The following is a 72,089-nucleotide window of genomic DNA, read 5'->3' as shown; positions in this document are numbered from 1 at the left end:
TCACATGCAGTTCCATCCCTGCCCATCAGTGCTGTAGAAATATCAGCCAGGCTCGGGGGGTCTGTATGCAGGAACAGGCATAGTTGAAATCTGCTTGGGTATAATTTTCTGAAGCCTGTACCTAATAATAACATCACAGCACAGCTCTGTCAGAGACAGGGACATTGAGTATAAACTTTATTGTGAAAACATATCTGTAATCAATAATCATTATTCTTGTCAGTAATCAATTCCTTCTTATCAGTGTAACAAATTTCCTGTCTTGTTTCACATGCAGTTCCATCCTTGCCCATCAGTGCTGCAGCCAGGCTCGGGGGGTCTGTATGCAGGAACAGGCATAGTTGAAATCTGCTTGGGTATAATTTTCTGAAGCCTGTACCTAATAGTAACATCACAGCACAGCTCTGTCAGAGACAGGGACATTGAGTATAAACCTCTATAAGATAAGACAACCTGCAACAATCTGGATGTATGAGATGTTTTATTGTTTTTATGTTTCTGTATTTTTCAGGTTCTCTCTTGTTACAATCTCATTGCCCTGCCACATGTTGTATGATTATATGCTCTAACAACTTATCTGTAATCAATAATAATTTTTCTTCTCAGTAGCTCTTCTCATCAGTGTAACAAATTTCCTGTCTTGTTTTGCATGCAGTTCCAAATCCCTACCCATCAGTGCTCAGCCAGGCTCGGGTCTGTATGTAGGAAGAGGCAAGATATTTGTTCGAAATCTGCTCTGAAGCCTGTACCTAATAACAGCATCACAGCATAACTCTGTCAGAGATAGGGACATTGAGTATAAATTTAATTGAAAACATATCTGTAATCAATAAGTCAGTAATCAATTTTAACAAGTTTAATTTTCTTCTCATCAGTGTAACAAATTTCCTGTCTTGTTTCACATTTCCAAATCCCTTCACATCAGTGCTCAGCCAGGCTCGGGTCTGTATGCAGGAAGAGGCAAGATATTTGTTTGAAATCTGCTCTGAAGCCTGTACCTCATCACAGCACAGCTCTGTCAGAGATAGGGACATATATCTATAATCTATAATTCTCAATAATCAATTCTAACAAGTTTAATTTTCTTCTCATCAGTGTAACAAATTTTCTTCTTGTTTTACATGCAGTTCCAAATCCCTTGACATCAGTTTTTAGCCAGGCTCGGGTCTGTATGCAGGAAGAGGCAAGATATTTGTTTGAAATCTGCTCTGAAGCCTGTACCTCATCACAGCACAGCTCTATCAGAGATAGGGACATTGAGTATAAATTTAATTATATTCAGAACAAACCTCTATAAGATATGACAACCTGCAACAATCTGGATGTATGAGATGTTTTGTTTCTGTATTTTTCAGGCTCTCTTGTTACAATCTTGTCTCTCTCTGCAACATTGCCATCACTATAATAATATCTGCCACATGTTCTATCTAACAACTTCATAATTGATGCAAAAAAATAAACCTGAAAACATATCTGTAATCAATAATAATCTTGTCAGTAATTAATTCTAACTCATCAGTGTAACAAATTTTCTGTTTTGTTTCACATTTCCAAATCCCTGCCCATCAGTGCTGTAGAAATATCAGCCAGGCTCGGGTCTGTGTGCAGGAAGAGGCAAGATATTTGTTTGAAATCTGCTTGGGTATAATTTTCTGAAGCCTGTACCTAATAATAGCATCACAGCATAGCTCTGATAGAGAAGCAGCCATTATAAATATACATATAATGCAGATATTTGTGAAAACATTGACAGGCAAGACAGTGACCCTGGAGGTAAATCCAGAAGACACTGTTGCTGCTTTATAGCTGCTGCTGATAATCTGATTCTGATATTTTCCACCATTGTTCCTATATAAACGTTTCAACGTATGTATGTATGTTTCAACATACATACATACGTGCCGGGGTTGTTGGGTCGCACTAGACAATCCTTGATTCGCCGTTGTCGCCTCTGCTTGGAAGTACATGGTGGACACTTTGAAAACCGTCTGTGATGAGGTTCCCTTCACATCTCCATTAAGCATGCTCTGTGCCCTGGGTATGCAACCTATGACAGTTCATTTTTTTCGTTTTTACGTCATTGTAGAGTCCCTTCGCTCAGGAAATTTTCTTTGTTTTTTGGTGCCATTCAACAGAAGCCAATTTTCGTCGATACCAGCTCACGCAGAACACACACCCACCACACTCCCGTCAACATCTTCGTTCGCGTCCTTTGGGGAATCCCTTGCGCCGACATTGCACAACATTGTCGCGTGATTTTTTGACAAGAGCGTACCCAATTTCTTAGTGGACCGCCCAACACCGACGACTTCTCTCCACCCGTTTTGCCATTATTCACTTCGGAAAATCATTTTCCCACGTTTTCAAACGTCAATAACTCGGCAACAAAGCCGTTTCCGGAATTTCGTTACATGAACTTTCCACCTTATTTTCACTCGTACCATTACCTCCCAAGCGTTGTTAACTAACTTACGAAACACCCTGTATATAGATAGATAGATAGATATAGTACAAACCCAGTTTTTTTAAAGTAGACCTAAGTGTAGGAGATAAAGTTGTTTACGTGGTATGTAGAAAAGGCTGTATTTTGTCATGGGTTAATTTCGGGCCTGGATATATCCGTGAGAAGGAAATAAGGGCGTTTTGTATCTTTTTCGTTTAACTTCCGGAAAAGTGTTACAATATGTCAAATACTCTTAACTTTGTAATACACTTTTCTTATCTTCACTACTGCGACTTCATTATGTAGCTTATTACCTGCACCTTGGTCATCTTTTGGTTATTTACACACCCAGCAAGCTGTGAGGTATCTGTTCTTCGACTGTTTTAAATGGGTAAACTACACATTGCGTCCGCCCAATTAACGTGTAAAGCCTCTGCGCAGCCTGTATTGCTGCGTGGTAAAGTTGTGGGGGGTGAACGTTGCGTTGCAAAGATTTGTCACCCACAGTGAGGCCGAAAAGGTAATATCAATTTGTTCGTGTTATTCCTTCTGTAACTTCTGGGAGAGGTAGTGCGTTGCATAAAGATTTTTGGCGCCCAGCGTAGAGTCCGAAGGTCAAAACCAGAGAGAACATTCAACAGGGATATTCAATATACAATGTTAGACCGCTGTGGGTACTTTGTATTGCACGTTTTGGCGGCCAACGTGGGGCGTGAGGTCGGATAGGCAAATCCAGAGTGAGCGCGTTGCACTAGTAACACCATATAATATTTTTCGCGCAACAACCTCCTCAAGTATCCATGGATTTCCATTCCTCTGATCTCCAAGAGGTCCTTGTCGTACAGACGTCCTCCAGTACTTAACACTCATACTGCGATAGCAATCAGACACCACCTTCCTTTTAGACATCACCTTATTTTCTTCTTCCTTTTATTAGTCTCGTATTTATTAATCTCTAGATTGCTTTTTAGCCCATTATTAATAATTACTAATGTTGAACTTTTAATAATTGTAATTTAACAACTATTATAAACTTATACAGTACCTACAACAAACAAATGAGTAACTATACATCAACCTTCAATCCCTTACGCAGTAATGTATATTTAACATCATATCCACAATACTCGTATTAATCTTATCTTTACGAACTTGTAGTCTGAACTTAACATCTGCAAATGTCATCATCTAACATTTCCAAGCTTTAGCCTTGTTTACACTATAATTATGGCTAATGCAAATTCTAAAGCTCCTCGCGCTTTTCTATATAAACTAATGCCTATTCTGCATATTAAGTAATCATTGGCCTTCATTGTGGTATGATATTAAATCATACCGCAATGTAAAAAAATGGAAATTAGAAACAAAATATTTATAACAAAGAAAAACGGATTTAACTGTGGATCCTTTACGAATTGAATTTATTGAGGCTTGTTCTGACTACCATGCTAAAGGTCCCGGGTTCGATCCCCGGCCGGTTCAAATCCGGGTACTTTTCTAACGTTGGAACCGGTTCCGGCGCCCCCCCCCCACCAGCGTCGAATAACATGGGTACCTGGGGGAAATCTGGGGGGTAAAGGCAATCAGGGGCGTGATGCTGATCACATCACCCCCACTCACGACCGGATCAAGAAAGTGTGGGGCGTTACCCCCACACCCCCTATACGCCTTTATGGCGTGGTGCTAAGCACAGGGGAGCACTTTACCTTTACCTTAAGATTCGCAACTTTGCTCCTTGTTCACGGAATGCGAAGTCAAATCAGCTGGACCCTAATTCATTTGCAGTGAACACATAACCATAAAAGTGAATTTTAGTCATCATCATCTGAGTTATTTATATGAGGGCTATTTTGCTTTCAACCTTTGATGACGCCGCCATGTGGCCCGTGAAGCGCTAGGAAGCGGGGTGTCACGTAGCGTGATTGGCATCCCCCTGCCACTCCCACCACCACTGCCAAGGCCAACGCTTCAGTTGAAGCTGAGCGACGGGCGCGTAGAGATGTCTGCTAAAATCGACACTCCCGCCAAGTGCGACGTGTGTTACTGGTTGACTTTTAGTAGCCCGGGACCGCAATCAGTGCGGCTGCATACTGTGAGACATTGCGCAGACTACGCAAAGCCATCCAGAACAAACAATGCCCGACTGCATGTTGCTGGGTCAACCCAAGACCTTCTTCAAAGATTCTACTGGAAAGTGTTTGATCACTACACCCCAGTCCTGGCGCTGAGTGACTTCCACCTTTTCCCGGCGATGAAGAAGTGGTTGGGAGGACGGAGCTTCCACACCAATGAGGAGGAGCTTCAGGACACCGTGCAGACCTGTCTCAACAGACAGGTGGCACCTTCTCTTGCAGAGGGTATTGGAAAGCTGGTGCATCGGTTCGATAAATGTCTCAATCTTCTTGGTGATTACGTTGAAAAGTAGATTATACATGTACGTAACTTTTGTAAATAAAACCATTTTGTTATTCACTATGGTTTTGATTTCATGCCCTATCGGAGGTTGAAAAAAATATCCCTCGTATAAATACTCATAACAATTTCCTCTTGGTTATTTTACACTCTTTGTTTAAAGAACGTCAAGGTACACGCCTCTAATATATACTTTCGCTAAACGTATTCAAATTTTTGAGAATACGGACCTAATTTATTTGAACGCTAGTACAAAAGTAGATGTTTAAAGTGCTTTTGGTGAAGATTTTTTCAATAGGCATAAAATGTAGAGTCAGCCTTTTTCTGAAAGGACTTAAAGTTTTTTCTCTCCCTAACTTACGGAGAACTCAAATTTAAATCCACATGGCTCTACAAAAGCACATTTGCCCCAGCGCATGGTACTTACATGACCATGTTAAGAATGTACAAACGATGAAATAAGAATTTCAAATATGGCTCAACACCATTGAAACTCCTATAACAACTCAACCACTTATCCGCCAAGAAGAAACAACAGTCAGAAGTCTTATTACTATTCGATTTTGATTTACCTTCGAACGTTGTTCAAATGATAGATTTAAAGAGATTCTAATGAGACATAATCAAAAGATAATTATTTTTCACCAATTTTCATCATGGAGGCAAATGTTGACTATCATCACAGTATCCCAGTAAGATTTTTGCAGACTATTAGGATGAAGTAATCGATAGTTTGTACAAAATTCTATTACAAGAAGAAGGCAAATTTCGAAGTTAAAAGGTCAGGATTGAATCGCTGACTTTGAGTGTGACGATTTTTCAGCCATAATTACTCACCTGATTGATCAAATGTATCTTCAATGGGCGAAATTTGAGAACGACAGGAACGCCAGGAACAATCTGAGACACGATCCCATTATTTTCACTGTAAGAGAAATTATTGATTATTTAAGAAACAATTCCTTCAGTTTAATGAGTTTTTGTTTTAAGTTCACTTTATGCACCAAAAGTTTAAAGTAGATCCGAACCACATCCACCAGGTATCGAATCCGGGACCCCTTGATTACAAGGCGACGACGCTACCACAACGGCATCAGGGAGGTCCCAAATATTCTTTGAAGTACACATTATGAATAGGTAGGCTAGTGGGGATTGGATTTACGCATTGAAGTGGAATCAGAACCACTATATGTGTGTAACTGAAAGGTATCGCTCCCAAGAAAACCTTAATTACAAGGCTACGATGTTACACGCACATACGCATGCATATGTAACAGGAGATAGGGCTGCTATTGCCGCTGACAATCATGCAGAAAACGGAATTTGTGCACTTTTTGTTATTGCAGCAATAATAATAAAGCTAGTAATTAATATAAATTATCAAAATCAGAAATTAGTCATAAATAACAAATATACTTTCAACTTTTGCGGTGTGTCTATGTGTGTGTGTGTGTGTGTGTGTGTGTCGCTGTGAACATATTATTTATTAAACTTCATGAATCAGCGTTCAAATATAATGTGAGCCGCGGAAAATAACACTTGTTGTAATAACATAGAGTTCCAATGGGCACGTTTATAACGTAGTCAATAATACTAGAGAAATATCCAAATAATATTTTCCCTATTATAGATACTGCCGTAACAATTCTGAATATAAAAGAGCAGCCAGGAAGATATATCGTATATATATAAAGTATTGGTGATCGGGCAGTTTAACCAGGGGTGGCTCAAAATAATATTTTCACAGATGCGAGGTGGATTTTCGTCGCCCCCTGCTTTCCTCCTTTGCATCTCCACCAATAAAAAATATGGTTTTGAATAGGGAATAATAATAGCCTTATTTTAAAAAAAATATTTCAAGTATTACTGCTAAAAACACGTTTATTGTAGGAAAGTATTTATTTAATATCTACGTAGATAATGATATCAAAATCTCTCAGCAGCGCTACGTAAATACCTACGCTGCCTCACGATGAATTACGAACAAACCTACAGTAAATACAGACCAAACTACGTAACAATTTATTACGCTATACGCTAGCAATTGCTACATGTAAATTAAGATACAACTTTGCCATATTTTTCTTCTGCAAAGTCTTCAGTAGTGTAAAATACCCTATTACTGGCGCGATAAATGATGAGAGGCAGGTTTGGTTACACTTAAAACAAGCTCAAGATGTGCATATGAGCTTATTGCTCAAGTGTCGTACTCTGTCTAACCCAAGATTTTTGTAAAAATGCCCTCGGGAATTTCCCGTGAAAGTATGACCCCCCTCAGATTGATTTGCTTACACTTACAAAAGCTACATCTGCAACATTGTTGTCCATAAGCTTGTCAAAAATATGCCCCTCTTGATATTGTTTTGGCCACACTTAAAACTAAGCCAAAAATGCTCATATGAGCCACCCACATACACCCACACCCACCCACACCCACACATATTTACTTCCGGTACACTTCCGGTTTACTTCCGGTTTAAGTTCAATTGGACACCAGGCCCAACTTGCATATCTAGTACTAAGACAATGTAATATGCAGAGGCTTTCTAGAATTGCTCTGTGACTCTCTCATTTCTTACATCATAAACATATGAGTTTTCACCTATAAGAATAACACTACATATGGTGTCATCAGGGAGTGTATCGTGGAATTCACAGATAATTTTAATGTTTGTCCTGTCATTAACCACAACTTGTTTCCTTTTTGAGGTGTTGATGACAAACATGGGTCTCTGTGCTTTGAATTCATCTGGTGAGTAATACATGTCAGTATTGCCAGTAGTGACCCTTTTGTATGCTGTAAATGCTTCATATAATTTAAGGAAATCATCCTTGGACATGTTTAAATTATAATTTTCTCTAGGAAACACTTCATTTCTGCCATTTTTAAGATATATGTTCTTGATGTTGCAGTTATCAAATTTACTTGATTTTTTTTCCTGATTATTGTGTCTTCCAGTCTGAAACAGTACCACCACAAAATCTGGCATGTCATATTGTATACTGCAGAATGAATTTGTAGCATCAAACTCATAATAGCTACCAGTGGCAGGCTTCTGCACACATTGATATGTATAAAATTGTAAAGGCATCTGTGGATTTTTTAGGATATCTGCTTTGTATTTAAGAGCATAACTGGCTTCATATTCAACAACTGGAATTCTTAGCTCCATAGTCTGAATAAGACATTTGCCTTCATCAGGTAGGGTATTAAGCAGAGCTGCCCCGGTAGAGTTTAATGTACTGTACCTCATCAAAGCATTATTATCATTGGCAGCTCTTCTAAATGTAATTCTTAAACCACCCTTCCACATAATATCTTTGTAATCTGAGAAGAATCCTGGCAACAGGCGCATAGGAAACAATACTGTGTGGCCCTTAGATATTATTTTATCACCAGCTTCAAATCCACCTATTTTGTAGTATGAAGCCTCGGTTTTGGATAATTTTAGTGTGGCCAAAGCTGTAGATGTAATACCAGGGTAATCTACTCTGTTTATAACAACACCATGTTTTCTGATCTCAATTTCAGAGAACAGATGTGGCACAAAATTGTCTACCAATCTTATATTTGAATTTGCCGGATAATCAAAGGTCCTCCGGTTTGGGGGGAATGATTGTAGCTCATAACTCTCAATATTTTCCATTTTTTTGTATGTATTTCTATTTAAATATTAATTTCTAGGATAGCATTTGTTGTGGCTCCAGCAAAATCAACTAATTCTTCTTTTTCATTAGTGACCATCAACTCAATTTTTTCTATTCTATTATGGCACACAGGAAAATATAATGTTGGTGATGGAGTGTAGATGATGGGCTCCATAAATTCAGAGCTAGATTTGAATGTTGCAATGATGCCAGTTTGTTTGTGAGTGCTTATGCCATCTGATTTGGTAATTATACCCTCGGCCAGATTACAATGAATATTTAGAGTTTCTATAGCTAAGAATTTAGGTATATTAATAGCAGTGTGTTTGATGGCTGGTTCAAGTTTTGTGTTGTTCTCAAAGCCTAACAGCTCTCCTATAGTACCCAGATCCACTGTTTCTGTAGCAGACACAATCTCTACTCTGTGAGTGACAGAATTTTGAGTTATCACTATACCTCTGGGTAACGGAGCATTTAAGGTAGACAGATTATACTTCCCTGGAGTGATGACAATGTTTTGGTCACCAACTGCAATCTTGTTGTTGTGGTGTGTAATATTGGAAATCAAGTACATGCCATAAAATGCTCTGAGAGCTATTGTTTTGATATACACTATATCATCATGTAATCTAAGTTTCAATATTGAATTTTGGCTGGTGAGATGGAATACCCCCATGATGTTTCAGATACCACAAGGCTTTTTGAAAATCTTCAATTGATGGTTTATTTATTTGAGACAGATATCTAAGAACAGATAAACACAGATGTCCACAATTAACATCTTTGAAATTTTGAACACGGGCATTATTGTAATAAAGATTAGTTGATATTAGATATTTTACTAAATTTTCAGGTGGAACACCTCCAAATGAATCAAACACAAATGACTCATCTTTTAAATATTTAAGGTAACAGATCCAGTGAGTGCCCTGATTTTTGTACTTATCCAAATTAACTATGCCACACTCTTTGTTGAGTGGTTGTTCTGGTAAAGAATCAGACATGTACACACCTCTAAAATTTTTGATGCCCAGTGGCTTGATTAAAGCTTCAATATCTTGGTTTGTAAGCGGCTCTTGTTTTTTTAAACTTATTCATGGCTCTCTTAACACCTTTGCCTTGTTTCTCCATGACCAGATTATGGCGCTTCAATTCATCTAATTCTGCCTTATTCTTCTTGGCATCTATTACTGTTTTTGCTATAGCAGCTGATCCCCCAGCCAAGCTCCCCACAGCACCAAGTGCTGCTAAGATAGCAGGGATACTAAATATAAAGCCACCTACATGTGATTTTTTCCTGGAATGCTGTAATTTTTTTAATTGAGGGGTACTAAGTAATAATTTCATACCATGGCCCTTGGCAAGACAAGAATTTTTTTTCTTGCGCTGTTTTTGGTTAGAAGGCAATCAATAGTTTTAGGAGATTTAAGACCTGCATAAGGTATCTGACACATAAGACCCTTGGCCTTCATACTAGGTTTATTATATACATATTCTGGGTTAACATAGCTTAATTAAGTGGCTTAAATTTATTTAATTTATCACAACCCCCACCCCAGTTTTTGTTTGGTGTTCATAGCTATGGTGGTCCCCAATGCTGCTATTCTTTCACTTAAAAAAGCATCTTTGCTTACAAATCTACCAAATACAGCCTCTTCTAATTTCTTGTCTGCAACATGTCGCCTATCAAGATCAGAATGTGTGTTGTATGCTATGTCATGGTCTCTACAAGCAGCATCTAGAGGATTAACACCAGGGTCACCTCTGTTTAATCTATGGTCCAATTTTGTACCGGGACCACAATACTGATAGCCTGGTATGTGTAGTTCAAATGGCAGCTTGTTTATGATGTCATTAACCAGCCCCCGACCCTCAGAGATATTCCAAAATTTAGGTGGTAGAGTATTAATAATTTTTATAAGATATCCAATCCCCTTAGTGTCATTCACTATAAAATTAGACAATTTGGTGCTTATCATGTCCATAACTCCAACCTTTTCATTGTAAAAATTGTGGTTGCCAGCATTTTCTTCCCCAGCTATCACCAGCAACCTATCTACAAGTTTCCTGACATCATCAACCCACACAAATTCTTTATTCAGGGTGTTGTATTGTTTGATTCCACTACCTGTCTTGATCTGTGACCATATGGGCTTGATTAAGTTGTTGTATTTTGCTCCACTGCTAGACTTGACTCTTTTTTGTGTGGGATCATTGTTCTGGTATAGACCATCTGATTTTATTAATATTTCTTTGTAGTGCTCATAGTCTTGATCTGTATAGCTGCCAGGCCTTTTCCTAGTCATCAGTTCCCACAATCCAGGTGTTCCAGGATACTTAACAAAACCACCTCTTTCTCCAAGATGAGATTCTGAACATACAATTAGATCATCTCCCATAAATGTTACTCTAAAATTGCCAATTCTATGTATGATGCTACCATCACGCTCTGTGTCAGCATATAAGCCAAAAACGTCATCTTTGTTGTCTTTAGGTGTGCTTAAATATTTTTGAGCAAGAAGACCCAATTCAATAGGATCCTGAGTAGCTTCAATTCTTCGAGGAGCAACAGGACTAGGTGTATGAATACTAGAAAGTGGGGTGATTGGATAATCTAATATGTTCCTAGCAGCTACAGGTACAAGCTCTGTGATCAAATTTTGATTTTGCTCTGTAACAGTTTTGATATTTTTACCTAATTCATTAATATCATCAATAATAGGCTGTTCTGTTTGCATGTGTTGTTCATAGATTCCTCGGTTCTCTGATTTCCATCCCTTAAATCTTTTACCAAGATAATCTCTTAATTTAAGATCATCAATAATTGGCCTTTTCATGGTTATTTATATATGTTTCAATGTCTAGAAAATTGTTAATTTTATTTATATATTTACCACTATTAGGTTTCCTTGTCATATCAATTGTGACAAACCCATAGCTGTCCTGGTTCCAGCACCTACTGCAAAACTTGGAAAAATCATTGTAGCTCAAGTCCCCACCTACATATTCATCATGTATGTGTTAGAGGTTGGTATGATCTTGATGAAACACACATATAAAATTGCTGTTGTCTCGGATCAGCTGCTTCGGTATTTTAGAAAAAGTCTGTGCCAGGTATAAGCAATCTATGTTTTTGTGTCGGCCCTGTGTAAAAAAATGTCTAACCTTGTTTTGATTATCCAGTATAATGTCATCAAACACAACAACAGAATTATCGAGACATTCATGGAGTGATTCAAAAGTGGCTATATCCAGTCCATCATATAGCTTCATCAGCTGCTGATATTTTAATTGTTCCAAGCTCTTAGAGAAGACATACAAGTGCCTGTTTTTCCAGTCTAACCAGTTGGGTGCCAATAAAAAATTAATAATCATGAGTGTAGTTTTACCACAAGCCGATGGCCCAACAATAAGACATCTAATATTATCAGGCAGCAGCTTTCCATTTCTCTTAATCTGCTGTTCAGGCTCTGGCAGTCTCTTTATAACATCCCAGGTGTTCATAGTATCACTTTGTCTGCCTCGATCCAGCTGTGTTCTGGAAGTCCTAGCCATTTGACCAGTATTTTATTGCCTTTTGTGCGGATGATTTTTTCTATGAGATATGTGTCAGGCTGTTTAGTTTTGCTGAGTTCTTCTTCATAAAACCTGCCTTTGAGAATTTCTCCTCGGTGGTCTTTTATTATATATGTGTATCGGGTCCCAGGTTTAACTTGAACCACTGTAAATAATTCAGTGCTCCAGTTTCTGGTAAAGCCTCTTTTGAATATGTGCTTATATTTGCTGATTCTTACTTGATCACCTACCTTGTATTTGGCTTTTTTTTGTTGTTGGCTGGTATCTAGGATAATAAACAGTACTGATCAATTTTTGCTCATCAGATAAAGTTACCTCAGAGGGCTTCATGTTGATTGTGGAATGGACCGGGTTGTTATATCTATCTAAAAGTTCTGGTAGGATACTGAGCCTTTTATTATTACCTTGAAGTGTAAATTGTTTATACATATGATTTTTTAGGGTTTTGTTGAATCTTTCTACAATAGAGGCTTTGAGATCACTGTAACTCGAGTAATGTTGTATTGACTGGCTTTTAATAAATTGTTGGAACACCGAATTATAGACTTCTTTGCCATTATCTGTTTGCAAATAGCGCGGTGATCTTCCACTCTGATTGATGATTGTCCTGAAGGCTTCTGTAACACATTTTCCAGTCTTGTATTTGAGTGGGACAGCCCAGGCAAATTTTGAAAATGTATCTATGACAGTGAGTAGATACTTGTAGCCCTTGTTGATTTTGTCTAAGTTTTTCAGCTGTCCACTTGCCATCTCAACCAAGTCACACTGCCATAAATTATCTATGCCTTTTGTAACCACTGGCAGTCTCTTATAATTATGTCTGGCTTGTCTGTGTAATTCATGAACAATAATTTGTCTAGATATAGTATGTAAACAAGAATATTGCAACTATAGGGTGTTCAGCAGCTGATACTACAGGATTTTCTAAATACAGTTTGTCTCCTATTTGTATATTAAATTCAAGAGAACCATCATCTTCAGCATAAGATGTCTCTAATGTATTGGGGTCTGTAAAATCCTCTAACTCTACACTGGTGATTTTTGGTTTGTTGTCAGCATTAGTTATTGATAAGGTAGGGTAGTGGTGTGCCTGTGGTTGTAGCCAATATTTGATCTTGATTGGTCTAAGTGTGCCCCCAACAAAAAACTGGTAATAAAATTTTGCAGGGGACAGCATATATATTTTGCCACCTGGTGTAAATGGTGAATCATATTCTTTGTTGGGGATACTGTACAATTCAAGAATTACTGTATGTTTAGGATTCTGGATTAGGCCAGTTATTTATTTTTCTGCTGTAAGAAATCTACTCATTACAGATTCAAGGTGCACATTGATAGTCCTAACAATCTCATCGTGGCCTGCTTTGATCCTTATGTCCACAGCAAGTTTCTTGTATTGTTGCACAATCTCTTGTAGCTGGGTGGCAAAAACAGACAGAGCATTTGCTAGTTTGGATTCCATGGTCCCTTTGCTGTAGATTTTTACAACAACTGCCAATTTTGAATTTTGAGCAGTAAGATCATGGACTTGTCTTCTGATATCCTCAAACTGGGCATGCAGTTCATTAATATGTTGATTAGTTGGTAGAGTGGCCACTGTCTGAGTAAGTTGTTTGATCTCTGTCTGGATATTCTTGATATCTTCTGATTTCAATATGCGATTCACAGCTCTCTTAATATTTTTAAGTTCCTGTGATGTAGGCAGATTTGATACAGTATTTTGCAAAGATTCAAGTGTCAATTTCACATCATTTAATTCAGAAGCATCAGCCACACTTTGCAGAGCATCTTGAAGCAGGGCTATGTCTGCCTGAGTGGGTGTTGATTGTTGTAAAATTTCAAGCTTTGTTTGGATATCATCGATCAAGTGATGAAAATGAGATAGCTCAGATTCAGTGTTGAGGTTTTCAAGTTTTGTGATCTGTTGCTGGACACTGACAAGGGTATCTACAATACCAGGCAGGCGAGATTCTAGAGTTTCTTGTACATTTGTCAAATCACTTTGCACTGCTGCTATTGTACCCTCAAGATGGCTTATGGTACTCTGAGTTTTTACAAAATCTTCATATGTTTCAAGTTGCAGTTTGATGTTGGCAACACTACGAGTTATAGCACTCAAAGCATCAGAAGATGGCAAGTTGTTCATAAAATTTTCAAGTGTCTCAATTTTTTCTTTAACCTCGGCTATGGCATTGTTCAAGGGGTCCAGATTAGGTATCTGTAGTGATTGAATCTGTTCCTTTAGATGGAAATCACTAGATCAAAATCTTCTTGTGATTTTATGCTTTTGACAATTGTTTGGAGCTGTGTCTGGATATTATTTATCTGCTCTTCTAATTGTTGTTTCAATTGCTCAGAGTTGGTAGCCTGAATCTCAAATTTGGCTTCAAGAGCAGCTACAGCCTCCTCTAAACATTGAAAATTATCTAATGTAGCCAAGTCAGTATATTTTTGAAGCAGCAATTTGAGAACTGAGTCAATTTTAAGAAGAGGGTCCATGCATTGTGACTGTAAATTTGTAATTTCTAGTTGAAGACTGGCATTGAGTGTGGTTTGTAAAGCTTGTAAATCACTTCTTAATTTCTTGACTCTGACATCAAGCATCAGAATCTCATCAATGTGATCTTCATGCCTTGTATGGCCAAATATATCATTAGGCATTTTTTTTATTTTAGTGGTTATTTATTATAAAATATCTAATTCTTAATTCTATAAAAAAAGGTATAAGCTTGTTATAGGATCCTGAGACCTCAATATATAAGCAGTCACCAGCAGAAACAGTATATACAGTGCCAGAAATCATGTTTGAGTGCTTAATTCTGTAAATATTTTTGCCTACTGAAACCTTGACATTACCCTCGGGGGTTGTAATAAATTGTAATTGACCACCTACACGCAATTGGTAATGATTTAAATTGTTGTTAAATATGTATAATATTTTACCTGTTTTATCATCAACATCTGTAAGTATGCTGTTCAGATGAATAATTAACAAAGCACTTAGTTTAGATATTATAGATAGTATATCAGAAGAGGGTGCTGGTGTTGGCAGGTCCATAATAGCCTGTGTTTTGAACCCAAATAAGTTCATCGGCATGTTTATTTATTTCAAATCATGCTCTGTAATTGAGCATTGATTACCACTTTTCAAATCACAATGACCCCATGGTAGAGTATGTATGCCACATGATAAAATGCATCTCTTATCATCATGTGGGTCCAGAGCCACTTTTCTTACAACATTTGAAGTCAACAAGTGATCCACACTCTGAATTCTGCATTCTGATGTTCTTATTAAACTCTGGGTTTTGAGACAATTTTTGTAATCGTCAAATTCAAGCTCTTTGTCCACAATTACTCTGCCAATGCCCTTGGCCTTTTTGGCAACAACACCACTACATGTTTCAAAACTGTACATCTTGGCCATTAACCCAGCAAATCCTATAATAACATCACCAAGTGTCTCATCTTTTAACTTGCAAGGCACCTTTTTGTTGTGGGGTTGAATTTTTGTATGTTCAGTGGTATCAAAATATTCAAGCAATGCAGGCTGTGACATATCTTGATAGACATCTTCTGTATCAATATCAAGAATAAAACTATCTGTGTCCATGTACATCAGTTTTACACAATCACCATACAAAGGCTTGAGCACATCATAATAGAGCTTTAGCATGTGTAATTTGGCCAATTCCAATATCACAGCCCCTACATAAATAGGCTTATCAAACTTAATCTTTGTTTTTTTCATGTTGAATAGTGCCATATTGTCATCATAAATTCTTCTATAATTGAAATTAGGCCTTGCTATCAATTTTTTGCTCAGGCTGGGGTCAGTAATTAATTTTACATCAGTATGTTTTCTGACATTTTCTATGGTTTTGCCATACACTGAATTTACCATCAATTTAAACAAGGTCTTATCAAATTGGCTCATTGCAGATGTTCGAAGCTCTGTGTTTGTATCAATATATGGCTTCAACCATCTTGAGTGCCTGAACCTGAAGACTTTGCCAACTTTGGTCACTTGAACACCATGATTCATTAGGAACTGGAGGTTTTTGTAATATATGACATAATCCTGTTTTGGCTCTAGAGTCATCATGAGCTTCTTCTGTTTAGAGCCAGGTGAACACTTAACCTCAGGAATTGGGGGCAGATCAGAAAATGTGTTGTGTAAATCATCAGGAATTGTCAGATCAACCTCTAAGCACAGGCCATAGTCACTGTCATCAAAATCCTTAAGATCTTCAATATTGAAATCTTCAACCCACTCAAGCCCTGCATATGGCAATTTATCCATCATAGCATAACCATACAGGCTGTTGGCATCTACATACAGTATATAATTTGATGGCAGTGCTGGATCATAATTGGGAATATACTTGTTATTTGCTCTGGCATATCTCTGAGAACATTGCACCATGCCTACTCTTATACATTGCTCCATAAACAGATACATATCTTGATCTTGGATCAGATCCAATTGCATTTTAGTGTTTAAAAACATTGCAGACCATGCGAGGCCTGGAGCACTGTAGAAATACATTGTGTCCAGCTTATAATTTTCCATCGATGATTTTCTAAGTGCCTGAAGTATATCAGCTAAGAGAGTCACATCAAGTTTTAAATATGCCTTATGATAATCACCAAATGTCTGGCATTTTAAATTGTTCCACATCAACTGGGCATAGTGATAATCTTCATCAGTGATTCCAGATGCTCTGAGTTTGCTGTAGAATGCTTCTTTTGGTGGCAGAGCACACTCATCAAATTTATAAAAATCTGTAACATAGTCATATGGATATACACCCTTCCGCCTAATTAATTTCAGGTCCTGATTTGGAAACAAAGCACATGTGATTTTGAATTGATCATCAGATAATTGACTGGCCAGTGTAGCCAGGCTAGCGGACAGAATTCTGTATGAATCAAGAAATCTTAAGTGAATAGGAACACCATTAACTTTAATTATCTTGCTAATAGCAATATATTTCTCATCATTTTCTGCTAAAATATTTAAATTCTGCTTGTCAAACCCATCGTACCTGATCAAATGATGAAAAACATAATTGGATGCACCATGGCAAAATATAGGGACAAATTTTGGTCTCTGGATCGTAATATTACAGCTAATACACAGGGCCATTTTGAATTTACCATCTGTATGAGAATGGTGATGCACCTTGATATTTGTATCTGAAAATTCAGAATCACATACCGGGCATTTTTCTGCATTGTTGAAATCTACAATCTGATCCCCTGTTAAAGGCAACATAGGTTTTGATTTTAATAAGACATTAGATGCTATTTCATGGCATTTATTTTCTATTCTATGTGCAAATTCTTTGATGGCATCTGGCCCCATGTATAAATATTCTTCACTAACAACACCATCCTGTACAACCACATAATAAAACCTAGAAGGTTCATGTAACTAGTATGATGTAATTGAAGATTCGTCAGGATCTGGGCTGCATATTGCAAGGGGTTTGAGGTTTGATTCAAAATCACAGACTATATATGCAGGGTGTTCCAACAAGGCTTCAAATTTTTTGAATTTGGCATTTTCACTTGGACTAGGCATCACCATATGAACAGGTTTATGGTTGCCACAGTATTTTAAATGTTCAATTAACTTGTTCTTAGTAATTTCTGCATTCACTTCCCGAACCCCATTTATTATTTTTTGACCATCAAATACAGTCAAACATCTTCTGCACAACTTGAATATTGTATTGGATTTGTCTAGTTGTTTTCTGACTAAAGCTTCAAGACTGTGTATCAGAGTGTAATGGTGTGTTGTCAACCCCTTCAATTAAGAGCAGATCAACCGGAACAGCAGAATCATCATCAAGTGTACTGATTCTGAGAGGTGCTATCAAGCAATTGCCACGGCCAGTAGAACAAATAAATACATTAATAGATAATTGTTTACCATTGATATCCCTGGCCTTTTTTTCAAATTTATCAATATTCTGAACAGACATTGGATATTCTAAGCCCTCCATAGCATCATCAAAATCATGTTCATGCTGTTTATAACATATAAAAACATTTCTGATCATTATTTTCTATGTTAACCACGGCTTTTTTGTTTTTAATATTGGCAGGTAAAGGCACATATGTGGAACCTTGTAATGGGTTAAATTTAGAAATATTAACATAGAGCTTGTGTGAGTTCCACATAGGCTCCAACCCGATTCTTTGCAGCAAATTCAGAATTTTTAATATTCAATTGATCTATCAAACTGCTTATTATTTTGTCTAAATTTGTATTTTAATATATAGCTACAGTTTCTGTTATGTGGGGCTGTGTAAATTTTGTGCCATTTGGTTTCTTATATTGTGTAAACAATTTGAGGGACAGCTTATAAGAGCCATTTTGTGCATTTAGAATTGCCTGCACATCAGGATTTATACTGTTCAAAAAATTCTTAATGTCACATCTTGGCTCTGATTCAAAACAGTGATCCCTAAGTTGGCCATTAAAACTGCTATGGATGGGTTCATAGCGTGGTTGCTTTGCCGGTCTAGCATTAACAGTTGTTTCAAGCTTCCTTTTCAGACCAGATGTAGATGGTTGTGGGGGCAATGTTGATGACTGTGCAGAACAAGTACCCATATGTTTATATGTGAAGTATTCCATGCTATATTTTCTATGGCATTTTGGGCATATTTTTGTGGGTGTTCTGCATTTTTCTGGATCACAATTCTTTTGGTGCCTAGCCCAATTGGGGCTGGATATATTCTTATTGCATTGATTGCAATATTTTTGATTTGGCATTTTTGTTGTTGGTTTATTATATATATATTTCTTGGGGTTCAAATCAAAATTCTATACTTAATAAAAAATATCAGTTTGGTTCAGCAGTGTGCTTTGTATACCTAGTGTGTATACTTAGTGTCTTAATATTTTTGGCTTTGGTATTTTTGTTGTTGGTTTATTATATAAAATTTCTTGGGGTCCAAATCAAAAGTCTATACTTAATAAAACTATGACAGGTTGTATAAAGCTGATAGCCTACATGCACAAAGGTAGAATAAGTATTAATCTACAGAAGCACTAAGCCACCACAAATACATATCTACACAGGGACCTCCTAGAAAGGCAATGACCTAATACCATGTGTCATGTATAACAAACTGGGGCAGATATAAACCCTTTGTTCAGTATATTAGAAATATGTTTGATATGAATAATGAAAAATTCTGTATATTAAATCAAACAAACCTATAATTCAATTTATACAAATCTGCTATATTTTTGTGTTTTTTTAAAAAATATGAGGAGCACTGCAACAACATACCCTTACTCCTCAGCCACTCTCACAATACTAACTGATATGTAATGCAAAATCTCTTTATATAGCCTAAGCACGGACCGCATTGAAAACATCTGAAACAATAAGCCAATCAGAATATACCACATCATCACATGATGTCATAACCAATCAATCAGAAAACAACACATGCCTAATAATTTATTGCATAATATTGGATAATAATATTTTGCACAACATGATGCAATAGAAATAAACCAGAAGTAGGCCACAAGTGGACCGGAAGTGGACAGGAAGTGGACCGGAAGTGGACCGGAAGTGGACCGGAAGTGACCGGAAGTAGACCGGAAGTAAATATGTGTGGGTGTGGGTGGGTGTGGGTGTGGGTGTGCGTGGGTGTAGATGTAGCTAATAAGATTACACTTTACAGAGTATTACACTAGAGGCAATAAGCTCTTATGAGCATCTTGGCTTAGTTTTAAGTGTAGCAAAAACAATATCAAGAAGGCCATATTTTTAACAAGCTTATGGACAACAATGTGGCAGATGTAGCTCTTGTAAGTGTAGGCAAATCAATCTGAGGGGGGTCATACTTTCACGGGAAATTCCCGAGGGCATTTTTACAAAAATCTTGGGTTAGACAGAGTACCACAGTTGAGCAATAAGCTCATATGCACATCTTGAGCTAGTTTTAAGTGTAGCCAAATCTGCCTGAGGGGGGCTCATACTTTCTCGGGTTTATAATAGGGTATTTTACACTACTGTCTTCAATGATTGATCGATGTCAGTTTCTTGTAATATCTCATATTTCTATGCATGTCATATTCAACCAGCCTCATCGGTCGTTCTTCAGACACCGTAGATCTCACGGTTGTCTTAATTTCAATTTTCAGAAGCTTCTTTCTGCAGACTCTAGGTAGTATATATAAGTTTGCAAAAAAAACAACAACTCATAAGCCGTGGTTAGAATTGCATATTGAAATGTCTCATTTTCCATTCAAACATTCGTAAGGCAACAAAGAAACAAGCACTAGCATTTCTTGATGAAATTGCAAGACTTCGACAGAACAATTCTTTTCGGCTGTCAATGTTAACTGTAAATCTGCACATTTATTCTAAAATAATTTCATCTACTTAACTGAAATTACACAAATTATGTTGTAACTGCCGTCTAAGTACTGCTAGGAACGGCATCTAGAGATAAATCGTTGAATGATAAGCAGAAACTCGATAAATTATGTTTTCGGTTTTCTTTCAAGAATCTCCATTTCTAATCCTTAGCAGTAAGAGGGAGTCACATATCTCCAATCTACTGACTCTTTTCAAGAGTCATACATATTGATAAGAATGCATTGTTTCCCCTTCTCCTGTAAAGTGGATAAATTGCAGTTACGCACCCTTGTTCTCATACGACGAAATGAACCCTTTTAATACTAGAACCATAATCAGAAAGGTCATTTCGAACCATGTACTTGCATGATTTTTTTCCGTGTCGTTTCGCTAAATATAAATATTATAAAGGCATGATGAGGTTCTGGGCATATGTTTCCTAAACAGTTCGTCGACGAAAAGTCTAAAATTTCTGTGTATAAATTCAGGATTTGCCCAGTCATAGGATGTTTTCACTAATCGATAAGTTTATTTTAAAAGTGTCTTGCCTATTCATGTCACATTTTCTTACATTTAACTGTATCACATACGGATTAATATCGGTACATGTAAATGTTACAGTCCGATTTTCTTACAAGGAGTCCCGATTTTGATACTTTGTGGAGGCACATAGTGCACTTGCTTTGAATCCCACTTTAAACTGTAGGTCCAATCCCGATCACCCTTCCTGAGCATAAAGTGGACTTGAAACCAAAACTCAAACTCCAACCGATTTTCTTACAGACACAGTTGACTCCTACTTCACCATACAATCTTGCTAGTCTCATGTTTTAAGATGCTTTAGTGAAGTACTATGGTGATGTACCCGAAGCAAAACGCGACAGGTTGTCGTATGTAAATGGTATGTAAAGACGTAAACTATATATTTTCTGTCTTAACAGTTTTGTTTTTCTCTGCGTGGTCATCAGTTACACTTGATATTGTACAGTCCACATCTATGCACAGATAGGCTAATCGGGACTGGACCTACAGTTTAAATTCGGAACCGAACCATTATGTGCTTTTTGTGGGAATCGAACTTCTACTTTTGGAGGTCCCTGTAGTAAATACAGAATTTTGTTGCTTCTTCCATCCACCCAAAAAGGCCTAATATGTAATTCCTTAATTATAATTGTAATTTATAGAACAACTATGTCAATATCAAATCAAGTCCATATAAAATATGCAGAAGGTTACATAATTTAGAACTACATAATTTGAATTCATGTCCAGATATAATTAGAATAAATAAATCAAGAAGACTTAGGTGAGCAGGTCATTCGATACGAATGGGAGAGGAACTAAGAGCTTACAGATTTTTTGTTTGGAAACCTGATGGTAAGAGACCTGCAGGAAGGCCAAGACTAAATGGAGGGATAACGTTGAGATGAACCTAAAGGAAATCGGTATGAATGGAAAAGATTGAATTGGTCTTGCCCAGGATAGGGACAGATGGAAGGCTTGTGTTGCTGCAGCCATAAACCTTCTGGTTTAAGAAGTCTAGAGAGTTAGTTTAGTTAGTTAGTCCAGATATTTACATCGAGTGCAGAGAGTTGAACGAGCAACAGCGGTGATCAAAGAAATAAGTCTCCTTGAATACTGTCGAACAGTTCACTGGATGTCCATCTATCGAGCAGTTTTCCGCACTCAAGCTGCAGTGCTCTTCCCTAGAAAGAAATTAACGTAGTAAGGAACCACAGTATAACTATTGCAATGTAGATACATCCTATATTAATAGTACTGTAACTTTAGCAAATTCGTAATGATCTGTAAAATCTTTGAAAATGTAAAGTACAAAGAACTCCAAATCCCAGAGATTTAGCCATCATCCTTCCAGACAGGAAACGCTTTATGCGCCGGGATACTGTCTTCACTTTCTGTCAACTGAGGATAAAGTAGCGATGTCTAATCTAAGATTAGATGTCAGAAATAAGGTGCCAGAAACATTTGCATTTGGGAGGACACCTTTTCCAGCATCCTTGCGACAAGGTACGTGCTTATTTTAATTGTAATTGTAACTGTAATTGTGAAAAGTGGAAACATTACAAAACAAGCTGTTTCTGTTACGGACTTCCTGTAACGCAATTTGCCGGGACCTGTTGCATGACGGGGCAACCGGGCGGCCGACGCTCTCGCGGTAAAATACTTAAATAACTTCCCTGTACAATGTGAGTTATAGCGCAAAGCTTACACCCTCGAGAGAAAGAACCGCGCACACTTGAAAATTTCGAAGTCCAAATCTGAACTATGTGACACCACAGAATTGAAGTGTAAGTACGAGGAAGGAGTGTGCGAATTTAGCTTTCCGCTTTGGAGGTATACGTACTCAGTGTTGTATTTCTTTCATTTATTTCCGTGGAAAGGGGGGTTAGGTATGTACATGTTCCCAGTTAGTATACTCTAATATTTCCTTCCAGTTCTAAGTACCTAGGACAATAAATTTTATAATTACATTTTTAGACGTAATTTAGAAACAGTAGCTATATTTATATTCAAAAAACCCCAACCCATACGCAAGAAGAGCTATTGAACCAGTAACACCGAGAAAACTTGACCAAATATCAATTGGGCGTTCAACTCAATGACTGCGTCATCTACGTACCTCCAACAAATAAAGCTGACGAAATCAGTTCTTGCCATGGCGATAGACTTTCGTATTTTATTTGAAAATGGACGGCGTTACTCTAGGAGATATTTGTAAAACCTCTGCACACGACGACAATAAACAAATAAACAATGAGCTATTAAAAATAGAGCTTCAGAGGCGAACTAGGATGAAATTGTATAAAAATGGTTAATTAACTTTTTCTCGATTGATTTTTCAGGGTTTAAGGAAAACATTCTCCTGCCGGGATAAACATTTTTGTGGGGGGGGGGAAATCGCCAGCATCTCCCCCGTTAATTCCCACACTGCGAAAAAGTACCAGCAACGAGTCCTGAATTTATAATTAATTTACCGTATTTGAAATATGAAGTAATATGTATGCATATTTTCAACAAATAACTTACCTAATCTAACTAGGAAAGAATAAATTTTAATCTTATTGACACACGGCAAGGGAGCAAGAAAGAAATCGTCTAACTAAGAACAGAGAAAATTTCTAGAATTAAATATTTGTAAAAAAAATGTCCGTCTTATACGCTGGCAAATACGGTACTTATTTAGACGAAAAATTTTAAAAAATTAATAAATTTACGTAGTTCCATTTTAAAAGAAAATAAAAGTTATAATATACAAAACAGTAATTTTGCCTGTAGTATTATATGGATGTGAAAGTTCGTCCCTTACGTTAAAAGAGGAACATAAATTAAGAATATTTGAAAATAAAATTCTTAGAAAAATATTTTGACATAAAAGAGATGAGGAGACTGTTGAGTGGAGAAAGTTACATAACTTAGAACTACATAATTTGTATTCATGTCCAGATATTATTAGATTAACTAAATCCAGACGAATTAGGGGAGCATGCCATATGGCACGAATGGGAGGGTAAAAATGAGTTTACAGGATTCTTGTTGGAAAACCTGATGATAAGAGAACTGTAGGAAGGCCAAGATTAAGCTGGAGGGATAACGTTGAAATGGGCCAAATGGAAATTGATAAGGATGGCAAGGATTGGATTGATCTTGGCGCAGGACTCGAACAGAAGGAATGCTTGTATTTCTGCAGCTATAAACCTTCTGGTTCAACAAGATTAGAGAGTTAGTTAATAATGAAATAAAAGTATACGTTAAATATGATTTGAAAAGAACTGATAACACTTAAAACGAACTAAGCTTAACTGAGCATGATTCAAGAAGTGATATTTTGGGGTCCTAAATTGATGAAGCCAAGAATAGTGCGAAAGCATTTCATTCAGAAAGGCACGTGATAATAATAGTGGTATAGTCAAAATGAAAATGAACTGTGGCGAAAAGTAGACTCATCTATTGAAACATACATCAACAATTGTGAAATGTCGCTCCTGTAAAACCAAGAAAGTACAGGATTTGGAAAAAACGTCAGTATGCATGAGAAAGGATGCACTTTGATTTATTTAAATATAGTAGTAACACACGCAGTACTTGATGCACTCAGTCAGTGGATAAACTTCCAGTGAATCTCTTACACATCTTTTAAGTCAGTTAAATACCATTTCCATACTTGGAAATAATCTTATGGCATATGGACGGGTTAAAGTTACAGTGGTGTAAGTCACTTTTTCAAAAAAAATTACTTACGCACACAAACCACATCTAGATAAGTCAATCTTTTAACAAAACACGTGAAGGAAGTCAGAGCTTCATTCAACTGGCAACAGATGGCAGTGGAAGTTCTAGTGATAAAGGAAACAGCTGTTGCGTTGATCAGCACAGTGGTGCAAGTCAGACTTACACCACTGTGTTTGTAAACGCTTCCCGAGTGCTGAATGACTGCACACTTCTGCGTGGGACTGCTATACAAAACAATAAATTCTGAAGAAAGTATTCAAGATCCATTAGACGATCTTGAGACCAGTGATGAATGGAAGCCTGAGTCGGTAGAGAGTTCGCCAGAAAAAAGAAGATAACTTTCCTCCATACCAATGTTTGGCAGATAAACGTGTGTTATAAAAAATAGTGTTGAAAAGGTAAGTAGTTAAAAGTGTGTATACATAGTAAGTGTGGTGAGGTAGTATGTGTATAAATAAAATAGTTGTTTATTGTTTCAGAAGAAGATGATAATGCAATAATAATTGTTTATCATAAGTTTATGGTAAGTGGCAACTCTTACCTTCCAAACGACACAGATTTTGGATCGATTGAATTATACGCAAAGAATAGACTGATTTATACTCCTGATAACTGGTACAGTATTATTCTGAAATGTAGAAGAAAAAGTAGATACATGTTGACCAAAATGGGACGTGACGACTTCAAATCTGTTGCTAACTTGGAACACTGTATTACACGTAGAAAGCAAAACGAGAACAATTGTCCCGTTAACTGGTTGAAGATCCAATGGATTAGGATTTTGAAAGATCGTCCTTACACTCTTCGGTATAAAGAAACACTGAATGCAGACATGCCATTTTCTGTGCTTAAGCTACGACCAGCAAGGGCTGTCTAGCGAACGTTCATCAAGATGTGCTGTATTCACGGGGAAGACCGGTTACAGAAGCGAAGAAGGACATGGTAGACCTTTTGGAACACATTCCACCAGTGAAACATGATTTTTTCCTTTCCCTTCGAACGACTCTGAATGTGAGGAGACACCACCTGACGATCTTGGCCCCTGAAAATTGTGAAACTGTGAATAATATAAATAAATTCTTTGTTTGAGGTTCTCAAGTTCACTTTATATCCATTTTGTTGACAAATACACTGGTGTAAGTCATACACAGTGGTGTAAGTCATTGGCTTTATTCATACACGGTGGTGTAAGTCATTTTCGTCAGCAGTAACATTGGAACCATTGCACGAATTCCATTCAATTCAAGCCACTATGTTAAATTTGGATCCAGGTGACACCCCTAAATTGATAAAATTACAACATTTTTGTTCCAGAATTTATTACAGTACCTTTGCGTTTTGTTATTTTATGGAAAACAAAGATAATGTGACTTACACCACTGTAACTTTAACCCGTCCATATATAAGTTTCCAAAGCATAATTAGTGATATTACAGAAGCAATTCGGAACTTTCTGTATGAAGCACAACATTACGTTACACCACTCATCAGCCCAACTGTGTTTTCTCGTTTCGCCTTTTCCCATTTCACTTATGCCTTATAAGCACATAAAAACCGGTTGATCTCCAGTTGTCAATTAAGGCGAAATGGGAAGTGGTCTTTCGCCTCTTCCCGTTTCGCCTTTTCCCGTTTCGCCTTAAAGCCAGAGGGAAAATATTTCACTGGAGGGATATATTTGTTTCTAAACTAACCATCTACCTGTGCGCGCGCAGCTGTGAAACTGTTGTTTACAAGTATCGTGGTCAGAGGCGTCTTCTGGGCGCATCCGATGCATGCATGCGTCAATTGTGGGAAAATAATTATTACTTTCTTTCACTTCAGATCCAAGAAATGTAATATAAGCTTAGTTGAGCGCTCTCGTGTAAAACAAATACTTCTGTTATATGAAGAAATTAGAATGTAGAAATGCTCATTAATGTCGTCGCAGAGCAAGCTGTCCGATGTACCGCTTCAGCGAAGGAAGATTTTAACATGGGCAAGCGCTGCTTCCCTGCTTCTTGCCTCCCCTTTCCGCTTCTTCCCCTTCACAATGCGTGAATATCGCGTTGGCTGCATGGTGTGTGGTGACAGCTACAGAGAAGAGTGTGTTTGTTGTTTCGTTGAAAAGAGGCGTGGCAGCGATTGATTTTTCACCTTGGAGGTACAGTGCAATCACATTTAGTTTAAAGTTTGGTTTATATTTTATTTCTGGGCCTCTTTCAAAGTTCCACATGGCTTAGGGCAGTATTTTCCCGAAATGTTAAAAAAAAGAAGGAAAATGAAATAGAGGGTGTGATACAGGACCTAATTAAAAAACCATTTAACTTTCGCTCTTTCTCGGAAAAACAAGAATAGTTAAAAATGATAGACCTTGCCCTTCTTTAACCCGCCTGTGTAGTAACCATAAGGATAAGGAACAGGAGTATGTAAGACATTTTCAAACTGCGCAATACAAGAAAACTAGCTGGTTAGCAGGTTGTGATGTTACAGAGAGGTTGTTCTGTTGGCCTTGTCGATTGTTTGGTGTTGATAGAACAAGTGTGTGGACTAAGGATGGATTTAGCAATTTAAACGTACTATCGGTTTTTATTTCAAGACATGAAAAATCTCTCGGTCATATTAGAGCAACTTTAGAGCTTTCGACATTTGGGCGAACAAGAATAGCTCTTCAGATAAATCAACAAGAGAAAATATCTGTAAAGCTTCATAATGAGGCCGTAACAAAAAACAGGGAAGTTTTGAAACGAATGATAGATTGTGTACGATTCTTATGAAAACAAGAACTGCCATTTAGAGGCCACGATGAGTCTACCGATTCCATAAATAGAGGAAATTACATTGAATTGATTAAATTTCTTAGTGAATATGAAGTATGCTTGCTAATCACCTGAAAGAAAATATAGTTTTCCGTGGGACATCCCCTACTATTCAGAATTATCTTATAAATTGCATTTCCAAAGTTCTCATTAGTACCATGAAAAAAGAAATAGCAACTACTCAATTTGTTTCAATCCTTCTAAATGAAACAACAGACTCAGTCAATAAATCACAGTTATCTACGTGCCTCAGATATGTAAATGATACAGGGGAGCCGCAAGAAATATTCATAAGATCTTCTGATGTAAGTGCAGATCGCTCTGCTGAAGCACTGTCTGAACATGTTGTCAAAATTGCAAGAGATTTTACCCATTGTTACAGCCATGTCTTAAATTTGGTTTTACAACAGTCTGCTTGTGCCATTAAAGATTGCCGTATATTTTTTAAACCGCTGTCTGAGATATCTGTATTTTTTTCAACAACTTCAAAAAGGACTCGTGCACTTAAGAAATTCATGGAAAAAATATCCCCAGAGCTGCACCTACACGATGGAACTTTTGTTCAAGACTTGTTAACACAGTGCAAGAAATGAGAAATGAGTTGGCTACAGAGAATTGCGATGATTGGGACCCCTTATGTGTATCACAGGCTCATGGGTTCATTAAATTTCCGTCTGAATATAAGAGTTGTTTTCTTCTTGAGGTTTTTTTCAAGGATATTATCCCACTCAGACATACTTTTTGAGATATTACAAAAGAAAACCCTTGATATTGCTTACTGTGATAAAGAAATTGCAAAATTTCATCTTCTGCTTACTTCACAACGAAATGATTTTGAAACAGTGTGGGAAAAGGTCAATATACAAGAGACAAATGAATTTCATAGAAAGAGGGAGTGTATTGACAAATGTGATTGTATACTATGAGATTGTAGATAACATATCCAATCAAATATCCGAAAGGTTTGGTTCTCTTGCTAAGCTCGAATTCATGACCCTTCTGAATGAAGAGAAATTTCCCTGATACAAATCTAGTTTTCCTGAAAATTTGTTAAATAAACTTAACGTCAGTACATACAGCAAATTATTTGACTTTGTAAAGCTAAGAATGAGTTGATTGCTCTCTATTCTTCCCCCGAGTTTGAAAATAAACCTGTACATGCACTAGTACCATACATGAACACGAACAATATTCATAACATTATGAGTGAAACTCACAAGTTGGCTACACTCATTTTGTCAATACCAACTTCAACTGCATCAGTGGAACGATCTCTTTCAGCATTAAGAAGAATTAATAATTATATTAGAGCAGCCCAATCGCAAGAAAGATTAAGTGTTCTTGGTATATTATCCATTGAAAAAGAGCTACTTCTGAAAATCAAAGCATTACCCTCATTTTACGAGGATGATATAAGGGAATTTACCACTCAAAACAGAAGAGCAGAATTTACATTTAAATAATTTTAATTAAGTCAAATCTATTGTTCCTGAATCTCTGATTGTACTTTTGGCCTCTACTATAATGTTATTTGCATAAGCCAAGCAAAATTAAATTATGAATCTCCAATGTAAATATAAACTGTTTATAAATACCAAGTGATTTCATAATTTTATGAAGACTTCCACCATTCTCTCGCTTAGTTAGGCCAAGGAACTGTGGAAGAAACGCTGACGCAGAAGATGTTTTCTATGGCAACAAGTGGATTTTTACTATTTACGATATAAAATCCATAATTTATGAGAAAACATTACAATGAGTATGTCACTACAGTCAAACACCACGGAATTTAAGATTAATATAACGAATATCAATGTATTTTTAAGTGGCTTAATATTGAGAATTTCGCAGCTGTTGTCCGCATCGGGTTATTACTTGCCACAATATTATTGTTGATATCAGAGCGACACTCTGAGCACGACCATCGAAGAAATATTGGAACAAGAGAAATATACAGATTTAATACACGGATCCTATTTATCTATCTATATATATATATATATGAAAATTGATAGATGTATGTGGGTGTATGTGCGCCTGGGGGTGTATATACAGTAATAGTGCAAACTGACACAGGTGAAAGTACACGATAATAGAAGCAAAAAGAGTATCAGTAAACATGGGTCTGCAAACGAATCGTTTTTGAGATAATCGTGAATGTGTGATTACAAGATGATTACACTGACTTCATTGTTTGTAAACGTAGTCCTAGTTGGTAAAATTCTAATAATGTGTGCGAATGTGTGGTTACAAGCCGTCATTGATTGCATTTTGTAAACACCGAATGGTTTACTCCTTGCGAGGTCCGAGGTTTGCTCTTTGTTGACAAAGCAGAACATTTCCGAGAAGTGGTGTTGTAATCAAACAGGATGGATACAATCAGTACAGAGAATCGTACATGCTTGTGACCAATTCCGAAATGAACCGGGGGTGTTCAAGAGAATTCGAAACTCAATGCGGAATCGCGTACAGTATTGCATCCAGATACAAGGACGACACTTTGAACACTTCCTTTAACAGGTACGAGTGTACAGTAATTGTAACATGTAACATACTAACGTTTCTTAAAGTAAGTAGAATGTTCAATTGAGATCCAATTACTTCTATTACTGTATTATCAGCATTTTACCAACTAGGACGACGTTCACAAACAATGAAGTCAGTGGCGGCTTGTAATCACACTTTCGCGATTATCTCGTAAACGACTCGTTTGCAGACCCATGTTATCCAGACCTTTTTGTTTCTATTATCGTGTACTTTCACCTGTGTCAGTTTGCGCTATTACTTTTGAGACACCTTGTATGTTTGTTTTGGTATAACTCTCGAACGCCTGGACCAATTTCAACCAAACTTGGTACACGTATCACTTGCAATCTGGAAAGAATACCTTGGTTGCAAGATACCCCTGACACTCCTGGGGGTGGGGTGGGAAGGGGTGACGTTAAAATAATCGAAAACCACCGATATTAAATTCCGCACAAACAGACATCCGTGACGGTATGCAATCCCGCAAAACGATAGTGTTTCTCGGGTTGTCTAACATTCAGGCTGTGTTGCGAAAACTACCTATATTAGTGTGGAATCCATAATTTTCGTGACACTCCCAATGCGGTTCAACTTCAACATCTATCGGTATGGGGGGTGAGAGGGGGTGAAGAAAAATGCCACAAATGACCTAGATTAGTGTCGAATACATAGTTTTCGGAGTCGGTAAGCTAATTGGTGACACTCACGATCAAATTTAAAATTAGTCACATTTTACACTATAGTTAGAATTCATTATTTTCCTGTCTAATACAAGATTGGGATAAATAAATACCCGGGTAACGTCAGATAATCAGCTAGTTTATTTATAAATGCGACACTACATGCAAATGTCCGCTCATCGTGTCTTCCAACTAACGAGAACTGTGCAAATGCATGAAAATAAAATAATAATTAAAGAGTATGGAATAGATTGAAAAGTACACGCATATGCACAGAAACTTCGATTTTACTCTGTATTGAGTAAGGCTAAATTTTGGATTTGTTATAAATGCATATATTTTGAACACGTTAATTCTTTCTTTTACTATGCTACCGAGGTAGACCCTATATAAATTTAACACACATAATATCTTGGTTAAATTTCATAAAATGAGAAAAGGTGAAGATACGGTAAGTGCGTGCAAGGAAGCTTTATTTAACAAAACACAAAACGAAATGTAGACATTAACCGACAGGACGCGCGTTATTCTGCTAGGACTTCAGGATGCGCGCTGGATAAATCTTACACACAAGCAAAATTGGTTTGAAAACCCGAACTATAATTTTTGATAGCATGCAATAATAATACCAGCATTGATAAAAGTAATGTTATTAGGTGTTAACATATATTTATAATTTAGAAAAAATCAAATTGGTTATTATACATAGTTTAATCACTTGCGAGTTGCGACAGTGTATGAAACACGTGGCTGTAAACACATTCGAAAGCTTTCGCTATAACATTTAACCCTACTCTTGTACCATCGGGTCTATGTGACGCCACTCATCGTTAACGAATGTTTTTGTTTTGAACCCTCATGATTTGTAACTTCTTCTTTCACGTATTTTAATGCAATATATGTTCCTAATAATGTGACACATGTTTGCTCGTTTTCGTTCCATTCTGTATATTTTCAATTTGTGTTTATTTTCGTTTGGGGTCAAATGGACCCCATAGTACCTTCCATGTAATAAATGTGTTATGAGGTGCAAAGCATAACACAATGGCGAAACGATGGGGATTGTCACCGGATGATGTTCTGGCAACTTTAGGTGACCTAAGTGAGTTCGGCAGTGATCATGAAGCCGACATTGAAGATGGTTTGAGCTCGGATGAAAGCTACCCTGAATGCAATGAAGTGTTGGACTCTCACAGTGAACTCAGTGCAAATGAAGCTGATTTGGAAGAGGAGCAAGATGGTGACAGTCGGGAAGTTCTTGGAAAAGACGGATATGTGTGGTCACGGAAGCCAAAAGCTGTCAGAAGAACACCTATGCGAAATATTGTAAAAGAACAACTATAACCGAAGGGGAATGGGTGTCAAGGAGGCACACCCTTGAAATCATTTATCTATTTTTCGATGACAACATGTTAACGGAAATTGTGACGTGTACTAACCAAAATATTGCAATTTTGAAAGCCAATTACACCAGGAAACCTGGATTTCTGTTCAATACTAGTGTGACAGAAATTCAGGCACTCGTAGGAATCCTGCTGTTCTTGGGCGCCACAAAAAGCTGCAAAGAAATACTGCAAGCGTTTGGGCAATGGATGGTACTGGTAAGGCAATTTGCATATCAGCAATGAGCCAGAAGTGTTTTTTGTTTCTTTTGTATTGTTTACACTTTCACGATTCAACCACAAGGGCCCAACGAAGAGCCGATGTCAAGGTGGCACCTATTCGCAACATCTACAAGAAATTTGTCGCAGCTTGTGAAGCAATCTACACTCCAGAATTGGGTGCACAGTGGATGAATCTCTCCATGGATTCAGAAGAAAATGCAGTTTCAAGCAATACATTCCAAATAAACCGAGTAAATATGGTATCAAGGTATATGTTCTGGCCTACAGTAAATCTTTCTACTCGGTTTCATCCAAAATCTACATAGGAGCTGGCACTCATGTACCAGGATCGCCAGTTCCAACCCAAGCTGTTTTGGATTTGGTATCTTCAATTTCAGGAACAAACAGAAATATTACCATTGATAATAATTACACGTCAATATCTTTGTCAACTGAGCTGAAACACCGACATCTGACTTTGGTTGGGACAATGAAAAAGAACAAAGCGTGCATTCCACCAAGCTTCTTGGTAAAAGCAGAAAAAGGAACTTTTCAATCCGCCTTTGATCATGCAAATAATTTTACTTTATTGCCCATTGCTCCAAAGAAAAGCAAGAGAGTTACGTATATCTCTGTCCACTATGCATTCCAAAAAAAAAGACAGATGTGGCTACTGGAAAAGAAAAAATAAATGTGTTTTATGAGGGTCTTTTATGGAATGATTGACAGCGCTGCTTTGAACACATTTGTTATTTTCACTGAAAAGGTGTCCAATTTTGGAGAACGTAAGAAAGACAAACGACAAAAGTACTTGAAAGAACTGGCCATTGCTTTGATCATTCCACATGCACGTCAGAGACCGGAAGTACGTCAAACACCGCAAGATGTGAAGCAAGTCATTCGCAGTTGTGGTATTTTATCAGACATAACCTCATCACCTACAAGGACAACCCAGGACAGCGGAAGAGATGCTACATTTATCCCAGATCAAAGGACAAGAAAACCAAGTTCATGTGTAATGAGTGTAATAAGTTCGTGTGCGAAGAGAACTATAAATGGTTGTGCAATCAATGTTATTACTAAATATATTCCCAAAGTGAATTGAAATAATCAGAAACTAGCAAATGAAGTGTTGGACAACATTTTAATGTTTGAAAAACATTTTCTGTAATATAATAAAAGGTAAAAAAAAAAAAAAGGTAAAGTGTTCCCCTGTGCATAGCACCACGCCATGAAGGCGTATAGGGGGTGTGGGGGTAACGCCCCACACTTTCTTGATCCGGTCGTGAGTGGGGGTGATGTGATCAGCATCACGCCCCTGACCGCCTTTACCCCCAGGGTTTCCCCCAGGTACCCATGTTATTCGACGCTGGGTAGGCGCCGGGGCGCTTCCACCGTTAGAAAAGTTCCCGGATTTGAACCGGCCGGGGATCGAACCCGGGACCTTGAGCATGGTAGTCAGACGCGTTACCGACTGAGCCACCGCGGCCACTCTGTAATATAATATGCTTTTGTAATGTGGGGTCAAACTGACCCCATGGTACTGCCAACGTAAGTTTTTTCATGGTACCAGAGTAGTGTTAATTACAGTCATCAAATTTTTATAAATACATTTAAGCGTAATGAACACATATTTTAAGAATGATACCGAAAAAAATAGACACCAGGCAATTATCTACACGATATGTACATCGAAATGTCGAATACGACCGTGCCATGTTCAACCCACTTAAAACTGGATAAATTGTTCCAAACAACATATGCCAACTATTAATAGCAAAGAATCACTTAGTAAGATATTAATTTATCGTACTGAATAAATATGGTAAAATTATGTATCTTTTTCAACTATTTGAAAGCAAAAAGGAGAGTAAATACGCGTTAGCTTATGGATTACCACGTTTGCGTTTTCTTCCAAACTTCCCAGGGGGAACTAATCGAAAAGTGCCTTCAATTTTCGTCGCCGATCAGCATTGCAGCGAAAAAAGATCAGGGATCCGATTTCGCTGGTCAGAAAGTGTGTCAGGGGCTAAAGTACAAAACGGGGACAGCGCTCTACCGCGTGGAAGTGTGTATGAGTGGATCTAGAGTTTTATAAATGGCCGTACAAGCATAAAGCACGAAACGGGATCAGGACGTCCATCAACCCCTCCAGCACTGACGGGAAGATTCAACAAACTCGAGAGATGATTATGTGAACTGACAGGCCATCGATGAGGTGTCATGTTCTCTGCAAATTAGTCATGGTTCTACATGCGAAATCATCCACGACAAGCTTCGCTTCCATAAAGTCTGTGCGAAGTGGGTGCTTGTCCGGCTATTGGTAAACTTCTCGATCCACTCACACACACTACGCTGTAAAAAGCTGTCCCCGTATTATACTGAAAGCCTGGGATGAATCTCCGCTCCTGGCACATGTTCAGACCAGAGAAATCTATTCTCTGAGCCCCGTCCTTCCTTCCTGCACTCTGCCAGCTGAGTGGCCATGTTTCCTCTGTAACAAAAGATCGAAAGACAAATGGAGCGATTAAGATCAAACATCGACCACGTAACCACAAGAGTGTTGAAGGCAGTGCGTCCAACCTAAAGGAAGTTATGGCGAAATTGCAGATAATTGTTAACATTGCCTTGTACTTACATTGATTGTACTTTGTATTTAATTAATCGGCAAAGTCATCTCTGGAATATTCCTATTGTGCTTTATTTCCCTTTCTCCGGTTTTAAGGCGAAATGGAACTTCCCATTTCGTCTCAAATAGACCACTGGAGATCAACCGGTTTCTGTGTTCTGATAAGGCATTCTAAAGAGGAGTGTGAAGGGAAGAAGGAATCGCGATGATAAGTTAGACAGTAATTTAGTAAGAGATACTCTCAGGACATAATAGTGAGAGAGAGCAACAACATTGCATGGATGGTAGATGTGGACAGAAAGAGTTGAAATGCACATAAACCTCCACTCAAGTGGTCTAAGAGAAAAGCAAATTAGGAATGATAATGGAGTTGATGAACGGCAAAAGTCTGGCGGAACATCTGGTGAATCAACATTTTCAAGATTTTATGAAGATTTTATTAATTGATTTCCGAGATATTGACGATTCTTATACATGATGTATTCAAGGTCGCCCATTGGTGGACCAACGTACGCACTAGAGAAAAATACAATATGTTTAGTGTTTGTGTACTTCTGAAGCCCCTGCCCGTGCGAATAATAAATCCAACAAGCTTGTACGCTTCGCTTTTTACTGTGGCCAGATGATAGGCGAACGTTAATTTAGAATGAAAAATTATTCCTAGATCTTTTGCCTTTTCCGCTTTCTTAAGGTTAACATTATTTATTTTATACTGATAATCTATAGGAGTCTTTTGCTTGGTGTATGTAACAGAGAAGCATTTTTTAACATTTAGGGAAAGTTTGTTGTATGAACACTACGCACTCAACCTATTTATGTCTCGTTGTAAAGAGGCGGAATCGTCTGCACTTGTTATTCTTTTGTAGAACTTTAAATCGTCACCAAACAAGAGTTTGCGAGAATCAATCAGATGTTCGGGTAAATCATTAATTAACAACAAAAATAGAAGAGGCCCTATATTGGATCCCTGAGGGACGCCCGAGCTCACCAAAAATTCATCGGATGAGGAGCCTTTGAAAATGACATACTGTCGCCTGTTCATTAGGTACGACGCCATGAGTTTTCTTAGGGATTGTGACAAATTAAAGCTACCTAGTTTACTCAGTAGTACGTCATGGTCTACTGTGTCGAAAGCTTTTGAGAAATCAGTATATATCACATCTACTTGACCCCCTTCGTCTAATACTGTACTTGTATAATGCAATTTCTCTCCAAGATTGTTTCAATTGAGCTGTTAGGTAGGAATTAATGTTGAAATTCGGATATGGAATTTTTCACATGGTTAAAAATATGCATGTATAGTATTTGTTCTAGTATTTTCACAGGAGTGAATAAAATAGAAATAGGACGGTAGTTTTGTATCGAATTGTTTTCACCGACTTTTGAATTGGACACTTTCCATCTATCAGGAAACTGCAAAGATGATAGACAGAGGAACCTTTAAAACATCAACGCAACCTTTGAAAATGTATGGTGGGATTGTGGGATTTTTTCAGGTCCAGCGGACTTCTTTGGTTTTAACTTTTTGATAGCATTTTCGATGTCATTTATACTGTTTTCTTGAATATTCAGTATGTCTAACACTTTACTTTGTGAATGCTCTGTCATAATTTCAATATTATACGTGGACCCATTGCCTGTGTAAAGACTGAAAGTGTTTCGCAAATTCTTCTGCAACCGCGTTTACGTTTGGTAAGGGCTCACCAACCTCAGAAACAGGGTGTTTTGGTTTGTTGCGTTTTTTACTATTTATATACCTCCAAAAGAAAGAAGGTTCATCCTGCATATTATTTTCAACATTTAATACATAGTTATCATATGCAGCTGATATTTCTTTTTTAAATAGTGATCTAATTCCTCTAAATTTATTAGCATGGTAAGTTGGGTCGCCTTTACTTTGTCTCCACTTTTTGTGGTGGTACGCCTTTGATTTAATTTTCTTAATTATACCAGTCGTAAACCGGCTAGGATATTTTGGCGCTTTAACGTGTCTTAAAGGGACGCATTCTTCGAGAGATTCGTACATTACATCATAAAACATGTCTACCATTCTATTAACATCATTGGAAAGCTTAAAGATCTCCTAGTTAATAGCAGATAATTTATGGTACAGTTTTTTGAAAATCAGCCTTTTGAAAGTTGTAAGAGAAATTGCCCTGTGAGTGTTTACAGCGTGTTTGCTTTACATGTTTCGCTTCTAAAATGAGACACCGGTGGTGTTTGTCCTCGGGTACCAGGGGGTCCGGTTCTCGTATCAGTTGCAGGTTGGGAACGTTTGTAAGTACGAGATCTAGGGTTTTGTTGTTGCTATTTTGAATATCGTTTATACTATGCAATTGATGGAAACCCATACAATTATACAGGTCGCGACAAATGGGAGTTGACTCAATAAGATTGTAGTTATTGTTTGTTATGCATGGAATGTTAAAATCAGCTATGAGGAGAATGTTATGTGCCGGTCCACTATGTCTTTCAATAAAAGCATGGAATAAATCGTACAAATTACTATTGCAGCATGGTGTGATATAAACTACACAGACGTATAGCGATGGCAGTCCCTGAATTTTAATTTTCACGATCACAGAATCCATATCAGGATTTACATCATACTTACATATAAGCGTTGCCGTGTATTGCTTCTGAACAACCAAGACCACGCCCCCACCCAAATTTTTACCTGAGTTACAAGCACTTCTATCGCTTCTAAACAAATTGTATCGATCGTCAAATATTTCAGCATTGGCGTGTTTGTCGGTGAGCCATGTCTCAGTAATAGTCACGACATTATAGTCGTTACACAATATATTAATAAGAAATAACTGCATTTTAGTGCGCAGCCCCCTAACATTTTGATACACTACGTCAAAACATCCTACCTGTTCCAAACAGACACGCGCACTTCCTTGTTTATATTTCTCAAATCCGCGTTCCTCGCTTCAAATTCTCTGTAGGTTGTTGCCTTGTCGCCTGGGGTACCGTTGAGCTAGAGGAGGGGTGGAATCTTGACCTATTTATCGAAGATGGCCATTGTCCTCTTCCTTTCTTGTCACAGGTGGGTGATTAGTGGAGGGGGAACCTGTTGTTTGCACTGGTTTGCAGACGAAATTGTAGACGCTGTCGCTCCTGCTTCCTCCGATGTTGTCAGATTTCCAATGTTGAGGGGCGAGGGGAGAGACTGGTTCTTGGAAAACGAAGTGGCCGAAGAATTTTGTGTCTCAGGAACTCCTACATAATCGCTCTGGTTGTCTTCCAGGTCCCATATGGAATACTTTTTACCGTTTATATTGAGGTACTTGTACGTGAGATGGGCTTTGCATCCTTGTTGCCTGGCTTCGAAGAGATGCTTCTTCAGTCGCTGCCTCTGTTGACGAACAGCAAAGGAGTATTCCTGTTCGATATATATGTTGGTGCCTTTGAGTTTGTTGCTATGTTTTAGAACTTCCTCCTTGGTTGGTTGTATCCCGCGGAAACTTACACACGATGGGCCGTGGTTTTGAGTGCGCGCTCCCTGTACGATGGGCTCTTTGGATGGAGTCCGATGGTAAGGAGAGATGGAGTCGGTTTGTTATTAAGTCTCGCACCGCGTTTGCTGATTCATCCAACGTTTCGCGTGTTTTTTCCGGAACACCATGAAAAACAAGGTTCTACCGCCATGAACTGTTCTCAATGTCATCTATATGATCCTCCAGAGATCGAACATAGGACTGCACTTCACTTACATCTAACTTGAGTTGGTCTGTTTCGGCCTCGATTTTTCCATTCTTCCTACCAGTCTGCTCACAGTGACAGATAGTTCCTTCATTCGAGCTTTTTACTGAAGCATAACTTGCTTCAGTTCGAAAAGTTTGCACTGGACATCAACGTTGTTACATAGGCCTGGGTTCTGCTCAATTCCGCCTATAAGCAATAGCGTTAACACCACCAATTCATATGCGACATAGCACGTATTTCTCCTAAAATCACTTCCTACTTTGCCTTGGGAACCTGATCGCCAAGCAGCTCGGAAGAAGCCGATCGCCTGCCGCCACTGCATCACTGAGATCCTCATCTCGTTCCAGTTGACTGGCCGCTGGAGACAAACGAAAACACGTCCACTCGCTTTCACTTCTCACTGCACAATTATTGAAGAGATAATTGAAATGACGCGTGGACGCGTATAGAAATAAACATATATGATTGTTAGGGAACAGTTAGTAACAATCACTGTTTATTGCGTAATTGTGTAATGTTACATTCTTAAACAGTGTTTACGTCACGTACTATTGAACCACATATATATATTTGTTGCGTTGTGCGCAAACTGGAAAGTTTATTTTCTAGGGTTAAACATTCTAGGTTGAGAAAGAGACATTATTGATATACTTCAATACCTCTCACTACTGATGCGTTTAGAGAAATTTGGTACCAAGCGATGACTGAAAAATTTCCTTGGCCAATTTTTCGTCATGTTATATGGCACAGGTTGGTTCCTCCAGAATTAATTATAGTACTTAATGATAAAACATTTATTACGTGGTCAACATCAACGTGAATTTCTCTCCACATATTTGAACAATGTATTCGAAGCATTTGACATTTTGCCAATAGATTGGAAGAAGGAAAATCTAATGTATTCGATAATGATTGGTTTACAATCCTCAACTCGGCTTCATTTAGTGGGATATGAACGTCCGCTTATGATCAAGGCCTTTATGCAAATGGCCCGTGAAATATGGTCCATGGAATTGAATTCCATGATGGTGCCCGATATTTTGACATAGAAAAGTTACTGCTGATGATCTTCAGCATAACTCTTCGGTATCTCATAATCGAGATGTATCACAACATCCCTTTTTGGAGCGTGCTTAGGTACTCAACGCATGGTTTTATGCCCAAATGTATCTCAAAAGATTGACGATTCTTCCTTATCCATTCCCTCATCTAGTTCGCCGTTTCTTGATACCACTTCTTCCACACCAACACATCCTGTTGATCTTATTCATGTGAAACATCCTTTTCATATTCATAAAAAATCTGTACCTGTAGTGGAAGTTTTGTTGAACTCTACACCTTCTCGTGTACTTTTAGATTCCGGGAGTTCGATTTCTTTGATAAGTAGTGGTTTTCTTTCAACCCTTCGGAATCATCCGTCAATTTTAACAAATACTGCACAGATCCTGCAGACCGTACATAGTAAACCTTTAACTTTACATTCTAGGGTACTCCTATCTATGAAATTGAATTCACTTTCCTGGAAATGGCATTTTTGGATAGTTGATTCCCTTCCCTTTCCAGTTATATGAGGTTCGGATTTTCTCACATATTCCAAAGCTACTATTTGCTTTGAAAATTTGATGTTGTCATTTCATTATGGAGCCCATACTATTCCCTTCCTTCCCAAATCGGTTAAACTTGATTCTCCGCCTTTGGATTCCCCTCCAGTCCCTGCTCCTATTATATTACCAATCTTTTGTACCAGTATGAGGATGTAGTCACTACTCCCGTTGGTTCCTGTACGCTTGAATCTGTTTCTATACCAGTCATTACGGATGTTCCGTTTAGATCTAAACCTTTTCAGTTAGACCCGACCCAAATTGCAATTCTTCGAGAACAAATAAAAGATTTTATGGATCAACATATCATAGAAACATCTTCCTCACCGTATTCAAGCCCTTGCTTTTTGGTAGACAAAAAGGATGGTGGTCATCGATTGGTATGCAGTTATAAGCAACTGAATCGCTTGATCGCCTATGACAAACTTCCACAACCGCGTATAGACCTTATATTTCAGCATCTACAATCAGCACAAGTTTCCTCGTGCCTTGATCTATGCAGAAGTTTTCATCAGATACGTTTAGATGAACCTAGTAAGGATTTAACTGCATTTGTAACTTCATTTGGACAATACCGCTATATTAGGGTTCCATTTGGCAGAAATATACGTACTCAATTGCTCACCAGAGCTCTGGACAAGATTCTGTGCAAGTTTAAATATAAATTTCTCATCAATTATGCTGATGATTTGCTGGTCTTCAGTCCTGATGAACGAACACACATTCAGCAACTACACCAAGTACTTCAGGCTCTGTGTGAAGCCGGGCTGACGGTTAATCCGACAAAGCTTAATGGTTACAACGAGAAATTAAATATCAAGGGTACATTTTACGCGAGGGACAACTAATTCTTGATCCAGATCGTATATCAGCTATCCAGGATATTCCTCCACCAAATAACTTGAAAGCTATCCAGAGTGTATTAGGTTTACTTGGTTACTACTCCAAGTTTATTCCTTCCTACGCTTCATTGACTAGTTTCCTGGGCGACAAAAAGAAAAAAGGTATTTCCTCTACTTGGTCGGCAGATAGTAGTATGATTGGTGCTATTATAAACTCAACAAATGATGAACCTCCCCTCAGGCAGATTTGGCTACACTTAAACCTTGCTCAAGATGAGCATATGAGCTTTTTGCTCAAGTGTAGCACCCTGTCTAATCCAAGATTTTTGTAAAAATGCCCTCGGGAATTTCCCGAAACTACAGTGTACAAATGATGAGCCCCCTCAGATTGATTTGCCCATACTTACAAAAGTTGCATCAGCCAGATTGTTGTCCATAAGCTTGTTAAAAATATGCCCCTTCTTGATATTGTTTTGGATACACTTGAAATTAAGCCAAAATCCTCATAAAACACACACCCACACATACACACATACACACACACACCCACCCACACACACACATGCTTACTTCTGGTTTATTTCTATTGCATCATGCTGTGCAACAAATTATTATCCAATATTATGCATGTGTTGTTTTCTGATTGGTTAATTATGACATAATGTGATGATGTGTTATATTCTGATTGCTTTGTTGTTTCAGATGTTTTAATCCATGCTTAGGGTATATAAAGAGATTTTGCATTACATATCAGCCAGTATTGTGAGAGTGGCTGAGGAGTACAGATGTGTTGTTACAGTGCTTCTCATACTTACAGGCCTGTTTGGTTTAATATATAATATTTCTTATTATTCATATTAAATATATTTCTGGTATATTGAACAAAAAGGGCTTATATTTTGTATAAAAAATCTGATATTTGTTGCATCCAGCTTGTTTGTTGTAATCCACTCTTATTTAGAGTCAGGCTTATATCTGTCCCAGCCTGTTATACAAAAATCAATACATAACACAGTGCTAGGTCATTGCCTTTCTAGGACATGAATGTCTGTGCAGGCATTTGCGGAAGGTCAGTGTAGATCAATATTTATTCTCTTTTTCCACTTGTAGGCTATTAGCTTTACAACCTGTCATAATAAGCATAGAGTTTTGATTTAAAACCCAAAAAATTTTGTATAATAATCCGAGAATAAAAATTAATAATATTAACATATTAAATATACACAAGAAATATACAAAGCACACAGCTGAACAAAATATATATATATATATATTAAGTACAAAATTTTGAATTGAACCCCAGGAAATCTTATATAATAAACCAACAACAAAAAATGCCAAATCAAAAATATTGCAATCAGTGTAATAAAAATATATCCAGCCCCAATTTTGCTAGGCACCAAAAAAATTGTGACCCAGGCAAATATAGAACTCCCACAAAAATATGCCCCAAATGCCATAAAATATTTAGCAAGGCATATTTCAATAGACATGTAGGCTCTTGTTCTGCACAGTCATCAACATTGCCCCCACAACCATCTACATCTGGTCTGAAAAGGAAGCATGAAGCACCTGTTAATGCTAGAGCAGCAAAGCAGCCACGCTATGCACTACCTATCCATAGCAGTTTTAATGGCCAATTAAGGGATCACCGGTTTGTATCAGAGCCAAGATGTGGTATTAATAATTTTTTGAACAGTATAAATCCAGATGTGCAGGCAATTCTAAATGCACAAAATGGCTCTTATAAGCTGTCCCTCAAATTGTTTACACAATATAAGAAGCCAAATGGCACAAAATTTACACAGCCACACATAACAGAAACTGTACCGGTATATTCAAATGCAAATTCAGACAAAATAATAAGCAGTTTGATAGATCAATTGAATATTAAACACTCTGAATTTGCAGCAAAAAAGTCTGGATGGAGCCTATGCGGTTCTCCACACAAGCTCTATGTTAATATTTCTGAATTCAGCCCATTACAAGGATCTACATATCTGCCATTACCTGCCAATATTAAAAACAAAAGAGCCGTGGTTAACAGAAAATAATGATGAGAAATGCTTTTTGTGGTGTATTATAGCTGCTTTGTTTCCAGTTTTAAGGAATCCTGAGAGAATAAGTTATTATAAACAGCATGAACACAATTTTGATGAAGCAATGAAGGGCTTAGAATATCCAATGTCAGTTCAGAATATTGATAAATTTGAAAAAAAGGCCAGGAATATCAATGGTAAACAATTATCTATTAATGTATTTACTTGTTCTACTGGCCGTGGCGATTGCTTGATAGCACTTCTCAGAATCAGTACATTTGATTTGATGATGATTCTGCTCTTCCGATTGATCTGCTCTTAATTGAAGGGGATGATACACGCCATTATACTCTGATACATAATCTTGAAGCTTTAGTCAGAACACAACTAGACAAATTTAATAGAACATTCAAGTTGTGTAGAAGATGTTTGTCTGTATTTGATGGTAAAAAAAATAATAAATGGGGCTTGGGAAGTGAATGCAGAAATTGCTAAAAACAAGTTAATTGAGCATCTGAAATACTGTGGCAACCATAAACCTGTTCATATGCTTATGCCTAACCCAAATGAAAATGCCAAATTCAAAAAATTTGAAGCCTTGTTGGAACACCCAGCATATATAGTCTGCGATTTAGAATCAAACCTCAAACCTCTTGCATTCTGTAGCCCAGATCCTGATGAACCTTCAATTACATCATACCAGTTACATGAACCTTCTAGTTTTTATTATGTGGTTGTACAGGATGGGGTTGTTAGTAAAAAAGATTTATACATGGGAGCAAGTTGTATTTGTGATATAACCAGCGCCGGAAAGGAAGAGCCCCCCTCAAGCAGATTTGTTCACACTTAAAACTAGCTCAACATGCCCATATGAGCTTTTTGCTCAAGTGTAGAACACTGCCTAATCCAAGATTTTTGTAAATATGCCCTCGGGAATTTTTTGTGAAAGGAAGAGCCCCCTCAGATTGATTTGTCTACACTTACAAAAGGCACTTCTGTGAGATTGTTGTCCATAATCCTGTCAAAAATATGCCCCTCCTCATATTTTTTTTGACCACACCTGAAACTACGCCAAACGTATTAACCCATACCCACACCCACCCACACCCACCCACACCCACCCACACCTACACATATTCACTTCCGGTCCACTTCCGGTCCACTTCCGGTCTACTTCCGGTCTACCTCCGGTCCACTTCCGGTCCACTTCCGGTCCACTTCCGGGCCACTTCCGGTCCACTTCCGGTTTACTTCCGGTTTGCCTACTTCCGCTTCACTTGTGGCCAAGTTGTGGCCTATTTCTGCTTTTTTTATCCAGCATAGAGTTTTGATTTGAAACCCAAGAAATTGTATATAAATACCAAAGCCAAAAATATTGCAATCAATGCAATAAGAATATATCCATCCCCAATTGGGATAAGCACAATTGTAATCCAGATAAAAGCAGAATAGTCACAAAAATATGCCCCAAATGCCATAGGGAATATAGCATGAAATACTTCACATATGAACATATAGATACTTCTTCTGCACAGTCATCAACATTTCCAAACAAAATTGATTGGAAATATTTGTGTGATTGTGTGTTGAACATACATTGAAACGTTTATATATATACGTTGAAACGTTTATATAGGAACAATGGTGGAAAATATCAGAATCAGATTATCTGGATTCTCTGAGTATGACCTGTTTGCAGTTTGCAATGAAACAGAGATGCAGTGGGTGCTTAACAGTGAATTGCCTTTTCACTACCTATGCCTTAAATATATAAGCAAGTTTGAAAAAATTGTGTACAATAATTATGGCAGAATTGCTGGATATTTTGTGAATTTTTACACAGATGATTACGGGTATTATTTCATGCTCAAAGTGTTTAGGAATCACTGGTGGGGAAATTGCTACAATTTGTTTTCAGAGCATAGGATGAGGATTGATTCATATCCAAGCTTGAATTGGATGCATTACAAATTTAAAATATCTACAATTTATAATAATATTGAATTTGTCACAACAGATGCTGGCCATTTGTGTAGTGGGGATGATTTTGATCCTGATTGTATGTAGTACTCTAAACATATATACCTGAATGAGATTATAATGTATTTTATAAGACAAAAATTCAAAGATTGTGATGCTGATTGTATTGCAAAAATTCTAGGTGGGAATAATCTTAGCAGAAGATGCAATTGTGGGAAACAATTGTGAGAAACAATTATTTAAATTAAAAATATTTTCAGACACAGCAGAAACAACAGACACAGCAGGGACAGCAGGGGGTGCAGAAATAGAGCAGAAACAGGATTGAAGGTATAGAATGAATTTTTTGTTCCCAACATATTGACTGTACAGAATAGTGAAAGCCTAGATATAAATATAACCCATAGATATTCTGTTGCCCCCACTTGCAAGATGTCTGAAGATTATATTGTAAAATATATAAACAATCAGTATCTTGTCTACAGTATATATGAAACAAATGCAAGAGATTTTTCAGATAATTTTAATCACAGAACTGTTTGTTTTGAAGAGAACCCATATGTCCCCACACAAATTATGCAAGTGAGCATCATAGATGCATTGAATACAAATCAACAACTTGTCAGCATCCTGGGGAATTATGTCACAGAGATAAGCCTTGTAGATTTCAAAATTGTTGTTAAAATTTCAAATAAAGGCACAAAATGTTATGTCAACAAGATTTTCAGACCTGAGCTAAGCACATCCCTGAGCAGTGATGGGATCCTCAGGTTCTGTGACAACATTGTGAGCCCCCCTGAAAATAAGATCAATCTGTTCAAGCTCAATACCCACAAATACAATCAGTTGCTCAGGTATATATACTCTGAGGTTGGGTACTATGATGATTTTTATGTTATGACCCTTGTAGGAACAACAAAAATATATTTTGTAGAATTTCAGGACAAAGCACCTGATAATATCATCACATATGAATACATAGGGAATATAGGATATGCATTCATCAAAAATTCCAAGACCTCAGCAGAAAAATCTAATTATATGAGCTCTATCAACTATGTTGATTGTTTCTCTACAAAAATTATATACAATTCAGAATCTGTAAATGCCATTGTTTCATGCTACCTCCTTTTCAGAACAGCAAAAAATAACACCGAGAGGGTTCTTGCAGTTGAGTGCTTCATGCAACTTGACAGATTGGAATATATTAAATTGAAAAAATTACCCCATCTCATATACAATATTGTTTTAGATAAAACAAGTGACACTGTAATTGTTCACTGTGTAATATCTTTGATGGGCCTTGAATCACATAAAAACAGTTTCATCTCAAAATTTGCAACAATCATAAACAATGAGGCTGTATCGGAATGTATTGAGTAATGGGTTTTCATGATTCTGTTCCTTGCATATTCATGCCAGTGTGTAATTATTAAATATGCAGAATTTTTTTGACAGAAGGGCAATTTCAAAATACATCAAATCACAATCACTTATTGGGGATTTCAGGCTTAGGTTCTTGAATCTGTCCGAGCATGACCTGTTCTCTGTTGGGAATGAAACTGAAATGCAATAGGTGCTTTCAAGTGATTTTGCATTTCACTACCTGTCCCTGAAATCCCCAATAAGATTTGAAATATCCATGTTCAATACATGCAAAAGAATTGTTGGATTTTTTTGTGCATTATTCTGTAGAGTATTATTATTGGCATTGTGGATTTGCAATGTATGATGATTACTGGTACAACAATTGCAATGAGAATTGTTTTGTGTACAGAATGGACATAATTATGGCACAGAGTCTAAACTGGATCCACTATAATATCACCAACAGAATTTCTGTACCTCTACCCCTGAATCATATTGAATATGTCACCACAGATGAGGGCAATTTGTATCGACTTGAAGATTTTAAGCCAGGCATGAACAAATTTTCAAAATATACAAATTTCAGTGAGATTCTAATGTATATGTTTAGGCAAAAATTTAAAAATTGTGAGCATGAATGCATATGCCTGTCACTTGAAGCGCACAACATACAAAATACATGTCAATATGACAGGGAATTGTTCACATTGGCACTAAGCTTGTCATAATGCAGAATTTTTTGACAGAAGGGGAATTTCAAAATACATATAATCCGAATCACTTGTTCAACATTTTAGGCTTAGGTTCCTGAACCTGTCCGAGTGTAAATTGTTTGCAGTTCAGAATGAGACTGAAATGCACTGGGTTCTTAACAGTGACAAGAATTTTCAATACTTGTCACTGAAGAATGTAAGCAAGTTTGAAAAATTTATGTACAACAAATTTAAGAGAATTTGTGGATTGTTTGTGCATCACCACACTGGGGGCTATTATTATTTCTGCAGGTTGAAATTGTTTGATGAATGTTGGTACAGCAATTGTTGTGATGGGTATGAAGATTATGATTTAGAGCTCATGGCTGATCAGAGCTTAAATTGGGTGCATTTTAAATTTTTGAACAGAATAATTTCCAATCCCAATCTGTTTAATAGGAATATTGAATTTGTGACCACAGATGATGGGCACTTGTTCAGTGCAGATGATTTCCACCCGGATCTTGTTGGGTATTTAAAGCACAAATGCCTGAATGAGCTTGTTCTGTATTTTCTGAGGCAAAAATTCAGAAATTGCAGCAGTAAGTGTAATAACAAAAATATTGAGTATCTTCATGGTAATCACCTATCCAAAATTTGAATCCTGTTCCCAATAATTATATCACTGGTATCTTCACTCTAAGCTCAGCATTGTGCGAGGTTTTGAAGCTTGTTCCCAATAATTATATCACCGCACAGTTTTGTTCATGGCATAGTTCTAAGTTTAGCAAGGATCTGTATATTTGAATCCTGTTCCAATAACAGCATCACTGCACAGCTCTGTCAGGTATAGGGATATTATTTCATGGCAATCACCTATCCATAATAGTTCTAAGCTCAGCAAAAATCTGTTTCTGTGTGGGATTTGAATCTTGTTCCCAATAACAGCATCACCGCACAGCTGTCAGGTATAGGGATATTGAGTATAGATTTATAGAAACCACAGTTCTGTATTTATCTAGATATTATATCTGTGTCTGTGTAATTGAATTTTGTACCTAATAACAGCAGAAATATTGAGTATCTTCCATGACAATCACCTATTAAGCTCAGCAAGAATCTCTATCTGTGTAGGATTTGAATCCTGTTCCCAATAACAGCATTATTGCACAGGGATATTGAGTATCTAGATATAATTTCATGACAATCACTCCTATCCATAAATCTGTGTAGGATTTGAATCCTGTTCCCAATAACAACATCACTGCACAGCTCTGTTAGGTTTAGGGACTAGATATTCATCATCACAACATGCAGCAGAGCTGTTCATAATTGATAAGATTCAGAACAAACCTCTATACCAACAAATATTATAAACACATCACCTCTTGCTCAAATATATCATGCAGAAGCTGAGATAGACCAGCTTGTAGAATGGCTTCACTTTTATGAACTTCCAGACAGTTTGGATTCTGTTTCAAATTTAAGAAACCTGAAATACATAAGCTTTGGGAGTTTTGTTTGCAACCCGTACAATATTATTTTTCCTACATTTGTAGACAATATATTGCACAGTCCCGAATTGTTGAAGCTCCAATTGCAGTATGTTTGATATGGAATCGTGGAAAAATGATTACTCCATGCCATCGCTTGGAATTATGATTTTATGCGGTGCGTGCCTTGTAATAGTACTTGTGATATTAATTGTATTAGAATAGGTATGACAGAATCCATGGACTTAACTTATAATCTGGTGGAGGTTCCATCTACAAAAAAAATATTTTGTGTAAAAACTAGAATTATTTAAGTCCATCTTGTATTGAATAAGCCAGAATTGATATTGTTTTTAAGCAGGTACATAATCAACTCATTAAAATATAAACCAGAATTTACATCCAATTTTCCTGCCTCATCAAGTATGGAAATTGTTGTGTCCCATGATATGTCATCAACAGGCCACCTGCTGTTTGTATAAATTCTATGATCATGAAAAAATTTGTAAAACCTAAATTTTTCTAAACTTGAAGTACTTTTTGTAAAAAAAGCAACATATTTTCCCCAACAACAATGCAACAGGTATGCATCAATTCTATGCCAGTATGTATTGGATTCAAAATCATCATATTCAGAACCCAATTCTATGCTCACATACCCAAACCCAACATCACTGTCAAGTACCCATCTTGCTTCTGTTTCATTTTGCACTTTAAAAAAATCATACTCTGATAAATTTTCAAATTTTTTCCTAAAACAATCCAACAGGTGATCTGATTTTATATATCTTGCAATATTTCTTCTTTCAAAATATGTTTGCATGTTCAGGTATCTATATTTCCTGGAAGATATTATTCTGATTGTTTTTTTAACATTGAAACATTTGGTAAATATTTACTGCTGTTGAAATAGCCCAGCCTAACATGTAATATTGTTTGCAGGTTGATTCAAGATGCAAAGATATTTCCAGATACATCAAATCCAAATCTCTTGTTCCTGAATTTAAATTGAGATTCTCAAAATTGTAAAATATATTGTGTGCTCCATGATGTTCACATAATTTGTGGAGAGCCTGTTTCTGGTGCACAGGGTGAAGTTCCTGGTCTACAAAATTACAAAATTTGGCCTTGCAATCTAAGTTATACAGGGCAATCACACAAATATTTCCAATCAATTTTGTTTGGAAATGTTGATGACTGTGCAGAAGAAGTATCTATATGTTCATATGTGAAGTATTTCATGCTATATTCTCTATGGCATTTGGGGCATATTTTTGTGACTATTCTGCTTTTATCTGGATTACAATTGTGCTTATCCCAATTGGGGATGGATATATTCTTATTGCATTGATTGCAATATTTTTGGCTTTGGTATTTATATACAATTTCTTGGGTTTCAAATCAAAACTCTATGCTGGATAAAAAAAGCAGAAATAGGCCACAACTTGGCCACAAGTGAAGCGGAAGTAGGCAAACCGGAAGTAAACCGGAAGTGGACCGGAAGTGGACCGGAAGTGAATATGTGTAGGTGTGGGTGGGTGTGGGTGGGTGTGGGTGGGTGTGGGTGTGGGTTAATACGTTTGGCGTAGTTTCAGGTGTGGTCAAAAAAAATATGAGGAGGGGCATATTTTTGACAGGATTATGGACAACAATCTCACAGAAGTGCCTTTTGTAAGTGTAGACAAATCAATCTGAGGGGGCTCTTCCTTTCACAAAAAATTCCCGAGGGCATTTTTACAAAAATCTTGGATTAGGCAGGGTTCTACACTTGAGCAAAAAGCTCATATGGGCATGTTGAGCTAGTTTTAAGTGTGAACAAATCTGCTTGAGGGGGGCTCTTCCTTTCCGGCGCTGGTTATATCACAAATACAACTACTGGAGCAGATGCCATCAAAGAATTTGCACAAAGAATAGAAAATGAGTGCCGTTGCATAGCATCTCATGTCTTATTAAAATCAAAACCCATGTTACCTTTAACAGAGGAACAGATTGAAGATTTCAACAATGCAGAAAAATGCCCGGTATGTGATTCTGAATTTTCAGATACAAATATCAAGGTGAAACACCATTCTCATACAGATGGTAAATTCTTAATGGCCCTGTGTAATAGCTGTAATATTAAGATCCAGAGACCAAAATTTGTCCCTATATTTTGCCATGGAGCATCCAATTATGATTTCCATCATTTGATCAGGTACGAGGGGTTTGACAAGCAGAATTTAAATATTTTAGCTGAAAATAATGAAAAATATATTGCCATTAGCAAAATAATTAAAGTTAATGGTGTTCCTATTCACTTAAGATTTCTTGATTCATACAGAATTTTATCGGCTAGCCTGGCTATACTGGCCACTCAATTATCTCATGATCAATTCAAAATCCCATGTGCTTTGTTTCCAAATCAGGACCTGAAATTAATTAGGCGGAAGGGTGTATATCCATATGATTATGTTACAGATTTTTCTAAATTTGATGAGTGTTCTCTGCCACCACAACAAGAGTTTACAGCAAAATCAGAGGATCTGGAATCACTGATGAAGATTATCACCATGCCCAGTTGATGTGGAACAATTTAAAATGCCAGACATTTGGTGATTATCACAAGGCTTATTTAAAACTTGATGTGACCCTCTTAGCTGATATACTGCAGGCATTCAGAAAATCTTCCATGCAAAATTATAAACTGGACCCAATGTATTTTTACAGTGCGCCAGGCCTAGCGTGGTCTGCAATGTTTTTAAACACTAAAATGCAATTGGATCTGATCCAGGATCAGGACATGTATCTGTTTATGGCGCAATGTATAAGAGGGGGCATGGTGCAATGTTCTCAGAGATATGCCAGAGCAAATAACAAATATATGCCTGATTATGATCCAGCACGGCCATCAAATTATATATTGTATGTGGATGCAAACAGCCTGTATGGTTATGCCATGATGAAAAAATTGCCATATGCAGGGCTTGAGTGGGTTGAAGATTTCAATATTGAAGATCTTAAGGATTTTGATGACAGTAACTATGGTCTATTCTTAGAGGTTGATCTGACAATTCCTGATGATTTACACAACACATTTTCTGATCTGCCCCCAATTCCTGAGGTTGAGTGCTCACCTGGCTCTAAACAGAAGAAATTGATGATGACTCTGGAGCCAAAACAGGATTATGTCATATATTACAAAAACCTCCAGTTCCTGATGAATCATGGTGTTCAAGTGACCAAAGTTGGAAAAGTTTTGAGGTTCAGGCACTCAAGATGGTTGAAGCCATATATTGATACAAACACAGTGCTTCGAACATCTGCAATGAGCCAATTTGATAAAACTTTGTTTAAATTGATGGTCAATTCAGTGTATGGCAAAACAATAGAAAATGTCAGAAAATATACTAATGTTAAAATAATTATTGACCCCAGCCGGAGCAAAAAATTGATAGCAAAGCCCAACTTCAATTATAGAAGAATTTATGATGAAAATATGGCACTCTTCAACATGAAAAAAACAAAGATTAAGTTTGATAAGCCTATTTATGTAGGGGCTGTGATATTGGAATTGGCCAAATTACACATGTTAAAGCTCTATTATGATGTGCTCAAACCTTTTTATGGTGATTGTGTAAAACTGATGTACATGGGCACAGATAGTTTTATTCTTGATATTCAAACAGAAGATGTTTATCAAGATATAACACAGCCTGCATTGCTTGAATATTTTGATACCAGTGAACATAGAAATATTCAACCCCACAACAAAAAGGTGCCTGGCAAGTTAAAAGATGAGACACTTGGTGATGTTATTGTGACATTTGCTGGGTTAAGGGCCAAGATGTACAGTTTTGAAACATGTAGTGGCGCTGTTGCCAAAAAGGCCAAGGGCATTGGCAGAGTGACTGTAGACAAAGAGCTTGAATTTGAAAATTACAAAAATTGCCTCAAATTATGTAGCACAATCAGAACATCAGAATCCAGAATTCAGAGTGTGGATCGTTTGTTGACTACAAATATTGTAAGAAAAGTGGCTCTGGACCCACATGATGACAAGAGATGCATTTTATCATGTGGCATACATACTCTACCATGGGGTCATTGTGATTTGAAAAGTGGTAATCAATGCCCAATTACAGAGCATGATTTGAAATAAATAAACAGGCCTATGAACTTATTTGGGTTCAAAAAACAGGCTATTATGGACCTGCCAACACCACAACCCTCTTCTGATATGATATCTAAACTAAGTGCTTTGTTAATTATTCATCTGAACAGCATACTTACAGATGTTGATGATGAAACAGGTAAAACTTTGTACATATTTAACGATAATTTAAATCATTACCAATTACCTGTAGGTGGTCAATTGCAATTTATTACAACCCCTGAGGGCAATGTCAAGATTTCAGTAGGGATAAATATTTATAGAATTAAGCACTCAAACATGGTTTCTGGCACTGTATATACTGTTTCTGCTGGTGACTGCTTATATATTGAGGTCCCTGGATCCTATGACAAGCTTATACCTTTTTTTATAGATTTAAGAATCAGATATTCAATAATAAATAACCACTAAAACAAAAATGCCTAATGATATATTTGGCCATACAAGACATGAAGATCACAGTGATGAGATTCTGATGCTTGATGTCAGAGTCAAGAAATTAAGAAGTGATTTACAAGCTTTACAAACCACACTCAATGCCAGTCTTCAACTAGAAATTACAAATCTGCAATCACAATGTATGGACCCTCTTCTTAAAATTGATTCTGAACTCAAATTATTGATTCAGAAATATACTGACTTGGCCACATTGGATAATTTTCAAAATTTAGAAGAAATTGTAGCAGCTCTTCAAGCCAAATTTAAGACCCAGGCCACCAACTCTGAGCAATTGAAACAGCAATTGGAAGAGCAGATAAATAATGTCCAGACACAGCTAAAAAAAATTGTCAAAAGCATAAAATCACAAGAAGATTTTGATCTAGTGATTTCCACTCTAAAGGAACAGATTCAATCACTCCAGATACCTAATCTGGACCCCTTGAACAATGCCATAGCCGAGGTTAAAGAAAAAATTGAGACACTTGAAAATTTTATGAACAACTTGCCATCTTCTGATGCTTTGAGTGCAATAACTCGGAGTGTTGCCAACATTAAGCTGCAACTTGAAACATATGAAGATTTTGGAAAAATTCAGAGAACCATAACCCATCTTGAGGGTACAATAGCAGCAGTGCAAAGTGATTTGACAAATGTACAAGAATCTCTAGAATCCCGCCTGCCTGGTATTGTAGACACACTTGTCAGTGTCCAGCAACAGATCACAAAGCTTGAAAACCTCAACACTGAATCTGAGCTATCTCATTTTCATCACTTGATCGATGATATCCAAACAAAACTTGAAATTTTACAACAATCAACACCCACTCAGGCAGATATAGCCCTGCTCCAAAATGCTATGCAAAATGTGGCTGATGCTTCTGAATTTAATAATGTGAAATTGGCACTAGAATTTTTGCAAAATACTGTAACAAATCTGCCTACATCACAGGAACTTAAAAATATTAAGAGAGCTGTGAATCGCATATTGAAATCAGAAGATATCAAGAATATCCAGACAGAGATCAAACAACTTACTCAGACAGTGGCCACTCTACCAACTAATCAACATATTAATGAACTGCATGCCCTGTTTGAGGATATCAGAAGACAAGTCCATGATCTTACTGCTCAAAATTCAAAATTGGCAGTTGTTGTAAAAATCTACAGCAAAGGGACCATGGAATCCAAACTAGCAAATGCTCTGTCTGTTTTTGCCACCCAGCTACAAGAGATTGTGCAACAATACAAGAAACTTGCTGTGGACATAAGGATCAAAGCAGGCCACGATGAGATTGTTAGGACTATCAATGTGCACCTTGAATCTGTAATGAGTAGATTTCTTACAGCAGAAAAATAAATAACTGGCCTAATCCAGAATCCTAAACATACAGTAATTCTTGAATTGTACAGTATCCCCAACAAAGAATATGATTCACCATTTACACCAGGTGGCAAAATATATATGCTGTCCCCTGCACAATTTTATTACCAGTTTTTTGTTGGGGGCACACTGAGACCAATCAAGATCAAATATTGGCTTCAAGCACAGGCACACCACTACCCCACCTTATCAATAACAAATGCTGACAACAAACCAAAAATCACCAGTGTAGAGTTAGAGGATTTTACAGATCCCAATACATTAGAAACATCTTTTGCTGAAGATGATGGCTCTCTGGAATTTCATATACAAATAGGAGACAAATTATATTTAGAAAATCCTGTAGTATCAGCTGCTGAACACCCCATAGTTGCAATATTCTTGTTTTCATATTATGTCTAGACAAATTATTGTTGATGAATTACACAGACAAGCCAGACATAATTATAAGAGACTGCCAGTAGTCACAAAAGGCATAGATGATTTATGGCAGAGCGACTTGATTGAGATGGCAAGTGGACAGCTGAAAAACTTAGACAAAATTAACAAGGGCTACAAGTATCTACTTACTGTAGTAGACACATTTTCAAAATTTGCCTGGGCTGTGCCACTCAAATCCAAGACTGGAAAATGTGTTACAGAAGCCTTCAGGACAATCATCAATCAGAGTGGAAGATCACCGCGCTATTTGCAAACAGATAATGGCAAAGAATTTTATAATTCTGTGTTCCAACAATTTATTAAGAGCCGGTCAATACAACATTATTCGAGTTACAGTGATCTCAAAGCCTCAATTGTAGAGAGATTCAACAAAACCCTAAAAAATCTTATGTATAAACAATTTACACTTGAAGGTAATTATAAATGGCTTAATATTCTTCCAGAACTTCTACATAAATATAACAACTCGGTTCATTCCACAATCAACATGAAACCCTTTGAAGTAACTTCATCTGATGAGCAAAAATTGATCAGGACTGTTTATTATCCTAGATACCATCCAACAACAAGAAAGGCCAAATACAAGGTGGGTGATCAAGTAAGAATCAGCAAATATAAGCACTTATTGAAAAGAGGCTTTACAAGAAACTGGAGCACTGAATTATTTACAGTGGTTCAAATTAAACTTGGGACCCTTAACACATACAGTATATAATAAAAGACCACCGAGGAGAAATTCTCAAAGGCCGGTTCTATGAAGAAGAACTCAACAAAACTAAACAGCCTGACACATATCTCATAGAAAAAATCATCCGCAGAAAAGGCAACAAGTTATTTGTCAAATGGCTAGGACTTCCAGAACACAGCTGGATCGATACAGACAAAGTGATAATATGAGCACCTGGGATGTTATAAAAAGGCTGCCAGAACCTGAACAACAGATTAAGAGAAATGGCAAGTTGCTGCCTGAAAATATTAGATGTCTTATTGTTGGGCCATCGGCTTGTGGTAAAACTACACTAATGGTTGATAATTTTTTATTGGCACCCAACTGGTTAGACTGGAAAAACAGGCACTTGTATGTCTTCACTAAGAGCTTGGAACAATTAAAATGTCAGCAGCTGATGAAGCTATATGATGGATTGGATATAGCCAATTTGAACCAGATGTTAAGCCACTCCATGAATGTTTCGATAATTCTGTTGTTGTGTTTGATGACATTATACTGGATAATCAAAACAAGGTTAGAAATTTATTTACACAGGGGCGGCACAAAAACATAGATTGCTTCTACCTGGCACAGACTTTTTCAAAAATACCGAAGTAACTGATCCGAGACAACAGCAATTTTATATGTGTGTTTCATCAAGATCATACCAACCTCAAACACATACGTGATGAATATGTAGGTGGGGACTTGAGCTACAATGATTTTTCCAAGTTTTGCAGTAGGTGCTGGAACCAGGACAGTTATGGGTTTGTCACAATTGATATGACAAGAAAACCCAATAGTGGCAAATACAGAAATAAAATCAACAATTTTCTAGACATTGAAACATATATAAATAACCATGAAAAGGCCAATCATTGATGATCTTAAATTAAGAGATTATCTTGTAAAAAGATTTAAGGGATGGAAATCACAGAACCGAGGAATTTATGAACAACACAAACAAACAGAACAGCCTATTATTGATGCTATTAGTGAATTAGGTAAAAATATCAAAACTGTCACAGAGCAAAATCAAAATTTGATCACAGAGCTTGTACCTGTAGCTGCTAGGAACATATTAGATTATCCAATCACCCCACTTTCCAGTATTCATACACCTAGTCCTGTTGCTCCTCGAAGAATTGAAGCTACTCTGGATCCTATTGAATTGGGTCTTCTTGCTCAAAAATATTTAAGCACACCTAAAGACAACAAAGATGAGGTCTTTGGCTTATATGCTGACACAGAGCGTGATGGTAGCATCATACATAGAATTGGCAATTTCAGAGTAACATTTATGGGAGATGATATAATTGTATATTCAGAATCTCGTCTTGGAGAAAAAGGTGGTTTTGTTAAATATCCCGGCACACCTGGATTGTGGGAACTGATGACTAGGAAAAGGCCTGGCAGCTATACAGATCAAGATTATGAGCATTACAAAGAAATATTAATAAAATCAGATGCTCTATACCAGAACAATGATCCCACACAAAAAAGAGTCAAGTCTAGCAGTGGAGCAAAATATAACAACTTAATCAAGCCCATATGGTCACAGATCAAGACTGGCAGTGGAATCAAACAATACAACACCCTGCCTAAAGAATTTGTCTGGATTGATGATGTCAGGAAACTTGTAGATAGGTTATTGGTGATAGCTGGGGAGGAAAATGCTGGCAACCACAATTTTTACAATGAAAAGGTTGGAATTATGGACATGATAAGCACAAAATTGTCTAATTTTATAGTGAATGACACTAAGGGGATTGGATATCTTATAAAAATTATTAATACTCTACCACCTAAATTTTGGAATACTTCTGAGGGCCGGGGGTTGGTTAATAACATTATAAACAAGCTGCCATTTGAACTACACATTCCAGGCTATCAGTATTGTGGTCCAGGCACAAAATTGGACCATAGATTAAACAGAGGTGATCCTGGTGTTAATCCCCTAGATGCTGCTTGCAGAGACCATGACATAGCATACAACACACATACTGATCTTGACAAGAGACATGTTGTAGACAAAAAATTAGAAGAGGCTGCATTTGGTAGATTTGTAAGCAAAGATGCTTCTTTGAGTGAGAGAATAGCAGCATTGGGAACCACCATAGCTATGAACACCAAACAAAAACTGGGGTGGGGGCTGTGAATATGTATATAATGAACCTACAATGAAGGCCAAGGGTGTTATGTATCAAATACCTTATGCAGGTCTTAAATCTCTTAAAACTATTGATAGTCTTTTAACCAAAAAGCAGCGCAAGAGAAAAAGCTCTTTTATTGCCAAGGGCCATGGTATGAAATTGTTGCTTAGTACCCCCCAATTAAAAAAATTACAGCAATCCAGGAAAAATCACATGTGGGTGGATTTATATTTACTATCCCGGCCATCTTAGCAGCACTTAAGGCTGTTGGGAGCTTGGCTGGGGGATCAGCTGCCATAGCAAAAACAGTAATAGATGCCAAGAAGAATAGCGCAGAATTAGATGAATTGAAGCGCCATAACCTGGCCATGGAGAAACAAGGCAAAGGTGTTAAGAGAGCCATGAATAAGTTTAAAAAAAACTAGAGCCGCTTACAAACCAAGATATTGAAGCTTTAATCAAGCCACTGGGCATCAAAAATTTTAGAGGTGTGTACATGTCTGATTCTTTACCAGAACAACCACTCAACAAAGAGTGTGGCATTGTTAATTTGGATAAGTACAAAAATCAGGGCACTCACTGGATTTTTTATCTTAAATATTTAAACAATGAGGCATTTGTGTTTGATTCATTTGGAGGTGTTCCACCTGAAAATTTAGTAAAATATCTAAAATCAACTAATCTTTATTACAATAATGCCCGTGTTCAAAATTTCAAAGATGTTAATTGTGGACATTTGTGTTTATCTGTTCTCAGATATATGTCTCAAATAAATAAACCATCAATTGAAGATTTTCAAAAAGCCTTGTGGTATTTAAAACATCATGGGGGTATTCCATCTCACCAGCCAAAATTCAATATTGAAACTTAGATTACATGATGATATAGTGTATCCCAAAACAATAGCTCTCAGAGCATTTTATGGCAAGTACTTGATCCCTAATATTATACACCACAACAACAAAATTGCAGTTGGTGATCAAAAAATTGTCATCACTCCAGGGCAGTATAATCTGTCCACTCTAAATGCTCAATTACCCAGAGGTATAGTATTAACTCAAAATTCTGTCACTCACAGAGTAGAGATTGTATCTGCTACAGAAACAGTGGATCTGGGTACTATAGGAGAGCTGTTAGGCTTTGAGAACAACACAAAACTTGAACCAGCCATCAAACACACTGCTATTAATATACCTAAATTCTTAGCCATAGAGACTCTGAATATTCACTGTAATGTGGCTGAGGGTATGATCACCAAATCAAATGGCATAGGCACTCACAAACAAACTGGCATCATTGCAACATTTAAACCTAATTCTGAATTTATGGAGCCCATCATCTACACTCCATCCCCAACATTATATTTTCCTGTGTGCCATAATAGAATAGATAACATTGAATTGATGGTCACTAATGAAAAAGAAGAATTAGTTGATTTTACTGGAGCCACAACAACTGCTATCATAGAGATTAATATTTAAATAAAAATACATACAAAAAAAATGGAAAATATTGAGAGTTATGAGCTACAATCATTCCCCCCAAACAGGAGAACATTTGCAAATTTAAATCAACCCAACACAGAGATTGAGGTTGATCTTGATCTAGGGGATGGCTTTATACACCCTCACAGAGCAGATCTATACATCAAATTTGATGTTGTAAAGCTCGATGGTACAGATTATCCGGCAAATTCAAATATAAGGTTGGTAGACAATTTTGTGCCGCATCTGTTCTCTGAAATTGAGATCAGAAAACATGGTGTTGTTATAAACAGAGTGGATTATCCCGGCATTACCTCCACAGCTTTGGCCACACTAAAATTATCCAAAACCGAGGCTTCTTACTACAAAATAGGTGGATTTGAGGCTGGTGATAAAATATTATCCAAGAGCCACACAGTGCTGTTTCCTATGCGCCTGTTGCCAGGATTCTTCTCAGATTACAAAGATATTATGTGGAAGGGTGGTTTAAGAATCACATTTAGAAGAGCTGCCAATGATAATAATGCTTTGATGAGGTACAGCACATTAAACTCTACAGGGGAAATGCATTATTCAGACTATGGAGCTAAGAATCCCAGTTGTTGAATATGAAGCCAGTTATGCTCTTAAATACAAAGCAGATATAATAAAAAATCCACAAGTACCTTTACAATTTTAAACATATCAATGTGTACAGAAGCCTGCCACTGGTACTTATTATGAGTTTGATGCTACAAATTCATTCTCCAGTATACAATATGACATGCCGGATTTTGTGGTGGTACTGTTTCAGACTGGAAGACACAATAATCAGGAAAAAAATTCAAGTAGATTTGATAACTGCAACATCAAGAACATATATCTTAAAAATGGCAGAAATGAGGTATTCCCTAGAGAAAATTATAATTTAGACATGTCCAAGGATGATTTCCTTAAATTATATGAAGCATTTACAGCATACAAAAGGGTTACTACTGGCAATACTGACATGTATTACACACCAGATGAATTCAAAGCACAGAGACCCATGTTTGTCATCAACACTTCAAAAAGGAAACAAGTTGTGGTTAATGACAGGACAAACATTAAAATTATCTGTGAATTCCACGATACACTCCCTGATGACACCATATGTAGTGTTATTCTCATAGGTGAAAAATCATATGTTTATGATGTAAGAAATGAGAGAGTCACAGAGCAATTCTAGAAGATTTTTGCATATTACCGGACCGGAAGTAAATATGTGTGGGTGTGTGTGTGTGTGTGTGAGTGTGTGTGTGTATGTGTGTGTGTATGTGGGTGTAGGTGGCTTAGTTTTAAGTGTGGGAAAAAATATCAAGAGGGGCATATTTTTGACAGGATTATGGACAACAATCTCACAGAAGTGCCTTTTGTAAGTGTAGGCAAATTAATCTGAGGGGGCTCATCATTTCACAGGAAATTCTCGAGGGCATTTTTACAAAAATCTTGGATTAGACAGAGTTCCACACTTGAGCAAAAAGCTCATATGGGCATGTTGAGTTAGTTTTAAGTGTAGCCAAATCTGCCTGAGGGGGTTCATCATTTCTCGGGTTTATAATACCCTCAATTACACTACTGCAGATGATCAAAAGCAATTCGATCATTTAAAGCAGATTTTTCTTAAACACACTGTGTTAGCGTTTCCTGATTTTTCCAAGGATTTTGTATTTCAATGTGATGCTTCTGGTCTTGCTTTGGGAGCTACCCTTAACCAACGAGAACACAATGGATCCTTAAGTCCAATTGCCTTTGCTTCACGTAAGCGTACTGAATTGGAACGTCGCAAATCCATTTATGAGGCGGAATGCTGCGCCATAGTATTCGAATTTCAGAAATTTGAAACATATCTTACTGAGAAGCATTTTACCTTGCAAACTGACAATCAAGCTCTTTCTTGGCTTCTGCGCCATCCAGAAAAATATGGTAAATTTGGTCGGTGGTTACTCTACCTCTCTCGGTTTTATTATTCTGTCGAACACACAGCAGTAGTGCAGGTGGACGGGTTCTGCAACATCATTTGAGGATTGAAAAAACCTTAAAAACTCACTTTCTCACGACGTTCTACGCCTCATTTATTGCGCTAACGATGTTTGCAGCGAAGAAAAGAGCACCAAAACATCAAATTTTCACTTTACTCATTTGAGGATAAACGTCTTGGAAAACGTCTTAAGACAAATATCTTAATCTTTAAGAAAGTCGACTTCCGGTATCTCAAGATGTTACTTCCGGTCTGTCAAGAAAATTTTCTTAAGACAAAAATCTTAAGACGTTTTCCAAGACATTGATTTTCTCGGCTTCTAATTGAGCTAGGATGATGATTTTAGGTTTGTTGTATAGGATTCGACGAGAACTATTCGACTAGCAAAGAAAATCGATTCCACCCCCTTAAGTTTCGGAAATACAGATAATTTTTATTTTTTTTGAGAAACTTGATTTGCCGGCTTAGTTTTTACTCTAATTCGAAAATTTTAATAGCATTCGATACATTCGAGGGAAGATGACTAGTGCCTGCTGTTTTCGAGTTATTTTGGATTAAAATTTCAAGATGTAATTTCTAAGATGTTTTGTAATTCATAAACTATGGGTTGTAGGAAAACGAGTCTTGCTCTATCTGCTATTGCTTGACGAATACTATAAACATAAACAAAGCTTATGGTTTAATTTTAAAAAATGACGACCTTAAAATAACTCTGTTTTCTGAAATTATGATTTATACTTCATACGCCAAGAGGGCTGAGGATTAGAAAAAAAAGATTGTTTGGTAGAATTATGTACACATAATATTTTTGTGTTTTCTATACACAAGCTTAATTATTTTTTTTTCAATTATTTACAGGATTCATTAAGAAGCAAGAAGTAACATATACATAAATAGCACACTCCCACCAAACCCAGCACCATCGTGAATTATTGCACAGCATTTATTTTGTGACACTCCTCCACTACATATATAAAATAACATACCTCACAAATATTTTATTATAGCGAATTAGTCTTCCAAGTTTTTTTTTAATTGCACAGCATTTATTTTGTGGCACTCCACTATATATATAAAATAACATACCCCACAAATATTTCATTATAGCGAATTAGCCTTCCAAGGTTTTTTTTTATTGCACAGCATTTATTTTGTGGCGGTTACCAATGCGAAGCGATGTCGTAAGCTGATTGCAAGCCCGTTGTTTAAATCAAGGACCATTTATAATGAGCAGTTGGCTCTGGTCCACATGGATAAACCTGTGGTGCACCTAAACAAGCCAATCTATGTTGGTGCCACGATTCTGGACTTGAGCAAGTTGCATATGTTTAAGACACATTATGGTACACTGTGCAAACATTATGATCGTGGCATTTCTCTTTTATATACAGATACGGACAGCTTGGTCTACCATGTTCGCACAGTTGATGCATATAAGGATATAGCGTTGATTCCACCTTTCATCGAGCTTTTCGACACATCAGGCTATCCCCAACCGAACCAGTACGGCATCCTGCCCCGAAACAAAAAAAAGTGCCTGGTAAACTCAAGGACGAGAAGGACGTGGATGTTATTCTTGAGTTTGCTGGACTTCGGGCCAAAGCCTATGCAATTTGGGCCGAGGGGTCTGTCACCAAGAAGGCCAAGGGTGTAGGTAGGCAGGTTGTACAAAAGCATCTCGCATTCGAGGATTATGTTGAATGCCTGAAAACTCGCTCACCTGTTCTACGAAAAGAGTATCGAATCCAGAGCGTCAACCATAAATTGACAACCAACATTGTCAGGAAGATTGCTTTGGATGCGCACGATGATAAGAGGTGCATCCTGAAGTGCGGAATTCACACACTGCCGTGGGGGCACTATCGCTTAGCAGAAAGCAAAACCTGCAACATATGCCCATCTTCAACAGAAGATTCATAAAAACAAAACAAAAAAAAAAAACTTTGTCTGTCATTACAAAAAAAAAACTTTGACCGTATTCTTAAATAACTAACAAGGACAATGAATTTTTTGGCTTCCGCAAACAGATCAACATGGAGACTGCACCGCCAAATTTCAATAACCTCTTACCTTCCGTGTTATCTAAACTCAATGGTTTACTGATCGTTCATCTCAACAGCATTTGGACGAAACTGAATGACGATGTGGGCAAGATGTTTTATGTTTTTAATAACAATTTACATTTCTACGAAATTCCGATCGACGGGAAACTTCAAATCACCGTGAATCCGGAAAACGCAGGCGAAATCAAAATTTCTACCGGCAAGAATATTTTTCGAATCAAGCACGACAAGATGCTTTCTAACATTACGTACGATGTTTCTGCAGGAGATTATCTTTACATGGAACTCCTCGGAGATTACGACAAACTCATTCCTCTCTTCGCAGAATTACGAATCGTCTATCCTATTATAAATAACCGTTAACCAAAAATGCCTAACGACATTTTCGGCAACACCAAGCGTGTAGACCACGCAGAAGAGATTCTCATGTTGGACATTCGAGTTAAGAAGTTGAGGACCGATTTGATTGCTTTGCAGGAGACCTTAAACAAAAGTTTAGAGTCGGAAATCGCTACGCTCCAAACGCAATGTCTCGACCCCATTCTGAAAATCGATTCCGAACTGAAGACGCTGATAAAAAATTATGTCGACGTACCTTCTTACGACAACGTTCAAAATATACAGTTGAGCGTGGATTCGCTTCAAAATGATTTGGCCAAATTACAGCAATTTCAATCGAAAAATGAAGATTTGGAAAAATTGAAACTCGAAATCGAAGAACGAACTTCCGCAATAGAAAAGAATTTCTCTGAACTTCAAACCGTCGTGAACGATATAGACGCAGAACGCTTGCATGTCGTCGTTTCCAAATTACAAGAAGAATTCACCAGCACGTTGGAAGAAATTAAATCCAAGTTGCAGACTTTGGAAGATACAATGACGAACCTACCATCGTCGGACGAACTGCAGGTCATCGGTAAAAGCGTCGTGAACATAAAAATTCAATTGGAGGCGTATCGAGATTTCGAACACATTCAAACCACCATCGCTACGCTTCAGGCGTCCTTGGAATTGATCAACTAAGAAATTAAAAATATTCACGCTGAAGCAAGAGCGTTGACGAGCATTCAAGACACGTTAAGCACGGTTCAGCAGAAGATCGAATATTTAGAAAATTTGAACGTCGAAACGAATCTCGCTCATTTTCATCACGTACTCGACAACATACAGGGTGACTTGGAATCGTTACGGACGAGCGTGCCTTCGAGCGAAGATTTGGAAAAATTGAAAACGGCGGTGACGGCACTATCCGATTCGAGCGACATCAAAAGTTCATTGAGCGATCTCGAGAGTAGGGTGGCCAATCTCCCCACCTCCAAAGAATTGCACGCTTTGAAAAGAAACATATCTCGAATGCTGAAACGACTAGAAACGGAAACGGCGAACGTGGAACAGATTCGAGACGAAATTAGTTCGCTGGTGTCGACGCTGCCCAATTCGCAGAGCGTCGCCGACTTTCACACGCAGTTTACAGAGATGCGAAGCATCGTGAACGATCTTACCGAGAAGAGCTCGAAATTGAATCAAGTCGAGAACCTTCAGAACATTGTCGTCAACATCAGAGATCAAGTTGGAGTGCTGGAATCCACGCAGGAATCGACGCTGGCCCCTCTCAGTGCCAAGTTGCAAGAACTCAACGAAAACTACAAGCAGTTGAACGTGGAAGTGAAAATCAAACCGTCGTTTTCTGCCGTAACGGATACCATAATCGAGCATTTGCTGCCCATCGAAAATAAACTCGGACAAGTTCACAGTAATCTCGTCACCTTCGACACTAAATTCGCCAAATTGTTCACCTTGCAAGCCATCGAAATCAACAGCGTTCCCAATCAACAGAGAATCTCCACGTTCGTCGAAGGTAACAAACTGTACATGTTGCATCCTTATCATCCGTACTACAAGTTTCTCCTCGATGGCACAATTCAGATAAACGCATTTTCGTACTGGTCTCACGGCAGAAAAGCTAGCGTTCCCACCATGACCTTAATATCATATCGTGGTGTCCAGAAAGCAGGAAACATTCCTCTGGCACGTTGGAACGAAACGCGCAACATATATGAAATACACGAAGACGAAGATCTTACCGTTTTCGACGTGAGTGCCGGCGATAAGCTGATCATTCAAAACACGAGCGAGGTGCCACCCTCTTTGAATCCCATCACGCTGGTGCTTCTCTTGAAACGTAATCTCTAAAAAAAATGTCTAGGCAAGCCATCGTCGAAGAATTGCATAAACCTGCACGCCGCAACTACGAACGTTTGGCTGTGGTAACCAAGGGCATCGACGACCTCTGGCAAAGCGATCTCGTGGAGATGAGTAGCGGCAATTTGAAAAACGTACATAAATGGAACAAGGGCAACAAGTACCTCCTCACCGTCATAGACACATTTTCGAAATTCGCATGGGCTCTACCTTTGAAGGCGAAAACGGGATCGTGCGTCACGGAAGCATTCAAATTAATTTTTCGCGAAAGCGGCGGCAGACGACCTCGATTTCTGCACACGGACAACGGTAAAGAATTTTACAACGCCGTATTCCAAAGGTTTATTCAAAAACATGACATTCGACATTATTCGACCTTCAGTCACATCAAAGCCAGCATCGTGGAAAGATTTAATCGAACCTTGAAAACACACATGTGGAAACGATTCACGCTTCGGGGAAATTACAAATGGGTCGACATCCTGCCGGAACTCGTCGACACCTATAATGATACGGTACACAGAACGATAGGCATGAAGCCAGCTGACGTTACCAAGTCTGACGAGCAGCGTTTAATTTCTACCGTTTACTGTCCAAAGTACACTCCCACGACTACCAAGAAATCAAAATTCAAAATTGAAGACCAGGTGAGAATCAGCAAATTCAAACGCACCTTCGAGAAGGGATTCACAAAAAATTGGAGCACGGAACTCTTTACGGTGGTTCGAGTTTTACCCGGAAACCGACACACGTATATAATAAAAGATAGTAGCGGCGAGATTTTGAAAGGAAGATTTTACGAAGAGGAACTCTCTAAAACGAAACACCCCGACACGTACCTCATCGAGAAAGTATTGCGTAGGAAAGGTGACAAACTGTTTGTCAAATGGCTGGGACTTCCGGAAAAGAGTTGGATCGACGCGAACGAAGTGATCTTGTGAGTACGTGGAACGTGGTGAAGCGTCTACCGGATCCGGAAAGTCAAACGAGAAAAAAAAAGAACGGTGAGTTGCTTCCCGACAGCATCCGCTGTCTGATCGTAGGTCCTTCGGGGTGTGGGAAAACGACACTGCTCGTGGATAATTTTCTCCTCGCACCGAATTGGTTAGATTGGAAGAACAGGCACCTGTACGTGTTCTCGAAAAGTTTGGAGCAATCCAAATACCAGCAACTGATGAAACTGTACGATGGTATGGACATTGCAACGTTCGCCTCGGAAATAAAACCACTCGACGATTGTCGTGAAAATTCAGTCGTTGTGTTCGACGACGTCATCCTGGAAAATCAAAATGAAATTCGCAACTTTTTCACGCAAGGTCGTCACAAAGGAATGGATTGCTTCTACCTAGCTCAAACGTTTTCCAAAATTCCAAAACAGTTAGTACGCGACAACGCTAATTTCATATGTTTGTTTCGTCAAGATCACACCAACCTCAAGCACGCGTACGATGACTACGTAGGCGGAGACATGAACTACAATCAATTTTCGGAACGCTGCTGCTCTACTTGCTGGAACGGTGACGATTTCGGATTCGCGACGATCGACATGACGAGGAAACCCAACGACGGAAAATACAGAAACAAAATCAACGACTTTCTAAACGTTGCAACGATGTGAGAAACGACGTATATAAATAAACGTTATGACGAAACGAAAAATCGAAGACGAAAATCTCAAGCTTCGCGATTACCTCGCGAAACGCTTCAAAGGTTGGAAATCCGAGAATCGCGGATTCTACGAAGAGAAGAAACGTCAGGATCAACCTGTGATCGATGCCATCAGCGGTCTAGGTAAAGAAATTAAAAGTGTCACGGAACAAAATAAAAATTTGATCAACGAACTCGTACCGCTCGCAGCTAAAAGTTACGCTGTACCCACGCCCATTTCGAGCATTCCTTCGACACCGTTCGAACTGAAGGATGCACCGGCACGACGTCGAGCCATTGGTAGCACGTCGTCTTCGGATAAAATCGAGTTGGGACCTTTGGCACGAGACTACCTGAGTACGGGGAAATTCGACAAGGATGAAGTGTTCGGATTGTATCCCAGCATGGAAACCAACGAAGGCGGTGGTGTGGTGTGGAAGATTGGGAAATCGAAGGTGACCTTCGAAGGCAACGACATTAAAGTTAATTTAGGCGAGAAGGATAGTTGGACCAGGTATCCGGGTACGGTGGGACTGTGGGAACTCGTTGCCAAAAAGCAGCCGAAAGATTACACCGACGAAGATTACCAGAGTTACAAGGAAATTTTGATCATGACGGATGCCTTGTACCAAAACAACGATGCCTCGCAGAATAGGGTGAAATCGAGCAGCGGCGAGAAGTACAGGAATCTCATCAAACCGATTTGGAACCAGGTCAAAACAGGCAGCGGCGTCAAACGCTACAACACGTTACCCAAAGAATTCGTTTGGGTGGACGACGTGAGGAAGCTCGTGGACCGATTGTTGGTGATAGCCGGCGAAGAGAATGCAGGCAACCGTAATTTCTACAACGAGAAGGTTGGCATCGTGGACATGATCAGCACCAAACTTTCCAACTTCATCGTGAACGACGACAAGGGCATAGGTTACCTGATCAAAATCATCAACACGCTGCCTCCGAGATTCTGGAACGTGGCCGAAGGAAAAGGACTCGTGAACGACATCATCAACAAGTTACCTTTCGAGATGCATTTACCTGGCTACCAGTACTGCGGACCGGGTACCAAACTCGAGAAAAGATTGGAGAGAGGAGACAAGGGTGTGAATCTGTTGGACGCCGCATGCAAAGATCACGACATCGCTTACAACACCACGCAGACGGATCTGGATGCACGTCACGAAGCAGACAGAAAGTTAGAGCACGCAGCTTTCGAAAGGTTCGTCAGCAGAGACGCATCTCTGGGTGAACGGGTCGCCGCACTGGGTACCACCATCGCCATGAACACGAAACAAAAATTGGGGTGGGGTATATAAATAACATAGAGTAAAAAATAATAATAATAACAACATGTCTCGTATAACTGATTTGCCGCCCGAGCTACTATGTAAAATATTTAAACACGCAGTAAACGGAGATTGTGAGGATGTAGGGAAACTTGTAATCATAGCAAGAACGACGCCAGAATTTCGTATCCCTTGTGAAATGGTTCTCAAGGACCATCTTCGGGAGATCAGCGGCCTGAGGTGCGGTGATCTCAACATTCTGCTTTCGGCTGCAGGGGGAAAAATTAAACAATAGGTTAGATGAATTGCACGAGGCAAGGCAGGGAAGAAGACGGTACACAGTAGATTGGCGCAAGTCTAAGCAGGAGACGGAAGATATCATTACGCACATCATCGCGTTTTTCGAAGCACGGACTTTCTTCCTCTGTTAAAAAAAAATAATAATATATATACGTGTCAAAAAAAAACAACTTGATATATAAATAACACACATCGTGAAAAAAAAATCTTCTGTATATATAAATAACACACATCGTGAAAAAAACAATTAAATTTCTCTCTAACACTCTGAAATTTTTCTCTTCGATATGACGACTGAAAAAATGAGTGATCTCCAAGCATTAAAACAAATGCTAAATTTGTCAGTCGAGTATGTAAAAATTCAGGAATTGGAAGTCGATAAACCTTACACGATAACTTCCGGTTCAATCGTTTCTACCCAGTATGGTCCCAAGGTGCGCCTGTTGCCCAACGCACAATACAGTCTATTTTTACCAGATCGATACGCTAACATGTTATCCGACGAGAAGCTATCTATTTTAATCGAGAACAAAACTCGAATCGTGTACAAGGGGACAAAGGAACTTCTTGGCAAGAAAACGAAGCACGTAATAGAATTTGTGTAACGACTGCGAGGCCGTGAAAAAAAAATCTCAGAACATTTATATATAAATAACATACCGTAAAAAAAAAATACACAAGAAAAAATCTCAGAATATATATATATAAATAACATACCGTGAAAATAACACATAGAGCATCAACATGAAGCCCAAGGGTGTCGTGTACCAGATACCATACTCCAATCTTAAAAATCTAGGTGCCCTCGATGGGTTACTCACCAAGAAACAACGCGAGAAGAAACGTTCTTGCTTGAGCAAAGGACACGGAATGAAATTACTTCTCAGCACACCTCAATTGAGACGCTTGCAGCGTTCGCGGAAACAGCAAAAGATCGGAGGTTTTATATTCAGCATCCCGGCCATCCTGGCAGCATTGGGGGCCGTTGGAAGTTTGGCTGGCGGAAGTGCCGCCATCGCGAAAACCGTCATCGACTCGAAGAAGAACAAAGCGGAATTGGAAGAACAGAAACGTCACAACCTGGCCATGGAGAAGAAAGGGGGGAAGGGCGTGATGAAGAAGTTTAAAAAAAAGAAACAACAGCACTCACCAACCGAGACATTGAATCTCTGATCGAACCGTTACAAATCAAACACTTCAGAGGAGTTTTCATGTCCGACTCGTTACCTTCAAGCGTTAAAAGAAGAGAATGCGGAGTAGTCAACTTGGACGGTCAAGAAAATCCAGGCACGCATTGGATATGTTACCACAAAAATGATGATAAAGCATTCGTTTTCGATTCTTTCGGAGGTGTTCCACCTACAAATTTAATTCATTATCTGAAAACGAACAAAACCTCTATATACTACAACGACGAACGCATTCAAAATTTCGGAGACGTGAACTGCGGTCATCTCTGCCTCTCCGTGCTCGCGTTTCTCTCTAAAATAAATAACCCTACGATCGAGGATTTCCAGAAAGCATTGTGGAACCTCAAACAGCATCACTAGGATGGGCGTGTTCCATCTCACGAGCGAATCTTCAATCTTGAAACTCACGCTGCACGACGACATCGTCTATCCTAAATCCGTGGCTCTGCGTGCATTCTACAGCATGTACCTCATACCTAACGTCACGCAGCACAACAACAAAATTAGCGTCGGAAGCGAACACATCGTCGTCACGCCAGGCCAATACAATCTTTCCACTTTGCAAGCTCAGTTACCCAAAGGCACGTACCTTTCTCAAAATTCGGTCACGCACAGAGTGGAAATCCTATCCGTGACGGAGACCGTGGACCTGGGCACCATGGGAGAACTTTTAGGTTTCGAGAACAACCACCCAAAACTCGAAGCTGGCATCAAGCACGTAGCAACCAACATTCCTAAATTCTTGGCCATAGAGACTCTGAACGTACACTGCAACGTGGCGGAAGGCATGATCACGAAATCTTCGGACGGATTATTAGGAAGTCACAAGCAGACGGGAATCATAGCCACTTTCAAACCAAGTTCCGAGTTCATGGAACCGATCATCTACACGCCCTCTTCGCCGATCTATTTTCCAGTATGTCGCAACCGCATAGACGACATAGAGTTGGTGGTAACGAACGAGAAAGGAGACGTGGTGGATTTCGCAGGTGCCACGACCACGGCCATCCTGGAGATCGACGTATAATAAATAACCATACATGTAAAATGGAGCAAAGCGAAAGTTACGAATTGCAACCTTTCCCTCCCAACCGTCGCACGTTCGCCAATCTGAACGAAGCGAACAGGGAGATCGAATACGACGTGGACGTAGGCGACGGGTTCATTCATCCTCACAGAGCGGACCTCTACCTTCAATTCGACGTGGTGAAGAAGGAAAGCGGAGACGCGTTTCCCGCAGCAGCAAACTTGATACTCGTGGACAACTTCGTGCCTCACCTGTTCTCGCAGGTGGAGGTGAGGAAACACAACACCGTCATCGACAGAATAGATTATCCAGGCATCACGTCGACGGCGGTGGGAACGTTGAAATTATCGAAAACGGACGCGGCGTACTATCAGGCCGTGGGATTCGAAGCAGGAATCAAAATATCAACAAGAAATCACACGGTGCTATTTCCCATGCGTCTGCTGCCTGGTTTCTTCTCGGACTACAAGGAGATCATGTGGAAGGGAGGACTGAGGATCACGTTTCGAAGAGCGGCCAACGACAACGACGCACTGATGCGATACGCTACTTTGGGTCCGGACGGCACCACGCCGATAGCCAACACATTACCCGAAGCGGCCAAGTGCGTCATCCGGAGCATGGAATTGAGAATGCCGGTGGTGGAATACGAAACGAACTACGCCCTCAAGTACAAAGCGGAGATCTTGAAAAGTCCACAGGTGCCGATTCACTTTCACGGTTACCAGTGCGTGCAGAAGATGGCGTCGGGAAGTCACATGGAATTCGACGTGACGACGCAGTTCAACAACATACAGTTCGACATGCCAGATTTCGTCGTGGTGCTCTTTCAGACCGGGCGCGATAACAATCAGGAAAAAGATTCCAGCAAGTTCGACGACTGCAAGATCAAGAACGTTTATCTCAAGAACGGTAGGAACGAAGTGTTCCCGCGCG

The sequence above is a fragment of the Lepisma saccharinum genome, chromosome 1, assembly GCF_977018435.1.
Source record: "Lepisma saccharinum chromosome 1, izLepSacc3.1, whole genome shotgun sequence".
Taxonomy (NCBI): Eukaryota; Metazoa; Arthropoda; class Insecta; order Zygentoma; family Lepismatidae; genus Lepisma; species Lepisma saccharinum.
The sequence above is the reverse complement of the archived record's forward strand: the minus strand, read 5'-3'. Positions refer to the sequence as shown.